The sequence below is a fragment of the Globicephala melas genome, chromosome 6, assembly GCF_963455315.2.
Source record: "Globicephala melas chromosome 6, mGloMel1.2, whole genome shotgun sequence".
Lineage (NCBI taxonomy): Eukaryota > Metazoa > Chordata > Mammalia > Artiodactyla > Delphinidae > Globicephala > Globicephala melas.
Window position 1 is genome coordinate 105,148,704 of NC_083319.1, and position 60,331 is coordinate 105,209,034.

General features: G+C 48.3%; 1 protein-coding gene across 5 annotated transcripts; it reads right to left on the reverse strand.

Moving 5' to 3' along the window:
* Positions 1-257: 257 nt before the first annotated feature.
* On the reverse strand, positions 258-37,478 carry ZNF395 (zinc finger protein 395). 5 transcript variants are annotated; one of them, XM_030879119.3, is made up of 11 exons: positions 37,365-37,478; positions 36,976-37,073; positions 13,629-13,875; positions 12,028-12,260; positions 9,530-9,639; positions 5,002-5,237; positions 4,448-4,548; positions 3,459-3,738; positions 2,050-2,142; positions 1,061-1,164; positions 258-836 (listed from the first exon to the last, which is right to left on the reverse strand). In XM_030879119.3, the coding sequence occupies exons 2-11, from the start codon at positions 37,008-37,010 to the stop codon at positions 725-727; spliced, it is 1,551 nt and encodes a 516-aa protein (XP_030734979.2). In that variant the 5' UTR covers positions 37,011-37,073; positions 37,365-37,478; the 3' UTR covers positions 258-724. The 5 variants fall into 5 exon arrangements, with proteins under 5 accessions (XP_030734979.2, XP_060157290.1, XP_060157288.1 ...); XM_060301307.2 differs by lacking the exons at positions 36,976-37,073; positions 37,365-37,478 and adding an exon at positions 36,729-36,780; XM_060301305.1 differs by lacking the exons at positions 36,976-37,073; positions 37,365-37,478 and adding an exon at positions 36,588-36,636.
* Positions 37,479-60,331: the final 22,853 nt, after the last annotated feature.

Consider the following 60,331-nt stretch of genomic DNA (forward strand, 5'->3'; position numbering starts at 1 on the left):
TTACAAACCTACGAGTCTGGGCTTGGAGAAGAAGCCATACAATATCGGTTGGGCTGCAATTCAACGTCAGGGAACCCGGATTCAAACAGTCATCACCAGGAAAATGGTTTTCCTTCGACTTCCACAGAAGCTGACGGGTGAGGACAAGGTCTCCCTTCTCCCACATTCGGGCGGAGAAGAGGGCCGCTGCACCTTACAAAGCCCCCAGATTCCCCCCACTCTCCCCCCAACCAGCCTCGGCAGGCCCTGCTCTCTGAGTCATCAGCCAGAAATTTCTTTTTTTTTTTTTTAAAGAAAAGTAAATCCATCTTGCTTACAGTCCCTTCTGGAAGAGTGGAGAAAGCAAAGAATTCACCACCTCAGCAGGAAACAGAATGAGCTGTTCCTTCTTTCTTTACGGACAAACTAATCCCCTAGGGAGACGGGCCGGGGGGGAGGGGAGCGGAATCAGTTCTTTGGTCTCTGGTTCGCTGCAGAATACCCTTGGTCAGTTTTGGCTCTCTTCTATTTTAGGGCGGAAAAAATATTTTCATGGGGTTTTTTTTTGTTTTGTTTTTTTTAAATAAAACGTTCCCGTGAGGGAGGGAAAGACGTTTTAAGTATTAAACCTTAGCCAATAGAGCCCAAACTCCCAATGTCCACGCTTTAGCTTTTAGGTTTCTGCTGAGGGCTTAGGAGGCGTCTGCCTTTGTCCTCTGGCCGCCGGGCAGGGCTGCTGGACAGCTCAGTCCAGGAAGCGCTGGCAGGCCTTCTTCCAGCGGCAGGCTGTGCACCACTGGTCCCGGTGCTCGATGCCGTACACCTTGCGGCACTTCTTAGCCTCCCCGCGGGCTTTCCTGCAAGGCGGAGCAACGAGGGGACAGTCACGCACTGGCTGGAGCGCGGCCGGGCCCGAGGCTGAGCCAGAAGCGGTGGTGGGAAGGGGTGGGAGCCCCCGGGACCAGAGGACCAGCCGCCTCTCCCCCGCACCCAGGGTGGTTCCCTGGGGCTCTGACCCTGCGGATGAGGGTCGGGCGGGGACCGAAGCCAGAAGGGAGGCCTCAGGAGCAGAGGGTCTCACCTGGTGCTGCTCTGGGCCCGGGGTGAAGAAGTGACAATCAGGTGAGATTTCATGGCGGGTGGAGGCTGCTGGGGCTCGCTGAAGCTGAGCGACCGGCTCCGGACCTGGGCACGGGGTGGGGAGGGGCGTGAGCATGAGGGCAGACGTGCAAGGCGAGAGGACGAGAGGACCGTCCCCAGGGACAGCCGGCCACACCCGCCTTGTGCCAGGAGGCCTTCTCTGGAAGGACATTCCAGGCAGAGGTGAGCAGAAACCAGCTAGGGAGGGGAGGTGGAGACGGACGAGCCGGCCTGAAGCCACATGCCCGCTGGGGGTAGGGGCCACGGGCAAGGGGGAGCCACTTGGCCTGGCCACCTTGCGGCCTGCTGCTGCAGATCTGCAGCCACTATATGTGGGGTGCAGCCACTACATGTGGGGCAAAAGGAAGCACGGCCCTACCTCAATGGCACCTCCAAGGCACGTTTTACAGCGTGTGATGCCTCCCTGCAGGAGACGTTTCAGACTGGAACCCACCAAGCATGGTTCAGAAGGACTTCCGATCTACTTTAGTTCAGAGGCAAGCCACCTAAGGCGCTGGTCCCCAGTGGCCTGGGGACCTCTGGTCCACCCGCACAGCCCACCCACAAGCTCCTCTCTCCTTCCTCACCCGCCCTCGTCCTCGCCAGCTTTCCCAGGTTCTCTCCCTTCTCCTCTCAGCATTAAAACCTTACCAAGCACGCACAGACGCTCGCGGCTAAATAGGGCGCGGACCCCGCCTGGCCCCGTGATCTTCTTGGCAATCAACTTGCTTGATCCGGGCGCTCCTCTGCAGGTGCGCCCCTCCCACCTTCTACAGGAGCCTGTGACCCGCAGGGGGTCGGGGGGGCCAGCTGGGGGGTGAGGGCACAAAGACCTTCGAGAAGCTGGGGCACAGGAGGCGTGCGCGGGGAGGCGGCCTCGGGCACCGGGTCCCTGGAAGTGGTGACGGGCTCAGAGCTGGGCACACTCACCGGAGAGAGGGAGGAGGCCGTAGAGGGGGCAGCGGCCCAGCTAATACTGGTGTAGATGTGCGGTGAGACGGGGATCTGGAAGGACGGCAGGGCCTGCCGGAGATCAGAGAGCGTCAGCCTGGGCCGCAGCTCAGGAAGCTTTCGGGGCCCAGCCCTCCCCCCGTGACCTCACGGTCTGCAGCAGCAGGTGCACCTCGGACCAGGAAATTCTGGGACACCCCGAAATGCTCTTCCAAAGAGAAATATGAGAGTACCGACTCTGTGGGGTCGCCCGAGTCTCAGGCTCCAATCTTCTTTTGGAGCCCTTCTCTCGGAGCTGGTGTACATGCCAGCCTCATGACTTAATCATCTCCACAGATTAACTTCTTGGCTGGATCACCCACCGAGAACACGCTCGAGGCAGTTTCGCCCAAGAAGTCCAAAAGCCTTCCGAGTGGGAGCTTCTGGGGCTGCGCTAAGGGTCTGGCGTCCCCAGGCCACCGCGTGGAAGCGGCACGTCCAGGTTGAGGGTTGTTTGTAAAAACGCCAGCCGCCCTCTCCAGGCCCCATCTCACAGAGCTGGCCGACTGCCCGAAGGGCCACCTGAAGTTGGCCCAACATGAAACAGCTAAGCGGCCACTCATTCTAATGAGCAGAAGAGCTGGCTCGATCTGTAAAGGCTTTCTGATGGAAAGCACTGCTTTTTAATTACAAACTTGCAAAATCAGCATACAAGGATTTTAAGGAAAACCGACACGTGGCAAGCAGGGTGTTCAGTACCTACTACGTGCAGTAAAGTCCATCATAATGCCACTCCCTCCATGACAGCTTTACCAACCCCATAGGCATAGTAGCTTGGTCTTTCTGTAGCCACAACAATTTCTTATGCCTCCAGTAAGATACTTTGATTACTTATTATAATTAACCATAGTTACCCATTCATTTCTCTCTCCAGCTAAAGCATACACCTCACAAGGTCAGGAACTATGTCTTATTCTATCCGTAAAGCTTAGCCCGTGGCTTAGTAGGTATTCGAAAAACTGAGTGCCAGATTATTTCTTAACACAATTCTGGGAACTGGGGATTTGCCTTGGGAAACCCAACTGCACTCTTCTATCCCCTTTTATAGCCAGCGATGTACCAGTTCCCCAGCCCAAATCCATCAGCCTGGTTACCCAGGGATCCATCCAGATTTCTCATAACCGCTCAAGACGGCCACTGAGGTAGAACTCTGGAACCCCCATATTTATCGAGTATGAAGTCATTTTTCTTTTCTTCTTTGTAGAAGTCAGAGATTAGTAATGCAGCCAAAGGACTCAGCCTTCAGCCGGGGTGGTCAGTGGCCTGTGATCAGGCTGACCAGTGACAGTCACACGCTGAAAGTCCTCACGGCCACCAGACTGAGCTCCCAGCAGGTCCCCACCCTGTACCTGGTATGCGTGGTCGGCCTGAATGTGCCAGAAGGAGCCAGGAGCTGACTTGCTGAGAGCACCAGAGGGCAGGTAGGACTCCAGGCCAGGGTGATCTGGGCCTGAGGACTGGGCTTTGGGAGGAGGCGGAGGGAGAACGGCAAGGGGCGGGCTGGTCACGCTGGGGGTGGGAGCCGGGTCAACGGTGGAGCGGCCAGCGGCAGTAGCTTCCTCCTTCATCTGCACCTCTGTGTAGTAGAAATCCTCCTCCCGCTTGAACTGGTCGGAGTCCACGGTGTCCCTGCGTGGGAGGGAGACGCACCAATGACCAGGGACACGCTGCCTTGGTCCAAACACAGGGGAGAGTGAGGTGCGAGGGGAGCAGTTGCCCAGGGCCACCTGGCGAGTCTGGGAAGAAGGCCAGCAGGACACCCAGGAGCCCTGCTCCTGACGTGGGCTCACAGGGGATTACATGCTGGCCCATCAACAGGAATTGTTTTCCCCATCACTGAAGGCTTCTCCTCCCGCAAGATCTGACTCTGGTCTCCACCCCGGGTCCTCTCCGGGCCCCACCCACTCGCAGTTGCTCTCCTTCAGGGAAAGGGCTCTGAGTCAGTTTCCTTGGCCATAAGCTGCCCCAGCTCCAGGGGGTCAGTGCAAAGGGAGCCCTGGCTTCCCCAGGGGAAGCAACAAGCTCTCACCAGTCGCCCTCTATCTGCCCAGAACTGAAACACCTTCCTTCCTACGGTGAGGTGAGGAGACACAACGGCAAGGTGGAGAGAGCTCCCTTCCCATCAACAGCATCAGCATCCACTACTGCAGGAGGGGCCTCCTTCCCGGCAAAGATCTCTTTCCAAGGGACTGTTTTGCAGGGCACAAGGTCAGGGACAGGTGGCGTCCTCAGCCGGCCAGTTTCTCGGAGGCATTTGGGACTGTGGGTCTCAGGGAATCGGCAGGTGGAGGACGCCTGAACGGCACCCTCGGCAGAGGGGCCCTGGGCTCGTACCTACCCCAGGTGGAGGGCTTTGACGTGGCGCTTGATGCCCACGATGGAGCGCAGGACTTTGCCACAGTTGGGCCACAGGCACTTGTACATCACCTTCACCGAGTTCTGGGGGAAAGGAAGATGGGGTAAGGGGGACGTGTCCTCCCCTTGAGCCCCCTCCCAGCCTCACCCAGTGGGGGCTTTAGCTGCCTTCGAACAGAACCCAGCAGAAGGCCGAGGAAAGGGTTTCCCAGGGACCAGAGACACTGACAAGCAGGGGCACAGAGCCTGGACTCGGCAGCTGGTCCCGGGGGCTGGCATCGGCGCCTGGAGTGGGGATGGTTGCTGGGGAGGAAGGAAGGCCTGCCGGAGGCCTCTGCAGGAGAGCAGGAACGAAGGCAGGGTTGGGGCAGAGGTGAGAAGGCCAAGGACGTGGTGTTGGAGAGGAGGAACAGGCTCCTGGGAATGCCAGGAGGAAAGAGAAGCAGCAAAGGAAAGCTGAAATGGGATGGAGCCTGAGAAGGCCCAGGACCCGGGCCCGTCCCCTCCATGGCCGAGCTCCCCGCTCACGCCACGTACCTTTCTTTTGCGGGGAGCTGGTTCATCCAACAGGAAAGCATCCGGGTCGGTCTCAAATCCGTTATCAGTTTGGGGAGAGCCAAAGGCATCCCCCAAATACTTGGGGCTGGCCTGGGGGTGGGGGGGCGAGGGGGTGGAGACGCCGCTGCTCCCACTCCAGTGCCCGCTGGTGGTGCTACTGCCGCTGTCCGACACGTCGCCGCTCTCCTTCCACGGGTCACAGGCCGCGCGGGAAGCTGGGCAGAGACAAGACAGAGGATGCTCAGGGGCCTGTCCCTGGGTCCACTCCGGATTCCGCACGGACAGCCCAGGGCGGAGGCCAGGAAACTCTAGTTTGGAGTCTGGGTTCCCGCATCTAACTCCTGGCTCTGGCTTGCCTGACTTTGCCACTCCAAGGGGGAAAAAGAAAAAGACAAAAAAATGTTGCCCCGCCCCCAACAAGCCCCTCCCCTTTCTGAGCTTCAGTAAAAATGAGGAGTGGGTCCATTCATTGCAGCACTGTCTGTGGGTGGCCCTGCTCTGCTGTAGCGGACACCTCCTGGCAACAGCCATGCTGATGATCTGACCACCAGACACGCCGCAACTGCATTTTGTGTGCGGGTGTCCCCCACTTTTCGGAAGTTTGCTTTACACCATTTCCCTTTGAGGAAAGACCCACAGTCGGCCCTCCGAATCTGCAGTTTCCGCATCCAAGAATTCAACCAACCGTGGATTGAAAATATTCAGGAAGAAAAAATTCCAGAAAGTTCCCCAAAGCAAAACTTGAATTTGCCACACACCAATTAAACATTTAAACAGCGACATTTAAAAGGCATTTACATTGTATTTACAGCTATTTACATTGTACGCAGCATTTACATTGTTTTAGGTACTAAAAGTAATCTAGAGGTGACTTAAAGTATACAGGAAGATATGCGTAGGTGACATGCAAGTCCTATGCCATTTTACACAAGGGACTTGAGCGTCTATGGAGTTTGGTATCCGCAGGGGTCCTGGACCAATCCTCCACAAACACCAAGTGACAACCATACATTAGTATCTGTTTTCAGATACTAATCTGAAAAGAAACTAAAAGAAATCTGAGGAGGGTTTTCACTTTATGAAAAAAGGTGAAAATAGCGTTCGATGTTGGTTTTGCAGCGAGCTGTGACAGAGGCAGTGCGCACCCCAAGCGGTAAGAGTGGCCCCACTGAGCTCCTTCCTGGGAGCCACACTCGGCGCCTCAGCACCTAGCGACCAGAGCTTTGAACTGTGTCTGTGAGCGTCCGTGCTTCATCTTGATTTATTCTGTGCAGCTGTGAGCAACATGTGTCCTAAGGTAATTGCTTCGCTTTGTACCATTTCAACTTTCACAGAAATGTTCTACGTTCAGATAGCAGGGGAAACCTGTATTATTAATGGAAAGATAACCTAATTAAAATGTGCTTGTCACTTTAAAGGCAGGGGGAGAGTGGGGAGAGGGGAGGGGCCAAGCCTCTCCTGCCTCCCTCCCAAGCACGGACAAGCCGGCTGGGTACCACTTGGGAAGCTTTCCCTGCAGCAGAGTAGGATGGAGAGGCCAGGTTAAGGGCCTGTTAACCAGGCTTTCTTGAAAAATGCCTGTTTGATCATTTAAACCCAGGCAAGTACATCAAAACCGGCGTGTGAAAAGAAACCATCCAGCTAGCTCTCGCAGCTGTCAGGAGGTGTAGCCTTTACCAGAGCCAGCTGTGGCCCAGGTGGCTCTTCTGTTATCCACAGGGAACATGCTTAGAGAAGGAAAGACGAGCTCTGAGAGCAGTTCAGACTCATCACAAGATGACAGGAGGCCCACACAGCCGACGTGGCCTAAACCCGCTGCCCTGCTCCCAGCAATGCGTCTGAAGAGGAAGGTCACAGGTGAGTCATGTCAAATTTTCAGTTTTTAAGCTGCCTTTCTTCGGGCTGCTTTAGGCCGGACCCAGATTCTTCCATGCCGAGACCATAAATCCATATTAATTTTTACTATAGGAGAATCTGAAATTTTGATATGTGGAAATAGCAAGGGGGGAAAACTGACACATGCAGGTATGGTGGCCTTGTCCCCAAAAGCCCCAACTCCCAACATGGGCAGCATTCCACGGAGCCTCCTTACCCTGGATTCTGAGATGGTCTACCACATCCCCTGTGGCCAGGATAAACATCCCACTGCTTTTCTCTCATCCCACTCCATATTCCAAACCCCTTCTAGGCTAATCTAGACACCCAGCATTTCGTGTTTCCAACGCAGGCTCTCCTTAATTAAGTCTCACACGCTAGGAAAAGCCCACCCAAACAGAAGGGGACAGATGAATTCTGCCCTTCCTAAGTGTCACTGTCAAGTCTCAAAGCAATGACTTCCTGGAAACCAAGAGTTTACGACATCTACACGTGGGGCTAAAAATAGGGTAGCCCTTCAGGAAAGATCTCAGGAGCCGCCAGCAGGTCAAGGGTTCGCACACGTCCACTCAAGAAAACTATCAGGGAGAGAAGGGCAAGGGAGCAGAAGTGCTACATCTAGCATCAGGACAGAAGAAGAGAGCAGGTCAAACGGCAGGCCCGCCCTACAGTACAGCAGCCTTCCACCGAGGAACCATTCAAACGGCTCAACAATGACACTGGCACATTGGCACACAAGGACAAATACAAAACAAAGCAAAAAGTGAATCTCATAAATTAACCTATACCTTGTAAGAGGAACATAAATCGCTCTACCTTAGGTCATAAGGTTTTCTAGGGCAGGGTCAACAGAGCATGAAAGCAAAGTGCTCCCCTGCAAACGCATGGTGGACTTCTAAGAAATCCTTGTAATCCCCTCTGCTCTCTACACGCCCATGCAGAGCCATCCTAACAATACAGAGACCAGAGGGAATGGGTGGATTCTGCACAAAGAGTATCCACGATCAGAGCAAGGTTCTGGTTGTTGTAGAGACCTCACCTTGCAGAATACGTCAACATAATTAGCTGCCAGGGGGGCCTTATTTCTCCACTGACATCAACGTCAGATCAGAAATAGACTGGAACTTCCCTGGTGGTCCAGTGGTTCAGACTCCACACTCCCAATGCAGGGGCCCGGGTTCGATCCCTGGTCAGGGAACTAGATCCCACGTGCCACAACTAAAGATCCTGCGAGCAGCAACTAAGACCCGGGGCAGCCAAATCAATCCATCAATCCACAATGTGTTTTTTTTTTTAAAGATATTGTAATGGGGAAAAAAGTCTTTAATGGACAATGAAAAATGTTTATCAAAGGGGACTTAAGATATCATGGCATATTATCAGTTAAGATACGTATATGCTGGTGTTGGGATGTGTGTATGAACATATGTAGATGGATTACACACACACACACACACACACACACACACACGCAACCTAATGGGAATTGCAGTCAACGATTTTCTTTCCCTTTATGACACTTTCCTGGATCTTCTTCCTGTTGACCAACCTCCTGCATCTCCTAAACTCGTAGAGTTTCCTAAGAACTTAAGATTGACTCCTTTCCTCCCTGCGTTGCCTGTGTGGCCCCCAGGTGCTCACAGAGCAGGTGTGTGATGCTCTGCCTCACAACTGGTACCGTCAGACTGCAATCGCTTCCTCTAGCAGCCTAGCCATTGACGACAGGCCTTAGGTGAAACAAGTAAGTCTGCCTTTTCACCCCCTTAAACTGATTTTCTATGTAGGGAGATTACTTATGAGGGACGCTTATAAAGGCCACTTTCCTCCTGGTATGTGTTCAGAGCCGACTCCGTATTTTCCTATAAGCTTTTAAGAAGCTCGCAATTCAGTTATCTCACCAATGAAAAAGTTATTCCCTGGGAGTAAGTTAGGCCAGCCTGATGACAAGTTTCAGAACAAAACCCCTTCAGGTTCAATACCAGTCTTATCAAGCTACTAATATCCAGCAACCCTCCTTCCTCCCATATTACTCGTGATGTATTTTGGGGGTTGTGCTAGAATTTTCTTTTAATTTATAAATTTGCTGTGAAGTCTATCGATTTACTATCGATAGGAATCGATAGTGAATTACTATCGATTACTGTGAATTACTATCGATTTGTATTACGCAATTGGATTTATTTTAGACTTCAGCTCATTTGTTCCATACGAATTTACAAGGCTGAATCAGGCACTTGTAACGGGGGAGTGCATCGGCTGAGGCCACTAGGGGACCATTTGGTCAGTCTCTACCTTTAGAACTCAATGTTCCTCCACTGGCCATGTTCAGCCCCTCAAGTGCCTCGCTCGCTTACTCCCATTGAAGAACTTACTCAAGTGGCCAGTGTGGCTCAGTCCCGTGCTCAATCATCTTCACAATGCACCAGGAAGCTTCTCCCCAGAGGAGGAAACTGAGGAAAAAGAATGGAAGCGGCTAACTCTGTGTCGCTCAGCCACTCTGGGATGCCAGGGAGAAGAGACTCCAGAAACCCTGCTGCCAGGCCAGCGACTTAGGCAGTTATCTGCCCAAAGCAGAAGAGGTCGGTCGTGGGCCTCTGCCGCACCCAGAACCCACCCGGACCCCGTTCCTCACCAGAGAAGTTGGTCTCGACCCCAGGAGGACTCTGCACCACAGGGCTGCAGGACAGGGACGTCAGCACCATAGCTGCCATCATCTCGTCCATCTCCACTGCATCCGACTTCCTGGATTCAGACAGGTGAGAGCCAAAGGTTACTTCCTGACACAGCTGGTCATGTGAGCATCTTACATTCCTAGATTGTCCCCTCCACGCCTCGACTCCAGTCAGTCAGTGTGTGCTCAAGTAATATTGTTAAATAAAGCATTCAGACCTCTCTGCATTCTTCATGAAAAAGACTCAATTCTGAGCTACACTGATAATACCAGTCAACCCCCACAGAAGCAGGCTGGTCCCCATCCCACTGCTGACACCCGGAGGCAGTTCCACTCTCCCTTGAATTCCCTTCCTAACTCTAAGTCTGCAGCTTAAAATCAGGAATTTTATTTGGGGGAAAGGAAAATGAGTCCAAGCAATGAAATAAAGCATGGGCATAAAAGACGGCCAGCTAGAATTCAAAATCACCAAAATTACCTTCCTTTCCTCGTTTTATATTTAAATTTAAGAGGGAACAATTACACTAACCAATTCCTTTCCCTCCCCCCAAGATTAATGATGAGGTATTGTGATAGCTTCTGAATGTGAACAGAACCTGGTACATAAGCCAATGAGCAAAACACCCAGAAATACTAAAATAAATCTTCCAGTGAAAATCTCAATGCTTTATACAGCAGAGTTCTATAAAATTTTACACATAATTTTTTTAATCCATATAAAGTTACATTATTTGGAAATAAAATTAAAGTTATCTATAAGTTAATGCTAAAGTATGAAAAGTCCGTCTGAAATAAATTTCTAGGTGGCTCCTCTATTTCAAAGGACTGTATTATGCAATTCATCCTTTACAATTCAGATCCACTAAAATATACGACTGGGCTTGAAGCAGCTAAACGAAAGCTAGTAATGTATTAAATGTGTCAGCATCCCCCTTTTTATATGATTATTTGTATTTTTATTTCCACAGAATGGAAAGACAAATTCTTTGCCAGTATTCCATTGAATTGACAATCACAAATGTTGTTGCTCTGGTCTGGTCTCCAGACACGGGGTGTACTGTCAACAACAATAGTACTCACAAACACAGATGGGGCAGGGGGCAGGGCTCAACTGCTTACACATCCTGTATATAAGAATCTCATTGGCAGGGGCTTCCCTGGTGGCGCAGTGGTTAAGAATCCACCTGCCAATGCAGGGTACACTGGTTCGAGCCCTGGTCCAGGAAGATCCCACACGTCGTGGAGCAACTAAGCCCGTGTGCCACAACTACTGAGCCTGCGCTCTAGAGCCCGCGAGCCACAGCTACTGAGCCCAAGTGCCACAATACTGAAGCCCACATGCCTAGAGCCGGTGCTCCGCAACAAGAGAAGCCACCGCAATAAGAAGCCCGCACACCACAACAGGGTAGAGCCTGCTCGCTGCAACTAAAGAAAGCCCGCATGCAGCAACGAAGACCCGACACAGTGATCAATAATAAATAAAAATAAATAAATTTATTTTTTTAAAAAAGAAAAGAATCTCATTGGCAGATTTTCTTTTTTAATCTTAAAATATCAATGTGCATCAAGTATATAACATAGAAATTAGAATATACATATTCTCAGGGAAAAAAATCATGTCATAAAATTCTAAAGCAGGGACTTCCCTGGCGGGTCCAGTGGTTAAGACCGTGCTTCCGCTGCAGGGGGCGCGGGTTCGATCCCTGGTCGGGAGCTAAGATCCTGCATACTGTGCGGTGTGGCCAGAAAAGTAAAAATAATTAAAAAAAAAAATTCCAAAGCAAAGTAAGCATACTTCATTCAGCATCGATAGTTTTAAATATCTAGCCAGGGCTCTGCAATCTCTAGACTGAGCCTTCCGCCTGTTTTAGCCTGGCTCACAAGCTAAGAGTGGCTTAACAATTTTTAAATGGTTTTAAAAATCAAAAGAAGAATATTCCTTCTTGACATGACACATGGAAATGACATGAAATTGAAATCTGAGTGTCCGTAAGTAAGGTTTTATTGGGGCACAACACGCCCGCCTGTTTACATACTATCTGTGGCTGATTTCACGTGACCACAGCCAAGCAGAGCAGCTGTGACAGAGATCATTTGGCCCACAAAACCTACGTTATTTACTCTGGCCCATTCTGAACATGTTTGCTGACTCCTGATCTAAGCCATTTTTTTCTCTCTCATCATGAAAAACTAAGACCTAATTTTAGTTTGAGCATGAAAGGGGGAAAAAATAGCCCTTAGCCAGACAAAGCTATATCACCCATAATAGAGTTACAGGGAAGAAAAGACGCCCTTCTGGGTCTTTTGAAAAGGATGCCCTCTCACTGTATCCCATTTGTCTGATATCTTGACTACTAGACACCTGGTTGTTCCACATTCCTTCCCCAACACAAGACATCCCAAAACCCCATACCTCACCACCCATGTGTCTTTCAGAGCCCAGGTTCTGTCACACAAACCTCTTTGGGACATCGATGTTCCTGGAGACAGGCCTGTAGGCTGGTGCCTGGGTTCCCTGCTCGGGAGGTGGCGCCTGGGGGATGGGGCTCTGCAGCTCGGCCGGCCACACCTCCTCCACTTTGCAGCAGATTTGTAACTTCTGGTCCAACAGCCAGACAGTCACCTTATCCTCTGCCCAGCTATGCCGCTCCACCAGTCCTGTACACTCTTGACCTCCATACCACACACAAACCTGGGGAGAGAAGAACAGCAGCCAGTGGTCAGCACTTGGGAGTTCTCACTCCATATGTCCCCAGTTCTGGGAGCTGGGAGCCGTATGCCACAAACTGCATTCTCTGACTCATCTTTAATTCAAGCAGATGCTCCCAGGTACCTGCTTCCCACCTGAACACCCAGACTAGCCACAGTGGATTGGTTCTTCCCAAAACAAATCCTTATAAATTTTCTAGATGGAGAGAGCAAAGGTGTCAGTTTCTGGGATTTTTTTTTTTTTTTAACTTGGAGTCTATACGTAATTAAAGTTAAGTTGTTATCATCTTAAAATAGACTGTTATAACTATAGGATGTTTTCTGTGAGCCTCATGGTAACCACAAAGAAAAAACCTCTAGGAGATACACAAAAGATAAAGAAATCAACGCACAGGACTCCAAAAAAAAAAAAAAAAAAAAACACAAATCACACACAAAAAAGACAGCAAGAGAAGAAGAAAGAAACAAAGGAATTACAAACCAGTCAGAAAACAGTTAACAAGATAGCAATACCAAGTCCTTACCTATCACTAATTACTTTAAATGTAAACGGATTAAATTCTCAAATCAAACGAATTTGGAATCTGTGTCCCTCCCTCCTGATTTCTTGCCCTGACTAGCCTCTGAAGTCCTATATCTCTGCTGGTCCCCAACTATCGCCTTGAATTGCTCACACCCTGCATTTTTCCCTTCAGAGAATCCTGAGTCTACCTGGGAGCACGATGGTAGTGGTGAAGAAGTAGGCTGACTACTTTCAAGGGTGCCTAGCAGTTGCCAGGTGGCCTCACCTCATGGGAAGAGATGTCTGGACGACACAAGCCTTGAAACAGAGGCAGAAAGCAGAGCCTCTATTATCAGCTCTTGAGAAGGCAATGAAGGAGAAGCCCATGCATCTGGATCTAGTGCCAACATCAGGCACAGGTGATGCCTGAGCCTGCCACAGGGGAGGAAACACTGGAAAAGGGACTCCAAATGGCATTCCAACTAAACAAACACCTTCATCTCTTGCAAACATCTAAAGGTAATTCAAAGATGCAATCTTATCTGTCTCCTGTAAGTCTGAGATTCTTTCCCTTGTTTTTATAAAGTTGCAAACTGAGACAGATTAAGAGAAACAGCTCTGGCCATGCTTTGAACTGAGGTTCTGAACCGGCCTGAGCCCAGAACTGTTGTGGAGGAGCCCTGGGTCTGCTCATTCCCTTGGGAAGCCTGCTGCCCAAGGGCTCATATGGCTGCAGGGAAAAGGTCTGTGCTAAAGCCCGTGCCCAGAGAGTTTCACTCAGGGCACCACTGGGCTGCCAGATGCAAGCCTGGAGAGATCAGACATTTGTCCACTCGGGGATCAACCTACCTTCTGCCCGGGCTGAAAGGCCACCTGCTGGAGGCCTGAGGTGCCTGGAGCCTTGAGGAGTTCCTTGGGCTGCTCCTGGCAGGACGTGTCCTTAGAGGCAAGGAAGGGCTGGGGCGCCGCCCCCTCAAGCAGCTCTGCCTGAGGCTCCAAGGGTGGGGCAGCCCCGGGTGGCCCCAACACCCGGGCGCCCAGGAGGGACCTCTTGCCAAGGCGCCGGGACAGAACGCTGGCCATGCTGCTGCCTTTCCTGGGAGGCAAAGGGGACACAGAGTCCTTTATCCCGTATCTGGAGGCATCAGGAGGCCCTACACGCAGCCGGAACCCGTGAGTGTCCGTCAAAAAGGATGAAACATTTTAAAGTAACTTTTACAACTTTTTTCTTTTTACAAAAGTAACACCTGTTACTAGTAGGACATTTAGAATGTACTGATAAGCACAAAGAAAAACAAATCCCTCAAGAAGCCGCCTCCCACAGATAGCCATGTTTCCTAAAGCATTCCAAGCTTTCTTCTACACACAGATTTATATATTTCTATTTCTACAAAAATGGGATCATGGTTTGGTAAACTGAATTTACACTTATCCTGTGTGGGCTATACTGTATCATTACATGTTATTCTACAATCATACTTTTATAAGTCACACAGTGTTTTCTTAGGCGGATGCATCACTGCAAATTTAACAAATTCCTTATTCTTCTTCCTGAGGGCTGTACCCAGGGTTGTGTTGCTGAAACTGCTCTGCCCGCGGGGAGCATCTCAGCACACACACCAACGTCCGCTTCCCAGGTCAGGATGCTATTACAACAGCACTAAGAGATGCTCCCACACCAACATCCGCTTCCCGGGTCAGGATGCTATTACAACAGCACTAAGTCAGAGCGGGAGGGGGTCTGTCAGACACTCAGATTCTCAAGCTCAGCTGGCTTCAAAGTTGCCAACAGCCACAGAAGTGAGCCGTGCTAACTATTCCTTGTTTTCCACTTGAGGGAACTAAAGTGGGGGAGCTTAAGCGACTTATTCCTGGCGGTACAGGTAGTTGGTGTCAGAGCCTGAACGAGATCTGGTCTCCTGACTCCAAACCCAGGTCTTCTCAGCGCCTCCCAACTGCCTGCACCCTGCCCCCCACAGGCTCCGGGCTCAGGCCACTCGAGCATTCAGGGCTGATGGAAACGCAGAGCCACAGCCCTGACACGGACCAAGGAGAACCATTCCAGGCCTCTGCACGGTCACCCCACGATGGACAGGAGCTGCTCTGGAAACGGCACACATCATTTCTGCGTGCTCAGAGGCATCAGCTCACCCCCACGCATAATACTCCAGAAAGCAGGGCACTGGGGAGTGCTGTCCTCTGCATTTTATAGGGAAGAAGAGCTAAGAAGGAGACAACACCAGAAAGCTTGGTGTGATGCTCCTTTAGTCAAAATCCTCCTGCCTGAGAGGCAGGGTTCTAACCAGCCAGCACTCTCTAAGCCCCAGGGCAGGGGTTGCGGGGGGGGGACACCCCTTGACCTTCATGTGCCTACACCATTCCAAAAAAGAGGAAGTCAATCTTATGGGACCTCAGAGATTCAAAACAGTCAACGAGCTTGCTCTTGGGAAATCCCACCCCTGATCCACAGCCTCCCTGCTAAGCAGGATGCAGGGAAAACACAGTAGATCTGCCTCAGGCTGCACTGTGGACCCCACTCAGAGCCTGTTTCCTCATCTGTAAGTCACAACGCTAATACTCCCCTTATCAACCTTCAAGGAGCAATGAGAACGTTCCAGTAGAAGCCCTCTGGACACAGGCTTCTAAATAATTCTGTATTAGACTAACCTTTCATGTTCTTAAAAAGATGATGAATAATCCCTTCCCCCCCTCCCCCGTTAGGTAATAAGATATAACCCCCAGGTTATTTGGACAGCTCACCTCTTAACACCTCACTTATGTGTAGACATTGTATTCATACCTAACACTGAAGAGCATTTCCTACGTGCTAGACTCTTAAGTGTGGTACTGACATTCTCTCATTCCACAGGTACCATTAGTGTCCATCCTTATTCTGTTCTCAAAAAAACAAAGACCCAGAGAGATTAAAAGACTTGACCAAGGTCAGGGTAAAAGGCCAAATCAGGGCCCCTCAGGACCTACTGACTTCAAAGTCTGTGTCTTTTTAGGACGACACCATGCTCTCCCTCCTCTTTCCAAATACCCTCTGCCTGGGGCCCATGACCTATGGCCTCTACTTCCCTATTCTCACCTCCTTGGACTCCACTGACTTCCATCTCTGCTGTCCATGTCATGACCTGGGTCACAAGGTACTGCCCAGCACCAGAGGGTCAATCTCTGTGCTCACAACCCCAGGCATACCCTCCTCCCTGGTTCCCTCCCCTGGTCCTCAGGCTACTGGTTGCCCTTGTCAGCAGCTTCATTCCCACCAACTCCTCTCCAAGAACTGACTTCCACTGGTCACCCAACAACAGGTCAGAACTCTGCAGTCCCTTCACCCCCAGAAACCAGAATGCCTCGCATCCGCACAGGGCTCGAGGGGTGGATCGCTACCAGGGGCCACAGCTGCTCCCAGGCCTGCTGGGTCCGCTGGCGGAAGGGGAAGAATCAGACCTGGCACCCTGCAAACTCACGCTGCCCCTTCTCCAGAGCGCTCGGAGCTCCTCAGCCACCCTGCGGCTCATTCCCTCTGGGTACCGTAGCACACTCCGAATCTCTGCTGCCCCAGGTGCCCTGTTCCCTCGTTAACTCACTTCTCCAGTCAGTATTTAGTCGAGGAACTGATCTGTACAGAGCATATCCCCGGTGCCGTGGCAGGTGTAAAATACTAGGATTTTCATAGACTCAATACCAACACTGTTCCCCTACCTGGAATTCCCATCAGGCTAACTCCACCCCTGTCTATTAAGCTTGGCATTTCCAGAGACTGTTCCAGCGGCCTTTCTCCTCCCTCCCACCCCTCTGCCCCTGGCCGCACCCACGCCAGGAGAAAACTGCACCATAGCTATGGGTTCAAACTTTCTTTGAATAGTTCCATAAACCTTCTTTACTTTTCACCCTTGTCCAGAAGTACCTCGGGGCTTCGTTTGGGTCCCATGCCATCTTCTCGTCTCCCGATTCCTGGCCTCCTTCCCAACCATCCCAGCAAAGTATGCTCAGCAAACATCTCCACAATAACAAAACGTGAAGGGTAAAAATAAGTTTAAAAGTTAAGAATAAAGTCGCAAATACAGAGGAAAAGGGTTTGGCACATTTTTATCAGTGTTTTACTCAGAGCTTCAAGGGCTAGAATCAGAGAGTATGGTATCTCCACCATGAATTCCCTAGAAAGCAAAGAGATAAGAAAAAGGTCAAAATCACAGCATCCTACAGAGTTCCTCTCTAGGTGTCTGGTGACTTTATACTTAGTAACACTCTACTGGAAAGCCTTACTATGTATGTCATCAAAAGGAATAAAAACGTAAGGAGTAAATTCTTTACCACTACCAAAAAAAATGTCCAAGCTGATTTGGTGCTAATTTGGTTTTAAAAACTCAGTCACCTACCACCGTCCTCGAAGCCTCAAGCCAGAAACAAGAATCTCAAACCCTCAGTTTAACGTCGCTGAGCTAGAAGTGAAGCCACAGTGCCACTTAGAGACATCAGATGGCAGCATCCATCCAGAGAAAGAAACAATCCTGCTCTTGACCCAAAAAAAAAAAAAACAAAAAGAAAGAAAAAAACACAGTGGCCACCCCCACTTTCCACAGCAGGAAGTTTGAGGTTTCTACCACTGAAATGAAGAAAGGGTAGTATTTCCAAAATTCCTGGGCTTCCAGACGGAGCCTGAAATATTTGGCTAACAGACTCTGACGATGTTTTTGTTAAGTCTGTTTTTTTTTTTAATGTAAAGAACGCTTTTTATTTGCTTTGTGAAGCTGCACCTTCCAAAGCCTGCTGGATTTGCAGTTGGTGAACCTGCCCACTTCCGGCTTCTTCCCACATGCATTCTCTGGCCTTTCACCTTTAACTGGCCTGAATTCCACCCTGAAATACCTTTTATTATTTGTTTTATTTATAGTGCGCCCAAATCTTAATTTTTAAAAGCAGAAGAGAAAGAAGGAAGGGAAACTACCTTTATTAAATGCCTAATAGCACCAGCTTTCGCAAATTGTATCTAATTTAATCCTCAGAGCGACTTAAGATAAACATATGGTCTTTTATGTCTGATGAGGAAACTGAGCCACTGAGAGGTTAGGTTGCCAAGGCTACACAACCAGGAAAGGCAGCCACTAGGGACTGAACTCATGTCTATCTGGTGTCAAAGGGCCTGATCCTACCATTATTCCAATAGGTGTGAGATCTCTCAAAATAAAACACTCAAGCTTGCTTTTCACCTACATGGTATTTTTTTTCCCCTATGTCAGTGAACCTCTACAGGAAACAAAAAAAAAGAAGCAAAAGCAAAACAAACAAACAAAAAAACAGCTCCCAATCCTGCAAGTCTCCTTGTGTGCTTTTTCTTTCCTTGAAAACCCATTCTCCACTTGCATCTTAGCCTCCCACCTACAAAATAAAGGCCAATGCTTTCCTCCAACCTTGTTCAACAGTCCAGGTCACTGTTAATCATTTAGCAGTTTGGGAAGACCTTTATACACAATATTGCCCTCTGAGAGGGTGCAGAGAGATAATGTAATCAATCCCAAAAGTTAAGGGAAATCTTAGCCAAATTTACACTGAGGATTGATAGCATGGGAGTGAAAAAACATGAATCTAGATTAAATGTAGGCTGGGCAGGATGGTCAGGTGTGTTGATCAGCATTACATTAGGAACATGGCTCAACAGATAACACCATCCCTCAAGTCCTTCGGGGATTCGGAAGTGAATTCAAGCACCTACAGAGGTCTGCCATGCAGGCAGGAAGAGGATCCAGGTTAATGTAGACTCTAGAGGGACTTTCCAGGACGGCCTGTTACTTTATACCTTAGCTTGAGGGTCCCAACCCCCTCCCAGCATGTTTCTACCAATGTAACCACCGCTTCCTTCAAATCTTTCTTCCCTGATCTCTACTTTGAACTCACCCCCTTATTGGTTTCTTTCTTGGGAGCTATTGATGGTTGATAATAACCAGCCAGCCCCTAACTTGCCACATGGTTCAGGTTCGGCAAAGAGAAATCAAGAAACATCTTTTTCAGGGTAACAATAACAGTGTTTCAACGCACAGTCAAATCCAGCTTTACAATGTTACATTCTCGACTTACGAAGTCCTTGACCGAAACATAACTCATGCTAAAAAAGACTTCCTGGCTGATGTACAGTTTTAAGATATCCCGAGTACTCTTTGCTTCTCACCCCACCACTGTCACCCACAGGGAGGGGTTGGCTACCCGAGAAGATGTATTTTGGTCCATGTAAAAGAGGTTAGACCTTCTCCAGGCTCAGCAAACATCTTCTGATGCGCTAATAGCCCTTAATGAGGACATCTGCCATCGGTTAAATAACTGGGACCGACAGAATAGGAAAACAAACCCTCTCTGTGGTTCTAAGTTGCAAATTGCCATTTGACATGTCACTGTTGCCGGAGAATCCCAGGTCTCAGCACATCCGTGTGTGTGTGCACGCGCATGCGCTCACGCTCAACGGGTACTCTCTCCTACCTCCCATGGCAACAGGCCATGACGTCACCGAGTAGCACTTCCAGGACACAGGTCATAAAGTCAAACTGATTCATTACACAACTAATGGGGGTATTGGTGATGGGTGAAGTCTGGGGTAAGACTCCCCTTTGCCGAAGCATGGGTGCTTTGCTGCCTCTCTAATGAACAATTTAGGGACCAAGGTGCCGGGCATTACTCCTCTTCCAAGAGTTTCAGGTTCTCCACTAACCTTAAGCTTTCTACTCTATGATCTCCCCAGGTAACCACCGCACAGAACATCGATTTGAGTTTTGGGTTCTTTGGCTAATATTTTGCATATCATTCTTAATCTTTTATCAGAAAGTTGCTAATGTTTCCTTTTTAATTTTATTTATTTATGTCTGCGTTGGGTCTTCGTTGCTGTGTGCGGGTTTCCTCTAGTTGCGGCATGTGGACTTCTCATTGCAGTGGCTTCTCTTGTTGCGGAGCACGGGCTCTAGGCACACGGGCTTCAGCAGTTGTGGTGCACAGGCTTAGTGGTTCCGCGGCATGTGGGATCTTCCCTGACCAGGGCTCGAATCCGTGTCCCCTGCACTGGCAGGCGGATTCTTAACCACTGCGCTACCAGGGGAGTCCCTAATATTTTCTTTTAAATCTGTAAAGTTTTAACTTCATTTCTTTTTCAATGTGACATTCTAAGCTCATGCAAAGGTCAAAATGTTACAGCACACCACATCTTTTATTTTATAACAGAACTCAGTGGAGAATAGGACAATTCATTTGTCCAAAACAATTCTTTTTTAGCAATTCTTGGCCAGGGACGATCTCTGTTGAGAGATGCCATGTCTGTCCACAGCATATTGATGACTATATGCAAATGCATCTGTGGTCCTTGCTATCTGAACCTTGGCAGAAAGAGGTAAGCTGTCATACTCCACCATCACCACCCAAATGCTGCCTGGTAGTTTCTTAAGCCTTATTTTCTTCTGGGGTGTCTTCTCCAGAAAAAGTAAAAAAAAAAAAATTCACTTCACTGAGCATATATTGACCGTTTCTTCCCAGAGGATTTTCTTCCCAGCCTGGCTTTGGACAGAAAAACCTCCAAGGGTAGCCAAGGGCCTGCACGAAAACATCTAGGTCTCTCAAGTTATACATCAGGTCCTGTTACACCATTTTTTAAATGTGTGGTATGCATTTTAGGTTTTCATGATATGAGCTTAAGATCACAGCACTGAGCATATTAGTAATTGATTCAATACCAAGATTTCTAAATCAGCTGTTCAGAGAAGGACCATTTGGATTCTCAGGTCATTCTAATTGTTGTCTTCTTCTGAAGCTTTTTTTTTTTTTAATATTTATTTACTTATTTATTTATTTGGCTGTGCCGGGTCTTAGTTGCAACATGCAGGATCTTCGTTGCCACGTGCAGGATCTTTAGTTGTGGAACGTCTGAAGGTTTTTAAAAACTGGATTACAGGGCTTCCCTGGTGGCGCAGTGGTTGAGAGTCCGCCTGCCGATGCAGGGGACACGGGTTCGTGGCCCGGTCCGGGAGGATCCCACATGCCGCTGAGCGGCTGGGCCCATGAGCCATGGCCGCTGAGCCTGCGCGTCCGGAGCCTGTGCTCCACAACGGGAGAGGCCACAACAGTGAGAGGCCCGCGTACCGCAAAAAAACCCCACAAAAACTGGATTACACTGCCTCGATGTATAATAGTTTAGACTACCATCATCTGAGTAATAGATGTAACAGAAAAATGGAAGGAGAAAATAAGGGCCCCAAATAGCCGTGCTATTTTCATATCCCAGCAGATGGGCCACAGAAATAGGTCACCTGATCTGGTTACACTGAATTTTCTCCAGCAAATAACAAATGACCCTGATCAACAAATACTTTTGTCGGTCTGACTGCACAACAGCCATTCAGTCAAGTAAAAGAGACCATTCTGTTTGCACGGCCGGCAGGGAAGGAAAGCATTTTCACAGTTCAGCCCAGAACTACACTTCCCCTTCCTTCACACCTAGCTCCCCATTTGCTTTCAAAACCACCAGTGCACTTTATTCATTGCTCTGCTGTGCATACACTACTCCGTATGAAACAAGACAATTCTTAGCACAGTACTGGGCACACAGGGCTCAGTGATCTGTAACTACTTCTATCAGTTCCGACGCACTGCATCTCCCTTAGACGGCAAGCCCTTGCTTATCCCATCAAATTTATGATTTTGAAGAGATGCTATTCCCATAGGTGAGGAGAGCCCCACATTTAAAAAATAATGTGTTGTAAGAAATAAGACCTGCTGCTCGCCTAAAAATGAAGAACAGTCATAGCGTCTTAGTAGCGCTTCAGTGTTTCAGACTCGGTTCTAAGATAGCAGTGTTTTCTTGAAAACAGGTAGAGAATGCTTTATAAGGAAGCAGGGATAAGTAAAAGCATGCCTACGAACGTGCCATGTGAGAGGGAGAGATGATCCAGCACTGTTTTCGTACGTGCACGGGGCACGCACGCATGTGTATACGTGTGGGTGCCTGCACTGTGGTTAAACCTGATTTGGCTGTACCAAAACTATGTGAGACGCAGGAGGCACAGAGATGCATGACTGCTGACTCAGCATCTTACCCAGAGCCAGCAGGAAGGAGGGAGCCAGCCAGGAGCTGAGTATCTCCGCAAGAACAAGCCTCCGAGAACTGACAGTTCCCTGCAGCAGTTTGCAGGGTAAGCTTCCAACCTGAACGTTAACCGCCAACGAATGCCTGAATGGCATTTGGGTTTACAGTCACTTTGATACACACATTCGAGGCTTCCTTTTTTTTTTTCTGACCTCCTGGCAACTCAAGGAAACAGGGAGGGACAATTTAATCCCAATTTTACAGCTCAGAAAACTGAGGGTCCTCCAGAAGGCCACTGATTTGCCCGAGCTAGCCAGCTGGGGTGTCTGCAGCTTTCCCGGCCCCTCCCTGGACTCGTTCTCTCTTCCCCTCAAGGGGAGACCCAGCAGCAGGACAGGGGCTCGGGGGGAAGGGCTCCAGAGTTCCCAGCCCCAATGCCTTCACACGGCCTTGTCTGATCCTCACAACGAACGCTGTGAGGAAGACAGCGTGAGTTTCATCGGGAAGAAGGGATCTGTTAGAGGCACTTACAATAATGAAAAGAGAAAGCTGGCAACAAAAGAACCACCCCCCAAAATATAAAACACAGAGGGGAGAACTTAAAACGCCTAACAGTCCAGGACCCATTAGTGTAAGGCCCTGAGTGGACACGCCAGAAAAGTTCTGTGATCATGATGCCTGAGGTGCCAACCCCGAGATACAAGAAAAGGGCCCCTTACGTTCTCCCCACTTTGAAGGCAGAGAAATGCAGGTTCTATTTTTTCACTGAAGTGGTTAAAGCAGAAAAACTATATGGAACTCAACAGTCCTTTGAATGAATAGTCACATTCCCTGACTATGCTAAATAAACAGACGGTGGGGGGGCGGCAGTTGTAGGGAAGGTGAGAGCCACCTGGTGACTTTCCCGGCTGGAATCAATAGGTAATAAAAAGGCAGCAGCCCTCTACAGGGGTGGATAATCAGAGCACACAGGGCTGCAGGTGCCCGAGAAAGGAACCACCTGGTCCGGGGGCCGGGCCAGGAGTGGGAGATGCAAAATTATAGATGAGAAACGATGCACACGCAGACAGGATGGGCCAACTAGAGACACCAAACCAGAAGAGAGAAACAGGTGTGGGAAGGGATCAAGGTGCCCAAAATACCCCTCCAGAATCCAAGTCTCATCTGGGAGCCACCGATGCCAAACCAGCCAGTGGGAAATAAAAGTGTAATCTTGGCAGTTATAAGTCATAAGATAAGAAACACGTGCTGTTGGGATGACAGAACGTTCTAGTGGCTGATAACATTTAAAAACCTGAAATAAGAGCTGGGTGCCAGAATTCGTTCCAAGACCAGGATGGCTGACCAGCCAAGGGAAGAGACGTGTCTAGCCAGAAGGGCGATAACAGGCTTCCACAGATCAACTTTTAATCCAACTTCTCCCTCCCTTCTGACTTCCCGGCTGACTGTACAGGCTTTCTGTTTCAGGATGGCAGTGGCTCCTCAGGCTGTCACTCTATCACCTTCTCCCGGGAGACTGCTCTGATCTCCTGGGATTGCAGCATCTCCCCCAGCACCAGCAGGAATGCTTCCCATCCCCCAGGAATGCTGTGGCTGAGGGGAAAAAAAAAAGTCTGGATACACCTGAGCAACTAAAACTGGCTCCTCAAAATAGAAACAGAATGTGCAAGAGAAGCTAACCCCGGGCACACTGCCGAGGACGCCTCTCCAGGAAAAGGGCTCGTGGCAGCCCATCACCTGGACCTGTGTGACTTTCGGCCACAAGCCACCACCTCGGAGCCTCGGTTTCCTGCCTTGCCGTGAAAAATGAGAACAGTGCCCAGCATGGGAAAGGATCTCAACAGATGTGTTGCCTCCCCTGTTCCCCGATTTCAGACCAGCACCAGACAGGTAAATGACACGGTGGGCCACTCGGAGAGCTTAGGAGCCACTGTCCCGCTGGCATCTGGAAACTGAGGTTGCAAAAGGATATTCAACCCGAACCAGTAACACAACTGACTCTAAAGGGAATCAAGAAGTTGACCACGGGTGAGCCGCTGATTAACTGAAATCTCAACAGAACTGACTTCGGCAAGACAGGGGAACCGAGAAAGCCAGCATATTCCATTCAGAGGCCAGCTGGCCACGGTGAACCAACCGCAGGGCTCCCTGCTTCAAGAGCTCAGCACCCAGCCGGCCGGCTCTGCCCCGTGGCCCAAAGCAGAGCCCACGTGACCCGGCCCCTCACCTTGCTCTCAGCACACAGGTCCCAACCCTGCCCTCCTCTTCCAGCTGAAATCTCCATCTTGGTGCCCTGCCCAGGGTGGCTCAAGGCCCACTGGCCGGCCTCCCCGAGGCGGAGCGTGACCATCCTCTGCGAGAACTCCCCAAATCTGACGCTCAGTCCCGGGTTCCAGCTGTCCCAGATCTGGATCCACATGCACCCGTGCAGACCTACACAGCACACAGGGCAGCACCGACTCACCAGAAACCCAGGGCAGGGGGAGCCGCAGAACCGAAACACCAGCGTTCTAAATAATCCGCCGGTACTCGACACACGTGCAGGCTCTTGCCGATGAACTGAACAGAAGAATGACGGAGCCTCAGCTTCAGACCCTGACCTTAGAGAACTTCAGGCCTCGCTGAGCTTCTCCTGCATCAAACACCCAGCACTTGTTTATTAAGGCACTTAACACGCTCCAGAGTGACATTCATAGATCTGTGCTGTATAATTAGTGTGAGGCCACACTTCGTATTCTAAGGACGGACGGAGAAGAATCACAGATGCGTTGGAGATCTCCAGCTAGGGAACGAACTGGGTTTAGAATTTACCATCCAGAGTCCACCACCGCTGCTCATTCATCCAGGGATTCTTCTCCAACACGCAGGCCAAAGTCCTCAGGGGGCCAGACAGAATTGACTGTGGGGCTAAGCGGAGCCCTTCCCAACACCCACCCTTCCAGCCAAACCGTGTTGAAGCATGGGGCCACACACTCGCACACCCTAAAGCCTGCCCCATTCTTAGAAAACAATTGCCTCGTGTCTGAGCCCACCTCATGTATGCCCGGCCTGCGTTAAATCTAAGCTTGGAACTGACCTTGTAATGGGTCTTCATTAAGATTTAAAATTAACGTATCCTGTTCCCTAGCAAGTCCCCTTTCTCAGGATCTCCCCTAGAGAAACACTGACGTGTGTGGCAAAGAGGCATGTAAGGCCATGTTTATTGTAACAGTGTTTGTAACAGCAGGGGATTTGGAAATAACTTAAATGGCCATCAATTAGGCTAAATCAACCAACAGTTTAGCCTTCTGATTCTAAGGAAGGCTGTGCAGGAGTTAAACAAAATCAATAAGACCTATACATATTGACAGGAAGCCATCCCTGAGATGTCGTGGGGTGGAAGGGGCCAGCACACTACTTAGTACTCCCAGTGCACTTAGCTTCTTTTAAGTTCTTTAGGTATAAATGCAAGTATGTTAAGCATTTGGAGAATACCAACAAACTCGTAACAGTGGTTAACCTCTGGGGAAGGGCTGGGATTAGGAGTGGTTGTCAAGGAAGATTTTGTTTGCTCTGGAAGGTTTGCATTTTTTTTTTCCCCTACAGAGAATGTGTTCAAGTAGTACTTGTGTAATGCAAATTGCATTTCACCATGTAATTTTTTTTTAAAAAAGCAAGAAACTGACCCTGCTCCGTACATTTCAGTCACATGTTTGGGGGCAATTTCTACTCCAATCTCACACACGCTTCCTGGGAGGCTGAGCGCTCAGCAGTGCAAAGCAGTGGGCTCTGCAACACAGATCTTGTTTCAATATTAGAAGCCCAACTCTGTGACTCTGTGGACCGTTCAATTTATACACTAGTTCAAGGAAGAGGCAAGAAAAAAGAGAAAGGCCTGTCAGGGGACTTCTGGGTAATTCAAAGGGATGTCCTAGGAGCGATTTCAGTTCTTCTAGTTGAGCATTCCAGCTCTCCAACACCACACACACACACGCACGCACGCACATGCACACGCACGCACACATGCGGACTTGCCAATGATGGCAGCCCTCGCCCAACCACACGTAACCCACACCAGGCCTAGCCGGCTGTGCCCCCGACTCTTCCATCCGGGAATCAGGATTTCTAACATAAATCCAGATCCTGTGGGCTAATGAGAAGGAAGACTCTGACCACCACATTAGAAAAGCTCCAAAATATCATTTACTCCCCCGGGGCCACCTAACCACACAGAATGCTGACTTTTCAACACAGACACTCCTCCACCTCCACCTCTTCAAGACACTACGTGAAAAGTCCTTAGAAACACAAAATTCTAATATTAAGGACCTAGGGTAGGGCAAAACTAACCTAGGGTGATAGACATCAGAGCTGTGGTCCTTCCAATTGGGGGGAAGATTCACTGGAAAAGGTCCCATGGAACACTTCGGAGGTGACGGAAATGTTCTGTCTCAAAATGCATTCGTCAGAACTGATCAAACAGCACATTTCAGATCTGAGCACTCCACTGTATGCAAATTACACCTCAATTTAAAAAAAAAAAAAAAAACTACCCCAGTACAGTTTCTCTGCTAGCTGCAGCAGAACTTTGAGCTGTCTTATCAGACATCTGAAATCTCTGTTGTGCTATGTAAAGAGCACAAGTACCATGGCGACAGTCACCATAAAAATAGATAACAAGATTAAAATGGATAGAGGACACAGGAATTTAAGAACGGCGCACCAGGAGCAATTCGTTTTCGGCAGAAGAAAAATAGAGGACAGGGAGTTTTTCATTCCCCCTGCACTTTGAAAAACAACCATTGAGTGTGGTTGTTTTTACTAAAAGAGTTTTATGGCTTCCCAGTACTCAAAGGACAAAAAAGGCTGAGAGCTGTTACTTCTTATCATATTTTGCCTTAAAAAAAAAAGTATGATACCCTAAGTTTTTCCCATACCCACTGTTCTGTGGCCCAGGGAGCCGATTCACAGCAATGCGACAAAGCACAGATGACGTACCATATACACTGTGTGAGGTCCAAATGATACTGAGATAAAGGCGGCCTGGGCCCTTTATCGAGTGCACAAAGACTTCCAACTTTAGTTCCAATTACCAAGTTCTGCCTACATTTTTTACATACATCGAAAACTGACGCCCCCTAGGTGTGCACCCTGAAATTACTCCACATGAAGAGAGCACTTTCTTGCCCAATACTGACTTTTTTCAAATGCCAAAATGTAGGCATGAATCACTTGGCGACAGAAATCTTGTGTTCTTCTCCAAAAGATGAGATAAACCTCTGTTCTCCTTGTGGAGTTTCTCCAAGAAATGTTTGCTAAGTGACTTAGCCCTTGCAGTGTCCCCAGCAGCAAAAGAAGTAATCCAAAAATATCAGGAAGAAAATCTAAAATTTTTAAATGATCAGGGTGGATTCTAAATAAACCATACATTTAAGTAAAATTTAGGCAAAATTAAACATCCACGTGTAAGCTACAAATAATAAAAGTGCAAAAACAAAAAAATTTTCATTCAAACCACAAATTTACTGTTGGATAGCAACTAAACATATGCGTTCCTGGAAAATCCCACACAAAAGTTTCTTTAAATCTGTCTCTTGCTCCCTCTCTCACTAAGCCTACAGAGCAATCACAAGGTTCAGACTCGTCCCTGATGTTGGGATGGTTTTTAACGTGCTGCACCTGGTGATATAAATCTGCAGTGGAGAAAATGAAGGAGGAGATGGTCAAGGACACTCCCAGATCCTCCACAGCCAAGCAGAGGACCCAGGAGTCAGTTAAAGGTCCCCATCTTGATTCATTCATTATACTGAATACAACCGGCCAATAAACATATTAGTCTTCCATATGTCGATCTGTTTTATTTATTGTTATTTGCCATTTTCCACCCTACGCCCACCTTCTTGCTTTTCCTAAAGACAAAATTCCATTTTCAGCAGCCCTGGGGCCACAGACTGAGTCCTGACCCACCCTGGAATAGTTCTCTTCCTCCTTTCTGAAATAACCCCAGAAGATCTCTTGAAAATGTTAGGACCCACTTATTAACATTTTTTTAAAGAACTTAAAATGATGATTTGACCCCAGTACGACACACTAGAGGCATATTCCATATTCCACATTATCTTTCAGCTTTGACAAGTCACACAATAACCCAAGAATTAGAAAGGACTCTGGAGGCCAGCCTAATTCCTGTTCTCCTCTACAGCACCCCGAATCCACAGCATTCAGCCCAACCTGAACACCTTCAATGATGGGGAGCTCACTACTCCATGGGCAGACATTTCCACTGTTCGTCAGGCCTGCCAGCAAGAAAATTCCTTTTCTGATAGAACTGAAATCTGCTCTCCCAGTCTTTAGGGTTAAAAGGAACCTTAAAGCTCATCACCTTCGTGTAATCATTCAGTGGATAAGGAATCATGTAATGCAATCATTCTACAGAAGAAGAATCTGAAGCTACAGAGGATAAAGCAGTTGTCCCATCCATCGGTCATACTCCAACACCAGAGCAGAAATGAACAAGTCGACTCTTTCCTATACCTCATAACCACGAAAATATTTGAAAAGTGCTACTGTGTACCCACCCCATGAATGTACTCCGGTCATTCCTGATCCCACAGCATCCTAGTCTCCTTCCTGTGGGCGAAGCCTTGTTTGTTCATGTTTCTTTTAAATCATGGCTCCCCAGTGTTCCGAATGTCACATGACCAGCAGAGGTCATTAAAACTAGACCCTGTGATTGGACTGATGAATTTCTGATCCAGTTATGAATGGGATTCAATTTCTAAAAAGCCTCATCCCACTCAGGGCTCACATTTAACTCATGAACAGAACAATCTCAAAACTTTTTTCCCGGGCTTCCCTGGTGGCGCAGTGGTTGAGAGTCCGCCTGCCGATGCAGGGGACACAGGTTCGTGCCCTGGTCCGGGAAGATCCCACATGCCGCAGAGCGAGCCATGGCCACTGAGCCTGCGCGTCCGGAGCCTGTGCTCCGCAACGGGAGAGGCCCGTGTACCAAAAAAAAAAAAACAAAAAAACTTTTTTCCCACATGATCTGCCCCCTCCTCAGCACCTGGAGGACCACCAGGGTTACACTGTGCTTGTCTGTTTACCTGTCAGTCTCCCCCTTTCAATCAGATCATCAACTTCAGGTCAGGGACTGAGTCTTCTTTTTTTGACTCCAGTACCTCGTCAGTGCTTGACACACGCAGGTAAATACTCAAGATTAGTCACTAAATGAATCATCCTGTCCTTTACCCATCCTGTCCTTGAATGATAAAGTGTTTTTAAAATAGCAGTGTTCAAGAGAATGAAGAGACAAACCACAGGCTGGGAGAAAATATTTGCAAAAGACACATCTGATAAAGGACTGTTATCCATAATATACAAAGAACTCTTAAAACTCAACAATAAGAAAACAAACAATTCAATTTTAAAAAGGGAGTCAAAGACCTTAACAGATACCTCACCAAAGAAGACATACAGATAACAAAAACAGCACATAAGATGTCATCACAAATCATTAGGGAAATGCAGATTAAAATGAGATACCACTACACACTTAAGAGAATGCCCAAAATCCAGATAACTGACAACACCAAATGCTGGTGAGGATATAGAGCAACAAGAACTCTCATTCTTTGCTGGTGGGAATGCAAAATGGTGCAGGCACTTCGGAAGACAGTTTGGTGCTTTCTTACAAAACTAAACACACTCTTACCATATGACCCAGCAACTGCCCTCCTTGGGATTTATGCAAAGGAGTTGCAAACTTATGTCCACACAAAAACCTGCATACGGGTGTCTATAGCAGCTTCATTCATAATGACTGCCAAAACTTGGAAGCAACCAGGATGTCCTTCAGTAGGTGAATGGATAACTACACTGTGGGACATCCAGATAATGGAATATTATTCAGTGCTAAAAAGAAATGAGCTATCAAGCCACGAAAAGACATGGAGGAAGATTAGATGCACATTACCGAGTGACAGAAGCCAATCTGAAAAGACCATATACTGTATGATTCCAACTGTATAACATTCTAGAAAAAGCAAAACTGTGGAGGCAGTAAAAGGATTACTGGTTACCAAAGGTTGTGGGGAGGGAAGGATGAATAGGCAGAGCACAGAGGATTTTAGGGCCGTGAAAGTACTCTATATGATACTATAATGGTGGGTACATTTGTCCAAACTCAGAATGTACAGCACCAAGAGTGAACCCTAATGTCACCTATGGACTTTGGGTGATTATGTCCCGTCAGTATAGGTTCATTAATTACAACAAATGTACCATCAGGTGAGGGATGTTGATGGTGGGGGGATGTGCATGTGAGGGGGGCAGGGAGTACGTGGGAACTCTCTGCACCTTCCTCTCAGTTTTGCTGTGAACATAAAACTGGCCTAAAAAATAAAGTATATTTTAAAAGATATACTTACATATATGGTAGTGTTTTTTCCACTGTGATATACATACACACTATAAGAAATACAAATAGTAAATTTAAAATGTAAAAAAAGAAAGTCACTCAACTCATCCATTTAGAAGTAACCAATATTAGTATTTTGGTATTAGAATTTTTAGTGTATTTCCTTCCAGTCATTTTCTATGCACTTTGTTTCTTTAAGATTTGAAATCATATTGTAGATGCACCTTAACTTTTAGCAGAAACATCTGTCCATGTTATTTTAAAATTATTCCTAAACATTAGTTTTAATGGCCATAATATTCCACTATTACGGAATATTAGTGGAATCACTTTCGGATTACTTCCAGCCCAGTCACACCACTGGATATTTAGGTTGTTTCCAATTTTCCATTATAGTTTAAGAAAAAAAAAAAAAACCTCTAAATAATCCCTGTGCACAAAGCATCATCTACATTTTGGATGTGGTCTCCAGAAGCGGAATCATCCTACCAGAATGTATGAACATTACAATTCAAATGTTAAAAACTAAATCAGACTTTACGTTTATCCCTTACTGAATTTCTTTTTTAAATTTGGGCCCTCATTCTGGATGTCTTTGAACCTTGGTTTATCTACTAAATAAGCAATTCCTCCCACCTCTACGCCATCAACAAACATACCTTCTGTATCTTGATCCACGACACTGGAATAAATGTTGAACAGCTCAAGGCCAAGAACAGAACCCTATGGCACTCATTTTCAGACCCCTTTCCAGGCTGACTCGGTGCCACTAATTAACAGTTTTTGCACATGACTATCAAATTAAATTAATAACACCATTCAGCCCACATTCTACCACTTATTTAATATGGACCTTCATATCTTCAGAAATTGTTAAGTACTTTACTAAAGACAAAGGGTACTATAGCTGCTGCACCATTTCTCTGACCCAGTAACCATCATATAAAACAGGCAATGGGTTCAATTTGATACGATCTGGTTGACTTCTGATTATCCCTGCATCCTAAGGGCACACTTCTTCAAGCAATTAAGCAAAAAGCATTTCAGTTTCTACGTTTTTTTCCCCCAAACCTGTATTTTAAAATAATCAGACTGCGCACCTGTATAAAGCCGGGTGGCTCTTATTCAGTCCCTGTCACCTGTGGCTCCCCCAGGGAAGGGCTCTGAATCACAGGTAGTTATGGACCCCCAGGGTAAACCAAAGTGTCTCCAGACCACAGAGATCTGAACTTATTCATTTCAGCTGGTCCCAAATCAGCCTCGTTTTTAGGAGTCATTTGCATTCACACCTTGAACCAATTATCCCGTGGTCACTAGGAATCCTGGCTTCTCAATCTCTGGATCCTGGAAGCCTACCCCCGGGCCCATCCTAGGAAGAAGGAAATAAGAAGTGACACAGCCCCTCTCCTTGCCGTTCCTTTATTACTGACTCACAGAACCAAAGCTCCTGAGAATCTAATGTTTTGCGGCACTTGGCAGCCATGACTCACATCTCACCAAGTTATTACCCCGACATCGTTCTCAGAGGATACGTGCCAGGAGCCACCAGCTAACCAGGTCAGCCTGAAGTGGAAAATGACAAGGCCTGAGAGATCTTGGGGTCGCTAGAAATTGGCTTCACCATAGAGAATACAGCCCAAAGCCGTCTCTAATTAGTACCATTCCAGTCATCAGAAAAATATTTCACAGTGCCAGCCGGCAGCAACTCAGAAAGTGCTCCTCACCTGCCCACCTGCCCAAAACAAATCATTTGCACACAAGGCTCTAAGATTCCATGTCACACTCCTACCCGAATCCCTGCGGTGGCCACCCAGAGCCAGGGACGCGATCCCAAAGTCCCTATTTGGCCTTCGAGCCTCTTGAAAACTCAGGTCACAAACCCAGAGGCCTGCAGGGCTGAGCAGGGAATTGACTTCGACTGGACTGAGGCAACAGAGAGAACGGGAACTGGGACGGCTGGGGGCCCCGGGCCATCTCCCGCCCACAGCGGGCAGCCGCCACTCAGCTGCACAGACCTGCCTGCTCCGACTCTTTACCAGAGTCCCAACTCCAGAGGTTTTCTGGATTGCTCCTAATTTTTGAAGACCTTTGCGTGGTCCCAATGACAACTCATCTGAAGGTTTGAACACATTCTTCGGGCCTCCCGTTTACAACCCTTCCACCGCCCTTTGATCCTAACCGACCTGTCCAGCCTGACGGCTCCCTCCTCTCCCAAGGACCTCTGTTCTTCACTCTTCCGCACACTATGTACACCCCTAACTCCAAGCTGTGGCCCGTGATACACACCCCACCTGTGTGGCACCATGAGACACCCCAAAGGGTTCTTCCCAGACTTCCTTCCCTATTCCAGAAAGTTTTTCCAAGCCAAACAAGCATGGCTCCTTCTCCTGAGCCCTACGGCTACTTATTTTTCATCTTGGCCTTTCGTCATCTTGCCTTGCTCCTTAATCACAGGTGGATCCTATCTCTCCTATCCCTCAATCCCTTCCTCATGCTTCCTTCCACCTCCAGCACGACTAAGCGTAGCTCTGCCCAGGTGCAGCTTCCTAAGTACTTCCTAGATATGAAAATGCTCTATAGCTGTTTTTCCAACTGTGAGTTACGATCCATTACAGACTGGTTACATCGACTTAGTGGGAAACAATAAGCATTTTTAAATGAAAAATAATGGAATAGAAAATAAAAGTACCAGAGGAGACTGCACCAAGCAAAAGAGGTAGTACTCATGAACTTAAATTAGATTTTTACATACATGATTGAGTATACTAGGTCATGATGTAAATTTTATTTCCTAATGTAGGTCATGGTCGAAACAGTGTAGAAAACAGCGCTCTCTAACGAGTAGATTAGCTCCACCAGTGCTTCACGCAACGTTTTTTGGTTTTTTTTTTTGACAGTCATATATTCTCTAAAAAGAAAAAAATATCTGACTGCTACCTCTCCCCACACGAGTCAGCTTCCCCTGCCAGTTCACTGATCCTGCATCTCAGAGAAACAGGGAGGCTAAGTAACTGCAATTACATTCTCGCTCATTCTGCAACTTTTTGCAATCACCCTTCAAATTCACCAGCCCTCAGATGCTGCAAGTTGAGGCTTAGGGAATTTGTTCAGCAAATCACCCTAAGTCACCCTTGCAACAGGAAAGCAGAATTCAGAGCTCAGGAGAAACCCCAGCTCCCACTCTGCGGGCTGGTCGCTGGCTTCCTGGGAACTGGCAAGGGCTCTCTCTGGTTAGGAGGGGCCTGGCCCTGGGAAAGGCACTATCCCTAGGCCCAAAATCTCCTTCCTCTTTTAGATCATCTTGCTGCCCCCATGCACATCTACAAGGGGACAACAGCACTAGACTGAAGGTCTCGGTGGAGAGCAAAATTCAACGTCATTTCAGAGCCCAGCAATGTATGTGCTTAGTGAATTCTATTCTACTTCCCTCCAACCTCCAATCCCACCCTCCTGGTTAGCGGAAGAAGTGGCCCATCCTCCTTGGAGCCTCATTTCCTCCGAGCTGCTTTACCAAATTCATGTTCAGGACCAGGTGGTATCTTCTGAATGGCAAGACAGAACAGAGCCTTCCAACTCAGACCCCCAGTCCCCCTCACGAGCATCCTCTACTGCCCCCCACCCCATGACCAAGAAGACACTCCTCGGAGTGCCTTCCCTCCCCGGCTTTGGCAGCCTTTTCCACCCTACACACCCTGGTTTCCCACCAACCTCAGAGCCACAGCTGCTAGCAGGACACCTATGTTTCGACGTCTTGGCAAACACAAGAAACTTCCCTGCAGCCTGAGTGTCAATTACTTCTCTCCAAAACACACATTTCCGATTTCTCAAGTTACCAACTACAGCAGCTCCAAGGCCCTGGCGTGTAATCAATTTCCACAAAGAATTAATTTCCATTCATCTCCTTCCTTCACCCTGCCCCTGTCAACAGATTATTTCAACAGTAATGCTTCTAAAATCCACCCTGTCTTCCATTTCCAGTTATCCCAGTCCAAGCCCTGGACACTCCACAACTGTAACAGCCTACTAACTGATTTGTCTCCTAACATTACTTTTAAAAATCTTCCCAAATACCCTTTCGTTACATCAGTCTCTGGCTCAGAAACCTTTACTATCTCCCCAGTACACACAAGGTAAAATGCAATCCCCCAGTCTGCTTTCTAGGACGTTCACAACCTCAACCATTGTTCCTCTCTATCTTTATCTCCTACTGTTCAGGAAACATCCCGTGGTCTGGCCAAGGCCATCTCCTTGTCTCTCAGGAAAAGTCATGTTCATTTGCACCTCATGGCCCATCTCAAAGGTCTCACACTCCAGAAATACAGTTTTGGTGATTCCTACCGTATTCCTTCTCTGAACGCCAACAGCACCTATTCTACACCTCGCAGTTTGCCAGGTCATTGTGCCCTATCTTGAGGTCTTATTTCCCGTGCTCAAGTCTTTCTGTCCCCCCGCCCCCCGAGGTTATAAACCCTGGAGGGAATCATCTCATGTATCTTTTGCATCCTCCTCACTGAGATAACTGTTTGAACCTCTTCTCCTCCATAGTCCCTTTCTGACCTCTCACACCGGTTACTTCTTCCTCCCGTGCCTTTGGCCTTTGCCGGTTATCCTTCACGTGCATAACTTATTTCCTAACTTAGGACTCTAAGTCCATTCCCCAACCCTGACCTTGCCTTTGACAGTCCCCCTGTCCCCCAGCATGTGCAATCACTTACGCAGTCTGTGCACATTAATCTGAACTTGAGCTCTCAAATCACTTCTACCTGGTCAGTAGGCTTTCTGAGGCCTTAGATTTCTTGAGTGTCTTTTATCTCCCAGAGAACCTGGCATGGTGCTGAGAACGCAGCAGCCCCCCAGAGGTACCTGTGGAGTTGAACTTAATTGCTATGTTTCCTGGTGTTTCAAGTTCCCTGAGACCCAGAACCTCTGTTTACACAACATCTTAGGAGGGTGTCGAAAAGGCCTTCAATACCTGTTGATCACTCACTTCCAGGCAAAATGCACCAAATACACTTTCCTAGAAAAGGGGGTGTAAAGAACGGACCGATGGCCTGTAGGTAACCCCTGCACCTGGCCGCCTGGCATGAGAACGCTGGCCTGCGAGAAGCGCTCCAAAGCCACCGAGCATTGGCCCAGGCTGCCTGCAATCAAGGAGGCAGCGGGACCCCTGGCCGCCTGGCAGGTGGGCTTCTGTAGGTTACTGCGTCCGTCCCAAAGTGAAGGCGCTGAGCCCTGAATTCCCAGGCAGAAAAGAAAATGCTGCCTTTGAGATTGCACATGACAAACTCCCAGTCCAGGCCCCCACCCGGGCACCGCACATGCCCACAGTGCCAGTACTGAGGAGGGTCAGGGGCCGCCGGCGAGGAGAGGCAGGGTGAAGACGCGCAGAAGCAAGCGGGGTGGACAGAAGGGGACCGGGAGGGTGGGGGCCAGTCCCCGAGGTGGAGGGTGTGTCGCGCCGCGCGTCCCGGAGCGCGGCACTCGCCCGTCCGGCCGCTCGGCGGAGCGGGCAGGAACGCGCGGGGCGCCGGGAGAACTGGGCCGGCGGCCCGGCCGGAAAGGGTCAGGGAGGGGGCAGGTCACCCTCCGGCGGAGAGGCGACTCCCGGCCAGCGCTCAAAGTTGGGGAGGGGATTCCTCGGCGAGCGCCGGCGGCGGGCGAGATAAACAAGGCGGCGCACGGGAGGGCGGGCGGCCACCCTCTCCCGGCCGGCGCGGCCACTGCCGCAGCGCCCCCGCGGCCCTACCGGCCGCTGCCCCGGCGGCGCCCGCCTCCCGGGCCCTCCTGTCGCCGGCCCAGCCCCCACGGGCGTGCGGAGCGTGGGAAGTTCCCGGGCCGCCCCCGTCCCTGGGCTGCAGCGCCGCGAGGTCCCCGCTCAGCTCACCTCGCCCCGCCACGAGCGGTGGCGCGGGCCGGGCAGCTCCCGCTCGGACAGCTCGGCTCGGCTCGGGGCTGCGGCTGCCGCGGCCCCCGCCCGCCCGGCGCGGCCCACCGCCCGGCTCCGCTCCGGCCGCCCGCCCGCCCGCCGAGGCTCCGTTCGCGCCCACCTGGCCGGCCTGCCCTCCCTCTCCGGGACACTGCGCTCACGTACGCGGCCGCGGCCACAACCCGGCCCGGATTCCCCGCCCGGGAAGGGAGCGGAGGCGCGCGCCAGCCAGCGAGCGCCGGGGCGAGGCGGGGGACACACCCCCTCGCCGCCCTCCCTCCGTTGCCCCCCCACCGCCCTCCATCCCCCGACCCCCTCCCCCGGCGCCGCGCGCGCACGCCGCCTGCGCGCGCCTCGCCGGCCACGCGCGCCCGCGACCCCCGCCCCAACACCCCCCCAGCGCGCGCCCGGCGTACACACCCCCGGCCGCTCGTAGACAGTGGGCGCTCAATAAGTGCCCGAGCGACTCCTCGCGCACATGCGCACTTGAACCTGACCGAGTGGTGACGCCCCCGCCCCCACCCCCAAATCGGACCCGGCGGCTGCAGCCCCGAACCAAACTTGAGTCTTAGCCTGTTTTCACTGAACCGGCCACCGAGCCAAAGTTTCTTGCTGTTGTTTTTCCAGGCCGGGCTCCGGGACAGGCTTCTCCGAGAGAGGCCGAGCTCGCCCCAAGGCGGGAAATGCCGCCAGCGGGCTCCGGGCGCCTCCGACGGGCGCTTGGCGGGGGCGGTCGAGACCCAGGCCGCGCCGCCCCGAGCCGCCGAGCGTGAGCGAAAGGCGAGAGGGAGGGAACGCTGGAACCAACCTTTCCATCTTCCTTTGCTTTAATGCCTTCTCCATTTTATGACATTTTACTCGATCTCACTCGTTTGTAGTTGTAAAGTGAGGCGTTATTTGCTGTTTCTGGAATTAACGTGAGAGAAAGTTAACTATTAGTCTTCAGCCCTTATGTAAACAATACCAGTTGCTTTTGGCACCGTTAGGCTCTGGCTTTTGTATAATTTGTAACAAGGAGAATTGAAGCTGAGCCATTGTGTTGCTCTGTGTTTTTCAGAGATAAGACCAGAGCCACACGGTAGTGAGAAGCCCCAGTACCGATATGTGTGAGCATATAGAGTAATATTCAAATAAGTTTAATGGATAAAAGAAATAAATCCCCTCCCCCCAGAAGTTTTAAAATATTTTTGGACATACTTGTTGAGTTTGCAGTCAGTTCACCTTCAATTTGAGGTATGCTGTTTTTCCTGCAGAGAGGCAGTGGGGAGTGTGTAGGAAAGGACTAAAGGCTTTGCAGTCAGACAAGCCTGGTTTGCAATCCTGATTTTACTGCTGAACTAGTTTTGTGATCTTCAGCAGGTTCTTTTATCTCTCTGAACCTCGGCATCTTTATCTGTAAGATGAAATAAAAAACATAGGTATACTGCCTAGCTCACACCAAATAAACACTAGATATTATTTCCCTTCCCCCACCGTCCACCATTTGTTACGAAAGAAAAAAATCTAAAAAAAAAAAATTCCTATAGGACATTAGTTCTCAACTGGGGATGATTTTACCCCCAGGAGACATTTGGCAATGTCTGGAGACATTTTTGATTGTCACAACTGGGGGTAGTGGTGCTCCTAGCATCTAATAGGTATAGGCCAATGATGCTGCTAAACGTCCGGCAATGCAGAGGACAGCCCCATACAACAAAGAATTACCTGGTCTGAATTGTCAATAGTGACATCGTTGAGAAATCCTGCTATAGGCTAATTCTGCCATCGAATAATTCACCAAAGACTGGTTCTACCTTTTAATTCTCATCCTCAAGGAAACATTCTTGTTTGCATTCGAGAGCACAAGAATGAAAGCATTTGGGGGACCACAGCAATTATATTAATATGCAAAGCCTGCCCTTAACATGAAAATGCAGATTCGAATTTTACATTTTATTATTAAAGGAATATTTTACCTAATTAACAACCGATGTATGTGCCCTAATTATTAAGGTATCTTATGATATATTATGTATTACTACAAGTCACAAATAGCTTTTGGTTCTGTTTCCCTTTTTCCTCAGTGGGTGTTTACTCACTTCCGCAGATTCAGCTCTCTGCTAAGTCCCTCACCTATCCTGAAGTTTATAACATAGTCCCTGCCCCCAAGGAATATCCAGCCTAGGTGGAAGTAGATGAATGCACATGCAACAATTAAGGAACAATACAAGATAGCATATAATTAAGCTTTAATTGCAGCACCCAGACTAAGGTGGCACAGAGGCAAGGGAAATGAGTTCCAGCAACAACACCCAGTGCCGCCCGGCTGAGGTGTTCTGTAAATGTTTGTTGAATGAAATGAAATAGCAAAAGCTTTTGACATGAGATAGGACTCCAGCTAGTATATAATTCCATTCCAGGATTTAAACTGCTAGACTCTGTAAATGGATGTTGGTGCCTGGCTGTGAGTTTATTTTTCTTAAAACATCCAGTTCAAACTTGTAACCCAACCTGTATATTTCCTAAAACGATCAAACTTTAATAAAATGGAAACAATCATTCGTTTGACAACTATGTGAGTGCCTGCTGTGTGCAGCGTGAACCAAAAGAGTCTCTAAATTTGAACAGAACCCAGAGCTTGTTCTGTCTGAGACAGGCCATCAAAAGGCACGTGCTCTCTTACAGCATATATTGAATGAATATCCCCTTTGACTGCAGGTATGTACTTGTCAGTATGCATTCCACAGTTTTGCACATTAACACAGACTGAGAACTTTCCCTCACAAGCATCCATTCCCAAACACACACCCAGCGCTCAGAACCTCCACAGGGACTCCAGGCCCTGTCCTAAACACATACTGCGCAGCACACAGGACATAAAGCAGGAGGTGCTTAGAAAACTCTAACTGGTTGGTTTCCAATCTTGGCTCCAGCCCCACCCCCCAGAGTAGAGCTCGCCCTCCCTGGAGGCTGTCCCATCCTAGAACTGCCCCTTACCTTGGCCTCCTATTAAAATGTAGGCATCTGGTACCTCCTTTCCATCAAAGTCATTAGCTTCTCAGAGAGCATCTCCCATTAAGCTGGGGTTCAGCAAAGCAGACCCAGGCCTCGTCTCATGTTATATGGACACATTTAGAGGAGATTTTCAGGGCACTGTGAGTCTGAAATTGCCACAATCTCCCATCCCCTGATGTAACACTTTCCAGGCTTGCCTCCCTCCAATCCATGCTTTACACCAGCCTCTTTCCTCTGCTTCAAACTCCTCCAAGGCTTCCTGTAGCTTTTATAATAAAGTCCCAGCATTGCTCATTAAGATCCTTCATGGTGGGGCTCTTAATTAGTTCTCCAGCTACTACTTGCGGCTCTCCGCCTCCAGCCCCTTCACTCTGCGCTCCATACATGCTAAACTGAACTTCTGTCCTTTGCCTGAACAGACGTTTTCGTTGCTTGACCCATGCTCTTCTCTCCGCCCCAGAACACCCTCCACCCCCTCTCTCATGTCTTTATCTGGCTATCCTTCAGAGTCAGCTTAGATAGCACTTTCTCTCGCCTCCAAGGCTGGATTAGGTGCCTCTCCTTTAAGTCCAGTAGGACCTATACTCACTCTCCAGCCCAGTGCATTGGACCGGAATCTCCCTTCCCTTGTCCTAATTTCCCACAACACTGAACATCCTAGGAGGACAAGGAGTGTGTCTTGTCTCCATGGAATACCCAACATTTGGCAGAGTGCTGGGCGTGGGGTAGGCACTTGCTAAACACTGGTGAGTAATGAATTGCTGGTTGAAACCTGGGGAGTGACTAGAGCTTTTCCATCCACGGTCCAGGCAATCCCTAGTTGGAAGCGTGCCTCATGCTGAGAAGATGTCAGGGCTGGTGAAGACTTTCTAACCACTTATTTAGAACGGGACGCAGCCTATGGAATGAACTGAGTTTTCAGGTTCCACCAGAGCCTCACTTTATACCTAACCTGGCTTCTTGAACACCAATGATCTACCTAACACCTCCACTTGGATATCAGATTGGATCTCAAATGTCCACGTCCAAAACCAGAGTTTGATTTCCCTCCCAAATCGGCTTCTCCCTATCTCGGTAAATGGCAATTCCATTTTTCTAGTTGCTCAGGAAACAAAGAAACAAGAAAACCTTGGAGTCCTTTCTTTAATCCTTAACTCCTTTCTTTTTCTTTTACTACACATCGAATCCACCAGAAAATCCTGTTGATTCCATCTAGGATATATATCCAGAATCAGTGACATCCCTCCATTTCCAGCCCTCCATCACTAGGCGGACCACCATCTCTCTGAGCTGGATTTCCACAATAGACTTCTACCAGCTCTCCCTGCTTTTTCTGTTGCCTCCTTACACTCTGCTCAACACCGTAGTGGCCAGAGTGATCCTTTTAAAACCTAAGTCAGATCACATTACCATTCTGTTCAAAACCTTCAACTGCTTCCCACCTCCCTCACTGCAAGGCCCCCCAGTCAACTCTCTGGTCCCACCACCCACCACTCTTCCCTGGGTCCCCCAGTGCCAGCCACACTGGCCCCCTTGCTCTTCCTCAGACCCACTTCCAATTCAGTCTTTTTAAGGCTGTCCCTTTGGGCTGGAATGATCTTCCTCCAGATATCCACATGGCCAGCTCCGTCACTTGACTCAGGTCCCTGCTCAAAAGCACGCTTATGAGAAAGACATTCCCTCACTAACCTATCTAGATAGCACCACCCAACCATCCCTTGGCCCAGCTTTATTCCCCTTCTTAGCATTTATCACCACCTGACAGCCTGTTTCCACCCACTCGACTATAAGTTCAAGGATAGTAGAGACTGTAGTTTTGTTTACTGTCTATCCCCAGCTTCTAGAACAGTGTCTAGCATATGGTAAACATTCAAGAAATAATCACGAGGGACTTCCCTGGTGGCTCAGTGGATAGAACTGCACGCTCGCAATGCAGGGGGCCCGGGTTTGATCCCTGGTCAGGGAACTAGATCCCACATGCATGCTGCAACTAAGATTTGCATGCCACAACCAAGGAGCCCATGAGCTGCAACTAAGGAGCCTGAGAGCCGCAACTAAGACCTGGTGCAACCAAATGAATAAATATTTTAAAAGAAGAAAGAAAGAATCACGAATCAAGGATCTGGTTAGACTACCAAAAAGTTATCCCTGAACAGGTTCCTATCCACTGCTTTAATCCCAACTAGTCCCTCCAGAATTTAGCTCTCCTACATTAGGGCATCAGGATACCAGCAGCCCAATCGCCTGCCACTCTGCTTCTCATCCACTTAGACCAGGGACATCTATTACCTCAGTGATACACAGTTTGAAACACAGCTTCCATATCACAACCTCAAACCAGGCTATGAGTTTCAAATGAAAAGGATAATACTGCAAATTTTGCATTTGTAGCAGACTTTATCCTTTTCTTTTGATTTAGAAAAAGTACAATGTGTCCTAGTGACCAAAACAGACCCAACACCTAGTTTAAGCTTTTCATTCTAAAAGGCACAAGAGTCAGGAGCTCAAAAGAGAAAATCAGGGACTTCCCTGGTGGCGCAGTGGTTAACAATCCTTCTGCCAATGCAGGGGACACGGGTTTGATCCCTGGTCTGGGAAGATCCCCCATGCTGCGGAGCAACTAAGCCCATGCACCACAACTACTGAGCCCACGTGCTACAACTACTGAAGCCCGTGCGCCTAGAGCCCAAGCTCCTCAACAAGAGAAGCCCCCGGGATGAGAAGCCTGTGCACCGCAAAGAAGAGTGGCCCCCACTCGCCGCAACTAGAGAAAGCCCGCGCGCAGCAACGAAGACCCAACGCAGCCAAATAGAAAAAAATTTTTTAAATAATAATAAAGAGAAAGTCGGTTGCAGTTATGCCTGAGGCAACTGGCATCTTCCCTCTGATCTACCCAATCTGTAAGGCTTTCCAGGAGAAGGTGGGCTTTGCATTTCATTGAAGAGATAGGATTGACAGGTTGCGAGTAGGCTGTTCAAAGCTTAAGGGTGTCCCTGGAGTAGCTGCTTACATCTGCACAGCCATACTTTTTAACAAACAAGCTCCCACATGTGTAAGGATACTCACAGACACACCCCAGTGCATAAACACCCAGATCCTTGCTTACTTCTTCCTAGCTCTGAAACTGGGAATACAAGAAACAGTGCATATTCACAAGGGGAAAAAATGAGCTGACTTTGGGAAGACAGACCATAAAGCCCTATAACTCTGGGTATGAAAGAATGTGTAAGCCCAGGCAGGCTCTCTGTGCACATCTGGTTTTTCCTTTTATGCTTCTGTGATTTCTATGACACAGGAAATCCATTCTGGAACAACCCTGTCTGCTTTCTAGTGAGGACATAAAAAATGAGGATTAAAAGTATGTTCATCTCACTGTTCAGGGCAGGAAGATAAAATCCAGAACAGTACCAATTTGAGGGTGGACCAGCTCCAACTTCATCCTCCATGGTGCCCCAGGGGAGATGCTAGTAACTGAGACACAGGAATGAGAGGCCTAGGAAAACTTTCTGCCCAGGCTTAAGACTATCTAGGCATGGCTCTCACGCTGAAGCATACCAGGTACGGGAAAATATCACGTGGTGAAAATACCAGTTCCGTCAACTCAACAAATACTATTGGAACCGCTCCCAATCTCACTGGGAGTCCTTCTCCATTCGGCTTCCCCAGTGTAACCTTTGTAAAAACAGTCTTCTCATAGAAAGTCCTTAAAATGGGCTGAAGCAGCCAGCTTTCCCACTCCAGGAGATAACACAGAGCTGTTTCAGAGATAAGCAACATTAAATAAGGTGGAAAAAGACAGGAAAACTTAGACTGTGAAACTGAAGAGGACTGGGTCACACCCCAGTGGGGTTGGGGGCTGAAGTCGTCTCACCCCCGAGGTAACAAATGTGACGAGAAAAGCAGATTGGGAGAAAAGAGAGATAAGTAAAGGCAAAACAACCAGTAAGAAGCAAAGCAGTGCCAGAAAAGTGTGCCTTGTGAATGCACCTCCACGCCACCCCTTATTTTAGTTTCTTAGGTTCCAATCAACAGTAATTACTTTTCTGGGACTTTCCTGGATGTCCAGTGGTTAAGACTCCGTGCTTCCAGTGCAGGGGGCGAGAGTTGGATCCCTGGTTGGGGAACTAAGATCCCACATGTGGCATGGCCAAAAAGCCCCACAAAAACAATAATTACTTTCCTGCCCTGTGTTTTTTGTCATGTGATTTTGCTCTTAAGCCTTCTATTTTTGTTTTCCCTCCCATGGCTGTAGTACTCTCCCCACTCCACAGCTTCCCAGAGACGGGGCTGGTGGCCTTTTCTCTGGAGAACTTGCCAGAGTTTCATTTTGCCAAGCTGTTAACCCCCTCAAATACTAGCCCTACATAAAGTCTGAAACTTAGCTTCTCCTTCAAATTTAATTTTTTCAAATTGAAATCATTTAGTGACAAAAAATTTCTCCTCTTTCCATAGACCTGCCTAAACTAATTTTGATGAAAAGAGTGAGCCTTCCTGATCTTTGGTTTTCTGAAGAAAGTCAGTCAAATACTTGCCCAGGAAATCCATAATCTTACCTTGATAATATATCCATATAGTCACCATGGGGATTCTTTTTTTTTTTTTTTCACAGTGATTCTCTACAATTCATCTAGCTTTAGGCCACATCCTGCCTTAAGAATCCTTATAATACATTAGAGTAGGGGCTTCCCTGGAGGCGCAGTGGTTAAGAATCTGCCTGCCAATGCAGGGGATTCGGGGTCGAGCCCTGGTCCAGGAAGATCCCACATGCAGCGGAGCCACTTACCAAGTGCACCACAACTACTGAGCCTGTGCTCCACAGCCCACGAGCCGCAACTATTGAGCCCAAAGTGCTGCAACTACTGAAGCCTCGCACCTAGAGCCCGTGCTCCTCAACAAGAGAAGCCACTGCAATGAGAAGCCTGAGCACCTCAACAAAGAGTAGCCCCCGCTCACCACAACTAGAGAAAGCCCGCGCGCAGCAATGAAGACCCAGCGCAGCCAAAAATAAATAAGTAAAAAAATATTAAAAAGAAATACATTACAGTAGAAATCCTGTGAGTTAACAAAATCCTGTTCAATTATCCTTTTGCGTTACCCACCTGGGAGCACTCCGATTTGCCAATACTTGTTTTCGACATGGCCACTCACAATCTTCTCACTTATAAATTGTCGAATCACCAAATCCCAACTTTCTCCATCTGACAGTATAATTGATTGCATCTCAGATCACCCCTGATAAGTTTTCAATGATTCCTGAGGGCAAGAGAAGTGGCTAGCACCTCACCTAGGTTTTCAGCCATTGAGCATCCAAACGTGGGAGTGAAGATCTGCCATATATAGGAACCAGATTTCTATCCAGTCCCAGACCACCCTAGGTTGTTATTTGTCGATATTTCTCTTCTTCCTTCATGGCTGTCCTCCCAATCCAAACTAATCGCCGAAAGAGAAAATTCACTAGCCAATAGCCTGCCAAGCTTCTTCGACATGAATACTAAAAGCCAAAATGGCTGGGAAATCATTACTATCACATACTTTGGCATCCGCTGGTCCCACGGCCAACACGCTAACCCACCACTTGATAAATGAAAGTTATCATCGTCAGTGGTTTCTTCTATGCATTGGGAAAGGTGCAGGAGGTGAGATGCTATCGCACCTTTAGTGAGTTAGAGGGGTGATGAAATGCTGATGGCAGACTTGTGAAATCTGGGTGACACAGCCAGGAGAAAAACCAATTCAGTTCAATAAAAGCCTTAAAAATAATATGTCTTTGTTGACATTTTCTTTAGGAGAAAAGCCAAGAAGGAATTTCATCTCACTACACATAACAAAGCTTCCAAAAATCCTCTTTTCAAGCTTCTGTCCCCCCAAATCCTACCCCCATTAGCAGCTGTCTCTCTCCCCTCTTCCTCCTTCTGTCTTCCACTGTCCTCACCTTGTTCTCTTTGTCTCCTTACTACCCCTTTCCCTTTTTCTCCTCCTTCTTCAAATGGATAAATAGCCTGCCCCTGACTTCTGTCTCTGAACTTTGTCAAAGACCTAGCAGCTGACTGAGCCAGCCAAGAATCCTCCCCGTGGAAGCCAGGGAGTGGCAAGGGATTGGTATCATATATATTGAAATTTTAATGTTTTTCTTTTCTGCTTCTCATGACAACAGTATCAGTATCAGACCAGTTCCAGTCTCTCAGGTGCCTCTATAGTTTTATCCCCAGACCCTTAGAGTAGCTGAAAAAGTATGTGAAGGACCTGCTCATCCTTCCCTGCTCTCCTTGGACAACTGACCACCTTTTGCCCAATGGCCTACCTAGCTGTCCATCACCAGAATCATTCAGGAAGAAGAAGAATGATCTGTCAGGGACTCCATCTGCCTCTAAGATCCCGTGATGCCTAAGGCCGCTGCCCCTTGTAGTTCAGTGTCGTTTTTCATTGCATCTCTGAAACTGACTGGTCCCCTTCCCATACTTCAGCTGGAATCCACTAATAGAGTAGTCGTTACTGGATCCTCTTTCTTTACCCTTTCACTAAAAGCCTTCTAATAATCTCATCTCAGAAATCTCAGTCTTGGGCTTCCCTGGTGGTGCAGTGGTTGAGAGTCCGCCTGCTGATGCAGGGGACACAGGTTCGTGCCCCGGTCCGGGAAGATCCCCCATGCCGCGGAGCGGCTGGGCCCATGAGCCATGGCCGCTGAGCCTGTGCGTATGGAGCCTGTGCTCCGCAACAGGAGAGGCCACAACAGTGAGAGGCCCGCGTACTGCAAAAAAAGAAAAAGAAAAAAAAATCTCAGTCTTATCCTCTTCGTGATTCAGACTGTTACAATAGCCCAAGGTTAAATGTTATCTATCCAACTTCTAATTTGAGTTTGTTGTCTGGTGTCCTGTTTACCATACAATAATACTGAGGAAGAATTCTATTTTCTTCTGTCTACCCATATCCATGGGACACTTGGTATGACTCATGGGAACTAGAATACTTAAGAAGTGATAGTTGTGGCCAGCACCCAACTTCCATTATTTTCTGAGGGATAAAGAAATAATCCTGTGCCAAACTTATTAGTCAGCCCTCTCTTTGGAGACAAGTGACAGGAACTGAATTCATGCTAACTTAAGCAAAAAAATGAATTTGTTGGCTCACTTAACTGGGAAATCCAGGAGTTTATACTGGCCACAGACACAGCCAGACCTCAGGTTTAAACAAAGTTGTCAGGGTTTGTGCTCTAAATCTCTCCTTTCTGCTTTGCCCCCTTTTATGAGTCCCCTTCTCTCCTATTTCAAAAGAACCACCCCCCCCCCCCGCGCAAAAAAAAGAGCTTCCTTCATACACTTGGGAAGCCTGTTGCTGGCAACTACCAACTATGACATCCCGATTTAGCAACACCAGCAGAAAACAAAATTCTCTCTCTCACTATTCACATATTAGTTCCAGGGAGAGACTCTAATTGATTCTGCTTAGTTAAAATGCCCCACTTTGGACTACTGTTGCCAGAGGGATGGGTTACTATGATTTTGAGCCTAAGTAAAACCACAGGGAATAGAGGACTGATGTCCCAGAGGAATGAACGCTGGAGAGACATCACATATGTCCGCTACGCAAACGGGAGGGAGGAAAGGAAGGAGAGCATCTAGGAGTCAAAGGACTCATGTTCCTGTGCTCTTTTACCAGCTGGGTGATTTCGGACATGCCACTTCGTCTTTCTGAGCCTCAGTTCCTCAGGTATAAAATGGTTACATGGTAGTTACTAGTACAATATCAAATTATATATGACAATATCTCTGTATGGTACCAGGTGATTTTTCAGATAATGGAAAACTGACTTAATTGAGGAGGGCATTTTTTACGAATACATTATGGAGCATTTTACCAAAAGCTTTTTCATCTACCGTGCAAATTGGAAAATGAAGTTCAAGAGGCCGGAATGCCTAGCATATAAACTAACTTATTTGTGTAACTGTAGCCACACGCAGACACGCAAAAATATATGACGATCCTGCAACTGAATCATTTCCTGGATTAAGAAAAGTGGCAGAGACCCACTCCGAGACAACACGCACGCAGACATCCACCTCGTAAGGCAGGAGTCCCTACGAACACGTCTGCACAGCCCTTTCCTCCGGGGAGGGGAGCCCATTCTAGGTTTAAGGAATTTCAGGGCCGAAAGGCTTGCGGGCGAGCACCCTTCACCAACTAGTGTGTGTGTGTGTGTGTGTGTGTGTGTGTGTGTGTGTGTGTGTGTGGGCGGGGGGGGGGGGCGGGCGCTGTACAGGCTAGATTTAAAAACCCCACACACCAAAAACAACAACAAAAAAACAAAACTGTCCTGGGCGTCTTTAGCTGGACCCTTCCAGGAACGCAGCAGCCTTGGCACCTTCGCTGCCGTTCCGCCTTCCGCCCCTCCTCCGCCCCACTGCCGCTCCGGCAGCTCGCAGATCCAGCTCCGTGTTTTCCCAGCCCCCCTCCCGCCCTTCGGGTTAAAGCTCCCCCGCCAGGAGTAAACAAGCAGCCCGACAGGCAGCCGGTAGGACCGGCCCCCTCTCCCCGTTTCCTGCGCCAGCCCCAGCAACAGGCCCTGCCCTTCGCGACAGGCCCCGCCCCGTACCGCCAGCCCACCACCTCTCCGCGTCCGTCGGCCTCGGCCGGGTCCGGGCCGCCGGCCCAGTCCCCGGCCCGCCCCCGGAGCCGCCTCCCTCAGGACCCCGCTCCCCGCCCGCCCGCCCGCGACCCCCAGCCCGCGCCGAGGGAGGGTGCGTGGCGCACACGTGACTCGTGTTGTGGGCGGAGCCTGCGTGGGCCCGGGCGGCGAAGGCCGCGGGGGCCGGGAGGGCGGGTCCGGCCTCGCCTCTCTCACTCCCGCGAGCCCGCCTGGGCCGCGGCCTGCCGCCAGCGCCTCCTCCGGCCGGGCTGGGGCCCCGCTCTGGCCCCTCGCCCGGCGAGCGCTTAGGCCTCCCAGTGACTTTGCCACTGTGACTACTCCTCCTCGCGCAGTCTCCCCCTGCAGCCCGGCCGCTGGGCTCGCTCCCGACTCCTCGCCCCCAAGTCCCCACTCGGCAGAGCCTCTGAAGTTTCCTGCCCCGTCTGCAGCGCCTTGCGTACTCACAAGCCCCCTACTGCACAGACACATCGCCTTCCTGCTTGCACCCGCAGAGAAGTCCTCCTGCACACACAGTCCTGTATTGTACCGCCTTCCGACACCTCTCCATTCATTACCTATCCCGGCCCAGCTCCCTTTCCTTTCTCGTACTTTGAAGGTGGGGAAAACTGAGGTTCAAAAAAGTGAAGAGATTTCCTAGATCCGGAACCAAGACCAGACCTCCTGTGGCCAGGGCCTTCTCTGCCCTGATCCTTTCCTGCAATTCAGGGTCAAACTGACTACCCTGAACTGGTAGTTCCAGCCTTGGTTATCAGTTAATAGCCTCTAGATCTCCCCACACACACATCCCCCAGGGAAAATGTATCCGCCCTCTACCTTCTGTCCGTCTCAGGGTAGCTCAGGAAATAGATCAGAGCTGGCAGAAAAAACCTTTACCGAGAGGCAGTTTCATCTCGAGGTTGGGAGCGTGGACTTGGAACCAGTCGGCCTGAATTCCAGTCCTAGCTCTTCCCCCTACTAGGTATCTTGGGCAAGCCGTGTGATTCTCTCTGCCTCTAGTTCCTCACTTGTAAATCGAGGATAATGACACTACCTACCTCATAGAGTTGTGAGGATTAAATGAGTTACTGTAAGTAGAGTTAGGACAGCACCTGTCATATAATAAAGCCATCAAAGAAATCACTCTGGGCTAGCCACTGTGCTGGGTTTCTTTACGTCCTAGCTCTCTTTCCTGATGCCTCCCTCTATGTATTGCAGGCAGATTAATCTATCAGGCCAGGCTCAGCTTTAGAGGAGTGACTTCAGGCTCCAGCAGATAGCGACTGGAAGGGCAGAGGCAGGGGAGCCATGTTGGCTGGGGCCTCCCCAGGTTGAGAGCCGCACAGCTGACTTCTGAGGAGGGGAACAGGATGTGTGGCAGAGTGAGGACAGAGGCAGGGAGCTTCTGAGCTCTGCCCTTGTAGGATGTACACGGTGGGGTACTGGAATAGGGGGAAAGCTGGGATTCAGAGGTGGGATTCAAACAGTGCAGTGGGGAGACAAAGGCCACTCCCAGAGAGAATGTCGGATAGATACTCCACCAGTTGCTGACCTTTTAGCTCCTGACCCCTCATTCAATAAATTCCGCAAGTGAATATGTGCATCTAATCCTCCCTTGTAAATTTCTTGAGGGCAAGCTCTGTGTTTTGGTCTCCTTTTTTCAATCCTTTAGCACCTAGCTCAGTGCTTTGGAAATAAGTGATCAACAAATGTTTGAATGTTTTTTAAATGAAAGTATAACATGCCTATCACTGAGTTGGGCCTCGGCCGGCCGAAGGGTCCTGATTTTAAGAAAAGGAATCTTAGAGTTTCCCTATCCAACCCCCTCACTTCTGAGTTAATTTGCCCCGGGGTTATACAGAAAGTTAGAAACAGAAGCCAAGTCTCTGCTTTCCGTCTGATGCTATTTCCATGACATTGCACTGGACTTACAACGCAATTGGAAGGAAAAACAAACTCCCTAAAAGCTATAAAACAAAATAAGGCAGTGTGCGGTTAATTCCTGAATGCAGGGTTCAAATGGGAGGAGTGGTAGGAGTTGGGAGGACTGCAATCCCCAGGGCCTGGGATCAGTCAGAAAATGCTCACTCCAAGAGAGGGGACCGGTCCTAAAGAATGGGTAGGATTCAGGACTGTGGAGAGACAATTCCTGGCTTTCCCTGAGGCCGTGGTGGATATTTAAAGGTCAGTGAAGAAACCAGTCTGGTTAGAAGACAGGTTTGGGTTGGGTTAAGGCGGTGGGGGGGAGGGGGGGATGCTAGAAGGTTAAGTCGAATCCTTTTTTTTGGCCGCACTGCTTGCGGGATCTTTGTTCCCCCCCCAGCCCCCTGCAGGGATTGAACCTGGGCCCTCAGCAGCTGAAGGGCGGAGTCCTGACCACTGGACCGCCAGGGAATTCCCAGAAGGTTAACTTGAGATGTGGGGAAATTTCAAATACCAGGATAAGGAGTTTCAGCCTTGCTCTGTGGAGGATCGGGAACCCCTGAAAATAGACACTGAGCTAGGCCTGCACCAAGGCAAGACACCAGACAAATATCTGCCAACTTGGTCTGATTTGCATCTTTCGTAGACAGTTGCTTGCCATATATGAGCATTTACTTAATTTACCCACACGAGAAGGGAAACGCCACCAACCAGCTTGTCTATATTTGTTTTGTCTCCAAATATACATGATATCTGTGTGGGAGCAGAGGAAAGAGAGGGAGATTGAGTGCCTGTGCCTGCTGCAGACCAGGGACTTTCATCTGGGATAGCTCACGTAACCCTCACAACCTTGTGGGGTGTGGGTTGTATTGCTCCAGTAACACCAGAGATGATTGCCCAGATCACAGAGTTGGAAGTGGTGGGGCCGGAATTCAAACTCAGCTTTGATGGCAAAGCCCTTTCCAGTCCCCTGTCACAACTTTCCAATGAGAGGACACAGAAATTGCATTCCCACTCTCAGGTTCCTTCTCACAGAGGGTCAAGTGTGGAGATGACCCAGCTAGGCCCTCATTTCTAGGAGTGCTTCCACATCCCTGGTTTCCTATTTTTATCTTTCCATTCTTATCTTCCTATTCTTATCGTTTCTAGTCTTATTCTTATCTTAAGCATCAGGACCCCTCCTTGCATAGGCCCCTGGCAAGCCCTCTACCCAGTTCTGAACCCCTAATCGTGCATTACTGTCTGTACAGAGAACTTCAACAATTGTATAAGCTTCAGGTCCCGTGAAACCTGGATCTGCCTCATCTGGATGACCTCCATCAAGTTACTTTCTGAGACTTAATTTCCTTGTCTATATAAAAAAATCATCCTAGACTCTGGCCTATCTATTTTATTTCATTTTTTTCAGACCACACCGTTCGGCATGCAGGATGTTAGTTCCCCAGCTACAATCACGTACTCATGACATTTGTGCACCTGTGGGGCTCTGCAAACTTCTCAAACCTTGGAATCAGAATGTGCACAACCACCCTCTTTTCCTTTTCCCCATCAATTTACTTTTTAACACAGCAGCCGCGAAAAACCCAACTCCATAAACGCAGGATGTCATCGAAACTAATGTCATGCAACCTTATGTTGAAATTGTGTATTTCCTTTAACTAGTAATGCATACAGTGTGGAACCGGTGTTATCCATCAGTGTGTTTCCCTCAACAACGTAAAATATCCCAAGGTGCCCCTGTGAATTTTCTGCAGCACCCTGGGGTGAGATGGCACACAGTTTGGGAACCTGGGACTGAGGACTGTTGTTAGAGACTATTTAAGGAAGCCGCCAGAGGGCAGCAGAGTTCTCTCCCAGAGAATGGGGGAGGGGGGACTCACTTATACCCTTATTCAAGTTTTGCCACAGTGTTATTACTCAGCTATCCACAGGGAATTTTCCAGAAGTTGCCCTTCCTGCTGCCTCTCCACTCTGCCTTGTGGCTATTTACATGACATTAACAATGCAAGGAATGATGGTGGTTTGTTGGGAGTCCTGAGCTCCAGTTCTAGATCTGCCCCTTGAGAGGTCCAACACCTTGACCATAACCTCCTCTTTCCAAAGTCCCTTCCAGATTTAAGTATGTATGAATCTATGAATCTACCCTCAGGCTTTCTCCCGAGAAGCCAAAGTTTCTAATGCACTTGATTTTAACTTGGCCTTAAGACTAGGAAGGAAAGAAGTAGCTCTCTTTCCACACGTGCTGCATGCGAGGAAGCTGCGGAATGTGCCATCTTTAAATCAGATAAAAATCCGTTTTAATGTCAGGCAAATTTATGAAAAGAGGGAAGAAAGAACAACAAGAAGCTCTATACAGGGGGGCTTCTGGGGTGAAGGAAATGTTGTTTCTTGATCTGAATACAAGTAACTGGGTGTGTTCAGTTTGGGAAAGTTCATCAAGCTATATAGACTTTTGATATTTGCATCTCTCTGTATAAATAAATAAATAATTTACAAAAAGGGAGGAAAGCAAATCGTAGAATTGAAGTGATATATAACTTACATAAACATAAAAATATGACACAAACAATGCTTTTTAAAAAAATATTTATTCATTATTTATTTTCTATTTTTCGGCTGTGTCGGGTCTCAGTTGCAGCACACGGGATCTTCGTTGTGGCATGCGGGATCTCTCGTTGCGGTGCACGGACTTCTCTCTCGTTGTGTTGTGCGGGTTTTCTCTGTCTAGTTGAGGTGCACAGGCTCAGGAGTTGTAGTGCGAGGCTTAGTTGGCCCACAGCATGGGGGATCTTAGTTCCCCGACCAGGGATCGAACCAGCGTCCCCTGCATCGGAAGGTGGATTCTTTACCACTGGACCACCAAGGAAGTCCCCAAACAATGCTTTTAAAATTAAAAACAAAAACAAAAAAAAACCCTGACAATAAATTGTAAACGTGTTAGTATGCTGTATGTTTGTGGTAAGGTTTTAAAATAAATTTTAAAGCATTTGAAAAACAAAATAAAATAAAAGTCTTGCCAGCTCCAAGGAAGCTTTAAGCCTTGGGCCAGGAGTAGGGATGCTCCTTTCCTTCTGCATGAAAGAGTGGGATTTTTGAAAGGTCCTCTTTTGTCCCTGCTCTTTTTCCTGTCATACTACTGAGGGTCAGATGCTGAGCCAGTCCAGTGCAGACCCATTATGGGAATTCCCTGGTGGTCCAGTGGTTAGGACTCTGCGCTTTCACTGCTGAGAGCCTGGGTTCAATCCCTGGTCGGGGAACTAAGATCCCATAAGCCTCGTGGCACAGCAAAAAAAAGAAAAAAAAGTTTATCAGGATATTCTGCAGAGTTAATATAGGCAAAATCCACATTGCTCAAGAATTCAGGATTGGCTAAGCAATCATCTCGAGTAGCCAAGAGACAGAGGCCTCTCCTCAATCTGAGGGCATTGATGGGTTACCTGTTTTCATTGTGAAGCTAGTTCAGGAGAGCCTGAATCCAAGGAAACAGTCAGTGATCAGAGGCTGCAGGAAAGAGCATGGGATGCCTCTGTCCTAGCCTTGGTGACTCAACTAGCAGAGTGGCCAGAGAGTACCTCCTCTTGAAAATGTTGAGTAGACACTGGATAAGGTCTCTTCTAGCTTGAAGATTCAATCATTTTGTGAGTTAGTGATGCTAAGAGAATGGTTAATTGTCTTAAGGAAACCCCAAAGAAGAAGTAAGCAACACATCCACTCTGGAAAGAATAGTTAAAGCAGTCTTTAAAAACATCACAAGGGGGCTTCCCTGGTGGCGCAGTTGTTAAGAATCCGCCTGCCAATGCTAGGGGACATGGGTTCGAGCCCTGGTCCGCGAAGATCCCATATGCGGCAGAGCAACTAAGCCCGTGTGCCACAACTGCTGAGCCTGCACTCTAGAGCCCGCGGGCCACAACTACTGAAGCCCGGGCGCCTAGAGCCCATGCTCCGCAACAAGAGAAGTTACCGCAATGAGAAGCCTGTGTGCCGCAGCGAAGAGTAGACCCCGCTAGCTGCAACTAGAGAAAGCCCGTGTGCAGCAATGAAGACCCAATGCAGCCAAAAATAAATAATTTATTTAAAAAAAGAACATCACAAGGCCAGTGGCCCAGATGGGAGATGCAAGGCAAATACCTGAATATAACTAACTTCAAAGGTAAGGCTAACTAACTTCAAAGGTAAGGCCAGAACAGGAGGCTCTGGGTGCAGGAGTGAGCTGAACGTATGGGGCTGGGAATGCAGGCCAGCTTAGTGGATAGAATATGGTAAAACCACGTGATGACAAATTTGCAGCCAAATAGAAGTAAATATGAAAAGTGGTTGCTGCAGCTTTGTGGTTTGATCCCATCAGTGCTGTACTATGATTGGGTTGACATGGTACACAAGGGTTTAGAATTTAAGAAAAAGTGAAGATCTTGTTGATATTCACTCTCTCTCTACCCCTTTGCAAAGGGGTAAAAGAGAAAGCAACATATGCTACCAGTTTCAGAGTATCAAGGAATCGGAAAAACCACTCTGACTTCAGTTTCCTCATCTGTAAAATGAGGGCCATAATACTACCTTCCTCAAAGGGTGATTATGACCTAACACTCAGAGTATGCAAACTCAGGCTCAATAGAGTGGCTATTATTATTTATTCTATTATTCTATATTATGCAATGCCAAAGCTCCAGAAAGTCACCCAGAGTCCCTTCAGCAGTCCTGAATGGAGAGGCACTCAGTTTTCAAGATTTTTTTTTCCCCTCCTGGCATTTTGCATTCACCTTTATTATAGCACTTGTCCATTTAGATTTCAATTCTTCGTGGGATGAGGTGAGAGTGAGGTCATTTCTGTGCACAAGGTTGCTTCTTTTCTCTCTATTTTATTCTCTAAGGTCTCCCGCTATATGGGGACTTTTTTTTTAATTGAAATACATTTGACATATAACATTGTGGAAGTTTAAAGTGCACAGCATGTTGATTTGATACATTTGCAATATGATTACCACTGTAGCATTAGCTAGCACTTTGATCATATCACATCACAAAACTATCATTTCATTTTTGTGGTGGGACGAATTAAGATCTAGTCTCTTACCAAGTTTGATGTTTATAATACAATATTGTTGTCTATGATCCCTGTATTGAGCATTAGATCCCCAGGACTTATTAGATCCCCAGTCTGCTAGTTCCAAGTATGTACCCTTAAATGACATCTCCCCTACTCCCCCATCCCCCAGCCCCTGGTAAGCACCATTCTACTCTCTGTTTTTAGGAGTTCAGCTTTTTATAGATTCCACATGTGAGTGATATCATACAGTATTTGTCTTTCTCTGTCTGACTTATCCCCCCTAGCATAATGCCCTCAAGGTCAAATTATATATATCTGTTATCTATGTGATATATATATCCCACATCTTCTTTAGCCATTCATCTCTCTACTGGTACTTAGGTTGTTTCTCAGGGATTCCGAGAATTCTTAATAGGAATAATTACTTAACACCTGAGCTTTGACTTCTTATTGGCCTGATCCCATGGGAGCCACTGCATCTATTAGCAGGCTGAGACCCTGAGGAAACACACTGAAGTAACCTCACTTGGAGGCAGGAGGGCAGGGTTCTAGAAGAGAGCCTTCTGGCTGATTTCCCTTCCATCTTTAAGATACTGATTGGGTGGTATCGTTTCAAAGCTTTAGGGGAATAGAAAATGATGGGGGAAATTGAAAAACAAGAACTGGCCAAAGTCCCCAATAGTCAATGTCTGAGTCCAAAAGTCTTTGAATTTTTCTTTACATTTTTAACGAAAGGAGGCAGGTAGAGCAGAGATTTTGGGCGGAGGAGAGATAGGGTTACCTGATCAAGGCCCTGGTGTCTTTCTCTGATCAATATATACCGGTGTACTAAGACTGGCCATTCATTCAGTGCGACTGGAAAAATAAATTAGTACAGTCTTTGTGGAGAACAATTTAGTATTAAAGAATCAGGAACTTTAAAAATATTTTTATCCTTTGGACCTTTAAAAAATGGAAATGGTTACATTTCATTTTAAAAAATGAAAATGGTTACATTTTACATTTTATGTTAGCACAGAAAATGTGTTCAAGGAAATGGGAAATGTTTGTAAGGCTATTAAGCACAAAAAGCAAGATAAATAATTTGCACAGAATTATCAATTATGTAAAGAAAAATATACATAGCCTCATATGAAGAAATATCCCAATATGTCAAGTGTTTCTTGTGGTTAGTGGAACGATGGGTGCTCCTGTTTTTTTGTTTGTTTTTTTTCTTTTTGGTCAAATTAAGTTACACTTCTGTAACTATGGTGGCAGGCTGAGGTTGAAACCGACCTCAAATCCTCTCAGTTTCCTTCCCAATTCTTTGAATCAGGTTAATTTCCCCCTCTTAAAAGTGTTGAAGCCCCAGCAGGGTCCTTCAGGCGAGCCCAGCGAGGCTGGAGAAAGAAGATTCGAGAGGCCGAGGCGAAGCAGGGAGGGCGGCGTCGGGGGAGGGCGGGCTTCTGCACGTTCCTTCCCAGATGCGAGCACCGCCGGGGCGTCCTGCCTCGTGCGTCCCGGCTCGTCAGCGCTCGGAGGAGCTGCGCCCGGGACGCCCCCAGACCGCGCGGGGCGACGGCTGCCAAGGCCCTGGGCCGCCCGGCGTCCCCGCTCCGTCTCTGCCCGGGCACAACGCCCAAGCCCCGGCTGCAGCCGGCGGAAGCGCCCGGGCCCGGGGGCAGCGCGAGGCCCCTCCCCGCCAGCTCAGCCTCCGGGCGCGCGGGGCCAGGAGGGCGGCGGCGCGGACGTGCCCCGGCCCACGGAGGCCTCCCTGCGCCGCTCGGGGCGCAAGGCCGGCGGGCGGGGAGAGCGGAGGCGACGCGAGGAGGAGCGTGGAGGCCGGGCAGCCCCTCAACCCGGACGCGCTGCCTTCCCCGCGGCCTGCGCGGCCTCTTGGTCCCCGAGTCGTGCTCGGCCCGCGGATGGGAATCGCGTCCCCGGGCCGTGCGCGCGCTTCTGCGCTGGGGTGGCTGGCCTCTCCCCGCCCGCGCCCCGCCGTCTGGTCCTGCGGGCTCTCCACCAGCCCGATCGTTAAGGCCCGCTCAGTCCTCGGCACCAGACAAGGTTTTAAGGCAGCGTTTGGTTTGTCCTCAGTCTGTCCCCTCACCTTTTTGGCCTTGGCTGTCTTTCTACCTCGATTTTCCTCCCATCCCGCTGCCTGACCAAGGCTAAGTCTGCCGCCCCAAAGGCCTTGAACCCATATTTCGCCTTTTCTGTAAATCCACCCTCACTCGGCAGCTTCGGTAATCTCCTCCCACCATCCACTACCCTTTTGCAACACACCGTGCCCAAGGCTAAGTGAAATTTGACCTGCGCTTTGCCCCTGGGACAAGGTACTGACCTCTCTCTGTCACCTACACATATTCCCAAAGAATAGATTACACTTGCGGGGTCACTCAGGAGCAGCAAGGTCCAGTGCAAAACGAAAATGCAGGACCTCTTGCTCAGAAATTAAGAATTTCAAGAGCATTAAACCAGGCCTGCGACTCTTCTAAGCGCGGGACCCTGTGTGCCTACACAGGTGGTAGCCCCAGGACGGCGGTCTTGCCAACACCCTTTCTATCAAGCCTATGCGCTAACCATCCCCCCTCCGCCACCAAAGTTTGTCGGATGCATACAAGAACAGACGGATAATGTCTTCCTTGTGGCTGGTTATCAGAACTAGGGGTCCTTCCTTGGTCAGCCGTCTCCTTTATCTTCTTTGCAGTACTCACATGGCTGACTACTCTTCCGTACAAAACCCCCCTTTCCTTTGGTTTCTCTGACGCGGTACCATTGGATTTCCCTCCCTCTTTGATGCATTTCTTTAGGTCTTTTGCGGGCTTCCCTTTTCCTTCTGTACCGCATCTGTGCGCGTTCCCAGAAGTGAGGTCCCCAGTTCTTTTCTTTCTCATTCCCTTGGAGAGATTATCCTCCCCGTTTCAATCACCACCTTTGTGCATGTAACGCCCCAGCCTTTATCTTCAGCCCAGATTTCACTCCCAAGCCCTAGCCTTGCTCTTCTAACGCTTAGGTATCCGAGCAACTCAAAGGTAACAAGTCAAAACTTGAATGCAGGGAATTCCCTGGCGGTCCACTGATTAGGACTCTGAGCTCTCCCTGCCCAGGGCCTGGGTTCAGATCCCTGGTTGGGGAACTAAGATCCCTCAAGCAGCACAGCCAAAACATAAATAAATAATTTAAAAAAAATTTTAAACTTGAACCTCTTTGCCCCTTCCTTCCCTCCCTCCTTCCTTCCTTCTTTGTGGGAACTGAGCAAAAAGTAAACCAAACCTGGGACCCTCCTAAGTGCAGGGCCCAGTACAACTTCATTGGTGGCACTGCCAGGAAGCCAGCCTTGTCAGCACTGTTTCAAAGTATCTCTTCACCACATATTTTAGTAATTAGATAGGGAGGGTGGAGTCACTTTACCATGGCGAAAACTGGCAGATACCATCTTAATCAAACTAGGAAAGTTAACGTAAGTAATGAGATAAATCACTTTGTTGATGCAGTGAGAATACGGTCACTTCTGTGACAGTCCAATCAGAGGTGCATCACCTGGGTCTAATCTGGAGGAAGCAATACACAAACCCAAACTGGGGGACAAACCTACAAAATGGCCTGTAATATTCAAAAAAGTCACAGCCATGAAAGTAAAGGAAAATCACAGCACTTTTCTAGATGGAAGGAGATCTGAAAGACGCGACAGCTGAGCGCGCTGCGTGGTCCTATTTTGAATCCTTTTGCTGAAAAGGACATTATTGAGACAGGTGAAAGTTGAGTGAGTTTCTGGGTAAAGGTAGTTAGGTGGTAGTTATTTTATACTACTCTTTTGGTATAACTTTTCTCTTAAGTTTGAAATTATTTAAAAGAAAAAGAAAAATGAAAATTCACCATTACAACCCCCCCTCCAAAATCGCTTTTCCTCTAGGGTTCTGTTAATAGCAATAACATTCTCTTAGGTGCCCAAGCTGAAAAACTTTGGGATCACCGTTGATTCTTCTCTTCCCTGCCATCCCTTCCCCCACCAACCTACCACTCAGTAAGTCCTGTCAATTAAAAAAAATATATTGCTCACATAACCACCTTTTAAATTAAATGTCCACTTTTTTTTTGTTTTTGTTTTTGTTTTTTTTGCGGTACACGGGCCTCTCACTGTTGTGGCCTCTCCCGTTGCGGAGCACAGGCTGCGGACGCGCAGGCTCAGCGGCCATGGCTCACGGGCCCAGCCGCTCCGCGGCACGTGGGATCTTCCCGGACCGGGGCACGAACCCGTGTCCCCTGCATCGGCAGGCGGACTCTCAACCACTGCGCCACCAGGGAAGCCCCTGTTTTTGGTTTTTAATGACACTTCCTCATATAATCATTTTAAGGAGTGCCTGCGAAAAGAATGTGTATAACATAAAGTAGGGTAAATATAAGGTCCTATTACTCCCAACCCAGCGTGTATACAGTTGCCAAAGTAATCTGCTTAAAAGCACACATTTATCCTTTCGGGTCCTTACTTCCCACGGTTGACAGTGGGACTTAATCCATATTCCCTGGGAAGTCTGATGTTCTATGAGCTGAACCAAGGTGGTCTGCCCTCCTATCAAATATCCTTGACCTTTCCCCAATTCATAGAGAAAAGAACATTTAACAGGTAGAATTTCCTCAACTTGTAAGGGTTCCCCCCACCCCAATATTTGTTTCTCTGTAGTAGTAAGGATCCAAACTTTTATCTGCTAGCATTAGCGGATGACAAACTAAATGAACCAGCAGCAAGTAAATAATAACAAAGATTTGGCAATCGCGGATCATATTTATTTTAAAAGCTTGGTTTCCTCCTGGCACACGTGCTGGTAGTAGTGATCATTATGATATTAAAGGTATAGTCATCTTCTTTCTTAAAATTGTTTCTCTTTGGGATGATGGCAGGAATTATATCAAAATTTTATCATGAACACGTTAGAGAAAACACTGCACTCCTGAATAAATACCGTGGCCTCTTCTTCAGGGTTTTTCCAGTCTTATCACTACTACTCCCCTTCATGAATCCTTGACTTCAGAAAAAGTTGTCTAATCTCTGTTCACATTCGCTTTTTTCTTTTTTTCTCCTTTGCATAAACAATTTTATCTCCCTGGCACTCTGTCCTGGCCCACACCTCTCCATACGAACCCCGTCCAGCCTTAAAGGAACAAATCAACTCTCTACTTGGTGAAAACTCCTAAAATCATAATAATCTCTTCTAACTCACTATGTTACTGTGACAAGTGCACGGGGAAGGACAGAATGGTTTGCAACAGTGTTCTTCAAACATCAAAGTGCATGAGAAACACCTGGGAATCTTTTGAAAACAGTTTTTTGTTTTGGCGAGAACATTTAAATTCTACTGTCTTAGCAAATCTCAATTATACAGCCCAGTGTTATCAACCATAATCACCATGTTTTACGTTGGATCCTCAGGTCTTTTTTTATTTTACAGCTGAGTTTGTATCCTTTTACCAACCTCTCCTATTTCCCCCATCCCCCCTCCAGCCCCTGGCAACCATTTTTCTACTCTGTTTCTATGAGTTTTGACTTTTTTTCTCAGATTCCACATATAAGTGATATCATGCAGTATTTGTTTTTCTTTCTTT

What these genes read in the sequence shown, in the direction of transcription:
- ZNF395 (XM_030879119.3), bottom strand. Translation starts at nt 37,010, where the DNA reads ATGGAGAAGGCATTAAAGCAAAGGAAGATGGAAAG. An exon ending in CAGCTCCCCGCAAAAGAAAG is followed by an intron (nt 4,549 to 5,001) that starts GTACGTGGCGTG and finishes CCTTTCCCCCAG; the next exon opens with AACTCGGTGAAGGTGATGTA. An exon ending in CGGCCTCCTCCCTCTCTCCG is followed by an intron (nt 1,165 to 2,049) that starts GTGAGTGTGCCC and finishes CCCCGTGCCCAG; the next exon opens with GTCCGGAGCCGGTCGCTCAG.